The sequence below is a fragment of the Sus scrofa genome, chromosome 2 (assembly GCF_054392235.1).
Source record: "Sus scrofa isolate SSC_HxYL_T2T_F1_AM1 chromosome 2, Sscrofa_HxYL_maternal_Yorkshire_Landrace_v2.0, whole genome shotgun sequence".
Taxonomy (NCBI): Eukaryota; Metazoa; Chordata; class Mammalia; order Artiodactyla; family Suidae; genus Sus; species Sus scrofa.
In genome coordinates, this window is record NC_139384.1 from 32,105,930 (window position 1) to 32,162,500 (window position 56,571).

General features: G+C 47.4%; 2 protein-coding genes across 19 annotated transcripts in view; one reads left to right on the forward strand and one right to left on the reverse strand.

Moving 5' to 3' along the window:
* Window positions 1–4,622: 4,622 nt before the first annotated feature.
* Window positions 4,623–34,373, forward strand: PAX6 (paired box 6). 18 transcript variants are annotated; one of them, XM_085009228.1, is made up of 16 exons: window positions 4,623–4,775; window positions 10,197–10,317; window positions 11,482–11,671; window positions 11,842–12,548; window positions 13,044–13,142; window positions 15,574–15,650; window positions 16,008–16,068; window positions 19,739–19,869; window positions 20,803–21,018; window positions 21,775–21,940; window positions 27,829–27,987; window positions 28,504–28,586; window positions 28,813–28,963; window positions 29,061–29,176; window positions 32,127–32,277; window positions 33,242–34,373. In XM_085009228.1, exons 7-16 carry the CDS (start codon window positions 16,059–16,061, stop codon window positions 33,325–33,327), a joined length of 1,269 nt encoding a protein of 422 aa, XP_084865354.1. In that variant the 5' UTR covers window positions 4,623–4,775; window positions 10,197–10,317; window positions 11,482–11,671; window positions 11,842–12,548; window positions 13,044–13,142; window positions 15,574–15,650; window positions 16,008–16,058; the 3' UTR covers window positions 33,328–34,373.
* A 5,202-nt stretch (window positions 34,374–39,575) lies between these two features.
* Window positions 39,576–56,571, reverse strand: part of ELP4 (elongator acetyltransferase complex subunit 4) — a 226,732-nt gene continuing 209,736 nt past the window's right edge. The window contains exon 10 of the mRNA XM_003122892.7: window positions 39,576–39,987. Within this exon, the coding sequence (XP_003122940.4) occupies window positions 39,856–39,987 (132 nt within the window). The 3' untranslated portion in view covers window positions 39,576–39,855. The remainder of the gene's footprint in view (window positions 39,988–56,571) is intronic.

Genomic DNA, 56,571 nt, shown 5'->3' on the forward strand with positions numbered 1-56,571 from the left:
AAAGGTTGTGACAAGTTATAATTTGTCCTGTCAATGCCTGGAATCCTTATTTATCTCTTTAGCTTGCCTCCCGCTCGCGCCTGTCAGCTAACAGCTTGCCTAACTCGTTGACTTCCTCACTCATGGCACGGAAATGACAAATGTGCTGTTTTATCCGTACAATTTATTTCATTATTGTTGCCAGCACGAAGCATCACAATCAATCATAAGGAAGTCCAGTTGGCAGGTGTCAATCTTGGTGTGTTTTTGTACGTCTCAGTCTATATTTAATCCAATTATAAGGGTCACAGAGTAAGTGGCAATCCTCTTGTTACAACTCACATCTTATTTAAGATTTAAAGTAAAAAAAAGTCAACTTGATCACATGGACCTTTTGGGGGAAGGGAGGAGATGCCTTTAAAACCCCCATCTTTCTCCTCTCTCTCCCCCCTCTCTCTCTGCCTTCTCACCTCCAGTTTAAATTACACAGCCATCCCTTTTTATTAAAGAGTTGCAGGGAATCTGAGTTTTATGAGCATTTGTGTGCAAATGAAGGCTCTCGTTATTTTGCTAAAGTAGAAGCAGGCTTAATGATGAGAGATCTTTCCGCTCATTGCCCATTCAAATACAATTGTAGATCGAAGGCGGCCTTGTCAGGTTGAGAAAAAGTGAATTTCTAACATCCAGGACGTGCCTGTCTACTTTCAGCGAATTGCATCCAATCACCCCCAGGGAATTCAGCTAATGTCTCAGTCTCCACCCGGACGAGGGAGAAAAAGAAATCAAACATGGGCCACAGACTGACTTAACACGAAAATGTTTTAAAAAGGCAAAGAAAAGCGGAGTTTTCTCAAATTGATTGTAATAGAGATTTTCTTAGTGAGAAAGCAAGCTGGAAGGATTGGGAGACTTCTTTCAAACATCCAAGAAAACTTTATGGTGGCATGGAACAGATTAAAAAGAGAAGAAACTAAGTATTTCTTTGAATGAGAGCAGGAAAAATAATTGAGTAGCTGAGAAACAGAAGAGAGAGAAACTAAGTATTTCTTTGAATGGGAGCAGGAAAATAATTGAATAGCAGAGAAATCACAGTATAGCACATAATCACATCATTGTGCAGTTTTTTAGACCTGGGTAAAGCAATGGCAAATATTATCTATTAACTATTTCCCTCTTTGACACTCGGATTCCCAAACATTCCTCCAGTTTTTATTTAAGATGAAAATCGTGTTTAAAAAGTTTTCCATTTAAAAAGGAGGCAGTGGAAGGGAGGGAAGGAAGAACCAGAGCCACTAGCACTGCCCAGTAAATTTAATTCCTGAGATAATATATGGAATTCTGGCTTGTACAGCTATTTAACATGACACACAATATACTGAGTATTTTTTTCCTCAATTAGTCCAACTTCCCTCTCCCTCTATTAATTTTTATAGGGAAAAGCTTTATTAAATCCTTTTATAAATTAGCACCCACCCAGGAATAATAATTAAAAACAGAAGTTAACAGCATGCATTATCATCCAGACTTAGTAAAATGAAATTAAAATACTGAAGTGGAAAAATCCATTTCTACTTTTCAGCACCCATTCTCAGGAAAAAGAAATACTTCCCACCCACCCTGCAGCACAGATCCAGCAGGAGGGGCTCCACCAATCTGGACACCGCTTTATTTGCATAAAGTAGTTAAAGGAGGGAGGGAGAAAGACAGAGAGGGAGAGAGGAGAGAGGGAGAGGGAGCGAGAGAAACATACCTTGGACCAGAACAGCAAATCTCAGCTACAATTCAAACCTTTCTCTCCCAGTCTCCTTCCAAGTAAGCCAGTTCTATAATAACCTTTCCTCTAGCTTCCTTCCTCCACCTCTATAGGCTACCTCAGGCCCCTCAATCCCATCCTCCTCCCACCTCGGCTGGAAGGGAAGCTCTGTGTTGGGGCCGGTGGTGATCTGGGAATCTCTGAAGACCCCTTGGCTACTGAGCTAGCTCACTGCAGCCCTGGAGAATCGGAGCTTGGGACCGCCCTGGGTGTGGGAGAATTTCAGTCTGGGCTAGCCTGAGGTTGGGGGGAGCCTGGAAGGAAAGAGCTTCCTTTCCCATTTCTGGCCCCTTGCACCCCACCTGTGGGCCGCCTCAGGTTGCACTCTACACCCCCGCCCCCGACTGAGAGTCTTCGATGACGCCCCGGCCGCCCATGGGGTCCTTCTCTGGGCGCTGCTGGCCGGTGCGGCCTGCGGAGTCTGCCTCTGCGCAGGTCAAGGACCGGGCCTCGCAGACTGGGCACTCCTAGGGGCTGTGCCGGGCTGAAGTGCCCGCAAGGCCAGCGGTGGCTTGAAGGGGACCCGTGGCTCTCGGGTTCTGGGAGGGTCTCCAGAGTACCCCCGGTCACGAGCTAGCTGGGGTACCGAGCTGTGGCAGCGGCTCAACTTGCGTTCTCCTCAGTGGCCACCCGCCCTGCTTCCTCCCGCCCTGCCTTCAGTGCCCGGGGCAAATGGAGAGCGGCTTGTGCGTTGGCCGGGAGCTCGGAAGGGCCTAGTCCGGCCTCGCCTCCACCGCCCGGTGCTCCCGCGCGGCCCGAGCGCGCCCTTTATTGACAAGCAGATAAGAAGGCGGCGGCCGTGGCGTTTCCAGCGTCGCTCTCGAGCACCCTGCTGGGTTGCAGGGATCCGCGCACATTTAATGGCCAGGACTCCTAACAAGCTCTGAGCAGCCTTCCCGGCGGCCTCTGGTCCGGATTGAGGGGGCGGGTGGGGAGCGAGCTGTGGACGGAAACTAGGGAGCTCCGAAGGCCTACTCAGGCCTGGGGCCTACCTTAAGTCCACACTCCAAGGCAGACCATGGAGCGGGGGAGACCTCAAGAGACGTCTGTGGCTGGGTGCTGCACCAAGTCCCGGAGGTGAGCTAGGGGCATACCAAGAAACTAGGTCACGCGAGGTGGCCGATGGCAGCGGAGGAACCCAAGGAAACTCTTTCCTGAGCAGCACTCTCCAGCCAAAACGGGTCGAGGAGACAGGACCACTTAGGGTCCTAGCCCAGATTAGAGTGGCCGGTGGGGAGGATGGATGCCCCTTGCCCCTGACACGGGAAGACCAGGGGATTGGGATAAAGAGGGTGTAGAGAATGTTTGTAAATAAAAAAACCACCACGCTTAAGACCTCTACCAACAGGCTTCCATTCTCATCTCTACCCTACCCTCGACGAGGTGAACCAAAAAAGAGAAATCAAGTCCCACAGGGTGCTGGCCTGACTCAGAGGACGCGGCAGGCAGGCTGCCTGGAGCCGCCTCCCGGCTGGTTGCGAAGTCACCTATCCAGGTGTGCCGGGGGCGGCAGCGGGAACCGCTCGGCCCCCGGGCGCCTGGGCGCCATCTGTGCTCCACTCTCCCTTCGCCGCCCCCACCCAAGTGGTGTGCGCAGGAACTGGCCCTGGGGCCCTTCTCCGGCCTAGGCGTGCCCCTCCTAGCCTCAGCACACACGCGCGCGCACGCACACACACACAGACACACACACACACAAACACGGGATCTACCAGAGCTAGGCCCCCCACGAGTTGCGGAAAGGAGAGATTCCACGCCCCACCGCTTCCCCTGCTGCCACTTTGTAAGGCGCCCCCTGCCCCTGAGGGCCGGACCTCTGTCACTTCCAAGTTCGAGACCCAGAGGGAGGCAGAAAAGCAAGGGGTTGGACACAGAGAAGCCCCCTCCCCTGTTTGGAGGGAGGGAGGGAGACAGGAGAATGACAACGTGGGTCTAAGTCCCCGTCACAAGATAGCCAGGTCCAGCTCCACTAAGCAGTCTCCTTGTCCACAGGGGTGAGGGGAAAAGAAGCACAGACCACCAGGTCAGTATCCTACCAACCCTGCCCCAATTTCTGTTGCTTCCTCAGCTCAAGGGGAATCTTGACTTCAGAATCTGGGACTTTCCTATTTTCCCTCTCTAGACCACAAAGACAACAGATAATTCCCGAGTCAAAGATTAATAAAATCATCTACATTTTCTTTGTGACTAGAGCTTTTAGCCGTAGGGGCGGAGGGAAGCCTGGGCGGGCGCCGTTTGGGGAATCCAGCGGGCCTGGCCAGGACTTTGGCTTAGCCTGCGGGAAGAGATAGCCCGTCCTCTCCCCAGCCCCCATCTATGTCCACCTGTGACTTATAGGCACGATGGCCAGGTTGGGGTACCATCGTTTCCTCCACCTCCTCCTGAAAACGACTCCTGCCAAAAATTCCTCTTAACCCAGTGCCGCCTCCGGTCCCTCTGATGAAGTGATTTCCTCGGAGGATCTGAGGAGGGGATCTGGTGGGCACCCGGAAAGACAGCTGGTCAGCCTAGGGGCAGGGTCTCGCGTGCCAGGAGAGGAGGAAGAGCGTACTCAAGAGGACTAGTTTCCTTGGGGTTGACATTACAGCCTAAAGGAGGGCGGGGCAGCCCAAGATGGATTGGGCGTGGGCAACCAAGGGCCTGGCCCAGGACCGCGGTGGCAGTACGGGGAGCGGGCCGGACTCGGGATGGGGAGGGGAGGCTCCCGCCGCGCACGAGCGCTAGACTGCGCGGAGCGGAACCCAACTCTGGCCGCCATGACGTCACGCGAGTCGGGCAACCAATGAGGACCGCGCTGGCATGGATATTAAGGAAAGTTAGCGCCTGCCTGAGCACCCTCTTTTCTTATCATTGACATTTAAACTCTGGGGCAGGTCCTCGCGTAGAACGCGGCTGTCAGATCTGCCACTTCCCCTGCCGAGCGGCGGTGAGAAGTGTGGGAACCGGCGCCGCCAGGCTCACCTGCCTACCCGCCCTCCGCTCCCAGGTAACCGCCCGGGCTCTGCCCCGGGCCCGGCTCGGGACCCACGCTCCCTCTCCGCTCCCCGCGACGGGAGTCCCCAAACCAAGCCCGCCCCAAGTAGCCCAGGGGCTTGATTTTTCTTTGAAAAGGAGGCAAAGATGGAGGGGAGTTACCGAGGGCGGGATAAGATCGAGGAGGGGATGTCTTGTCTTTGCTGAGCGTGTTTGTCTGCAAAAGTAGCAAAATATTCCAGTCTTCTGAATGGACTTCCAGTTGAGTGCTGAGGTGGGAGGAGAGGGGGGTAGAGAGAGAGACACAGGGATCTGCTGCTACAGTCTGCAAAAGCCTCTGGCGACCATGAGAAGTGCAGGGGCTGGGGGTGGGATGCAGTTTGCACCCGGAACTCCCCCAATAGCAGTTCAGGACATTCTCGCGTGCAGAAGTCCCCACCTGCGCCTGGAGCGCGTGGAAACCCCGCGGGTCGGGGGAAGTGCAGCAAAAGTTTGCGGCGGTTGCAAACCATAGATGGTTGGACCGAAACAAAGTCTAAGAGATGGGAGTTCGTTTCTCATAAAGGAGAGGAGGACGAAAGAATGCAGCCCGCAGATCTGGGCAGCGCGTAAAGCCCCCAGCGTGTGATTTGAGCTTCACTTGGGAAGACCTAATAATTAGCGATTCTCACTGAGCTAGAACGCGGGCTCGGGTTACCGCGGGCGCTGGGTTCGCTGCCTCGGTGGGAAGCTTGTGGGCGCCAGAGGAGCCGGGCCTCTGCGTGCAGGGGAAAGCAGCGCCCAGCCACTCTCCTGCCCCCGGACGACCCAGGCCGGGAGCCAGAACTTTCTTCAAAATGGGTCAGGGAAGAAACGACCCCAAACAGACTAACTTGTGGTTCCGCGGGGCAGTTAAGTTTTGGGAGTCCAGCTCCAGGCAGCCGGCGACACCAGTATGGGCTTAGGCAGGGCATGGAAGCACCCGCCTGAGAGGTTAGGGAGGCCTCTAGGTCAGGCCTGGCTTGCCCCAGACTCCCACTCGTGCTCCTGGCGCCCCGTCTTTAGACCTCTTGAGGGCTCCTTCAAGGGACATTTATATCTAAGGCATCTGTGACAGGTGCTGGGACCACCGCCCAACTCCGAGAGGTGGTCGCCACCTGCCCACCTCGTCCGGAAAGCAGGGAAACAAGAGAAGTGACCACCGGGCCGCGCGCCTTACCTGGGCCTGGGTCCTCTCCTCCGCGGATTCCTTTCTCCGGGTCTGGGCGGTGAGCAGGTTGCCCGCTTCTCAGTGGGAAATGGACCTTCTCCTCCAGTCATAAATCAAACCCAGCCATCCTCGGGCCTCCTCCCTCATTAGAGATGTTTATTGGAGATTGTGTTTATTCGGCTGTCACAGCGAGAAAACGCAGTGACATAATTACCTCTGACCAGAGTCCTCGCCGTGTGCCCAGGGCGAGCCGGGGACCTCTTCTGTCGCCTTCTCACTCTCTTGCCCTACTTGATCGGAGGGCACATGCGGTTGGCTTGGGGTTTTCCCAAAACCTCTCATATAATTTCATTTATTGAATGAATTACTATTCCAATTTCCCCAGGGCCTGGGCATATATTACTTTTTTATTTTAGAATTTGAAAGGAAAACCCGAGGGGACTCTAACGCCCCTCCGGGGCAGAAGGGGGCAGCGCGGGAGAGACACGGAAGGAGAGTCCCTCTCGCTGCGCAAACTTTCCGGCCCGCCCCGCTGCCGAGCGCGGGGCCAAACGCCACCCTGCGCCGGAGCCTGGCCAGAGCAGTGGGGAGTTGGCCGGGAGGGATGCATATCGATATTTGTGGTGATATTTATTGTTTTATTCATCATTCCCTTTCCTCTTGGGGGAATGAATTTGAGGCTTCGGGGCCCCAGGCTGAGGATTCTTAAACTCTTGCCGGCCGAACTCCGCGGAGCCAACCAACCGCAGCACCTCCCCCGCTATCGCGGGTGGCTGGCCCTGGGCATCGGTTTTCCTTGCTAACCAGGTTTGTAAGTCTATGACTCTGAGTTAGGAAGTGATGAAAAGCGCCGAATTGTTTTCTAATTGAAACTACTTTGGGGGGAGGGGAGAATGCACTGACAAATATCTGGGATCCCGGCTTTTGATCCCTCGCTGCCGCCTCTGTTCTCCAATCGCTAATAAAACTCACATTGAGCCCCTTAGTGCCTTGATTAACAGGCAGATTAACTCTTACTGGGGTGGAGAACAGCTTGTCCCAATCAATGTCATTTTAAAAGCCCGTCAGGATATGCTTAGCTCCGGTTTCCTGGCTACTCCAGCGAGCCAGCCATGACATTTGCTCCTTCCTCCTTCCCCTACCTCAAATCCCCCAGAAAAGCCCCCCAGTTGCCAGCCCGAGTGTTCTCTGCTCCACTCTAGGACAAACAGCAGGACTCAGTCCCTGGCCTTTAAAAGTGGCTGCTATTTAGAGAGGGGATCTCCAGGGAGAAGAGACTGAGGTGGCCTTGGCTTGCTTTTCGTTTGAAGCTGGACTCATATCTTGTCGGCAAGGGTTACAGAGAAAAGAGATGGAGAACTGCCCCGGGTGATGAAATGGAAAGCAAACTTTCCAGAGAGCCACATTTGCAAAAATCAGGGAGTGCCACTGATTTCAAGTGTCCTACACATCAAGAGTTTTAAAAGCCTGCTTCCTATTTGGACTACAGAATGTAGGGTCTCAGAAAGCACAGGCTTGGGAGTCGGACCTACTGGGCTTCAGGGAGCTCTTTGCTGAGAAACACAGTTGGACTTTTTTTTTTTTTTTAAGTATTTGGGTGAGAGAGGGAGAAAAAGAGATTCTTGCTGCCTAATGGAAGAGACTCGAACTCAGAGAGTGCCCTGACATATTTGCCATTTGGCAGGAGGCGAGGAAGAGCGAGGGCACCGCGGCTTTCTCCAGCCTAGCATGCTACAGCCTGGAGGCGCCACCGGCCGGCTCCCAGCTCTCCTTGGCTTCCCTGCGCTCTAGGCTCAGGGAGGCTGCCAGTGAGCTGGAAACCGGCAAGTTGCTGGTGAAAAGAGGGAGAAAGTCCTCCGGGAGGAGGCACCCCGAAGTGGGCAGCAGAGGTGGGCTTCTTTGCCTTTGGGGCTCGTTTGACCCGTTTTGTCAGCTCCGATATCCAGGGAACCCACCTTCCCAGGACCTGAAGGGAGAGAGCCATTTGAGGCTCTGCAAAGTGGCTCAGGTGTCTGCAGAGACTTTCCTTCAATGAAAAGCTCATCCCCACCTTTCCCAACAGGACAGAACCGTGCCTCTGCTTGGCAGTGAAAAGCTGCAGTTCAGAGGTGTCACAACACCGAGAGGGAGATTCTTGGTTCCGAAACTGGGACCCGAACGTACATTCTCCCGAGAGCTGGGCAGATCTTTGCCTCGCTAGAGGCCGCCTCCAGACTGGAAACCTGGAGAGTGGGCACGGGCTAATGCCAAGGACCGCTGAGGGTGAGATGCTGCCTGATCTCACACTTAAGCACCAATACTGGCCAGAGGCTCTGGGCACTCTTGGGCAAGAGGAGATCCCCCAGCGTGACTCCTTCGGCAAAGACAGCCTCCTCCTACCGGGTGGGATGACCCGGCAGCCCCTGCGGGAAGGGGCCGAAGAGGAGGCCTCCTCGGGCGCCAAGGGGAGGGGGGCGGGTGGGGGTGGGAGAGACCTGGGGAGAGGCGGGAAAAGGCGAGACAGAAACGGAAGGCGCGATCCCCTCCCCCCGCCCCCCGGAGGGCAGCAAGTGGGCCTCGGTGGTGTAGGAAGCCGCAATTAAAATGGCGACCTGCGAATTGTCTCAATTTTGCGCACACCTCTGGCCCTGGCCCGCTGCACCTCCGTTCCAGGCCCCCAACGGACCGTGTCGTCCCCAGAACAGGTGCTTGGCAGAGGGCGCGAGGTGACCTGCGATGTAGAACAGCACCCCTACCCTCCTTGGGACTAGCCCGGAGAGAACTGCAACTCCCCACTCCGCTCTCCTTAAACTTTGAAAACTCTGCCTCCCTCCGGGCTGAGCTCCCCTCCACCCCCGCAAATATTGACATATTGGAAGCTGCCAAGTCTTTTTTTGTTTCTTGTTTGTGCAGAGGGGTTTCCAAGAACCCTTCTCGGAACCCCCACCCCCACCCAATGACGTCAGTGGCATTCACTCCCGGCTTTCGCCTCTTATGATTTTTGTTGTTAAAACTTTTCTGCGAGGTGAGGTGGGGGTTGGGGGAGTGGGAGAAGGAGTTGATTCAAAGAGCCAGTGCCCTGAGGGGAAATAGCAATAAGATTACGGCTGCTTCTTTCCGAGGCAAAGCTTAAGAAGGTGCTAATCCACTCGGTCGCTAATTGAAAGGTTGTAAAAATGATATTCGCCTCGAGTTCGGACAGTCTCTGGGCTTCCCTCACCCTCCGCGCTTAGGCTCAGTGGACTTGAGTTCGAGCTTCTTTAACGATTGTTTGAGAAGTAAAAGGGAGAGAAAGAGAATGCAGGCTCTCGCTGGTCTGGGACCTGGGCCCGCCGCCTCACTTCCTGGGATCCTCCGAAAGTCGCGGTCCTACGAAGCCTCGCACTGGAGGCAGCCGACCGGGGCTCCTGGCGCCACCCCCTTAGCCTCTTTGATTTGGGTCTTCTCCGGGCGCTGGTTGGGAGGTACTGGGCCGCCGGAGGACCGTCCCCAGGCCGAGATGGTGAAGGGGTCGTGCTATTCCCAACCTGGCCCGGGCAGGAGAGGCCATCGCTCACTCCTGAACTCTTCCCAGACTCCTTGGCCGCGGCATTAGTGGGTCTGGGTTGAGGAAGAGAGGGTGATACCCACAGTAGGCCCGCGGCTCAAGGCAGTCTGCAGCGATCATTCTCACTGTCCCAGCTCCCAGGGGCCGCAGCCCATCAGCGCTAAGTTCAGACTTTACTGATGAGCTCTGACTTTCAGCACTTTTCACAAGTCCAGAGGAGTCAAGCATACCGGTGGTGGCTTCTTTTCAGCCACCCTGCCTCAGCTCTTCCAATCCCATTCTCCTTTACCGGGTCCTGGGGTGTGTGCCCCATGCCAAACTTTTCCTTTTCCTTGCATCATGGCCTGCAAGCTCCAGAGAGCTCAGCACTTCGCAGGACTAGGCAGCCGCTCCCTCCCGTCACCTTAACTGCGGGCACCAAGGGGAGCCTTTGGAGTGTACTGAGGTGTGTCCTAATTGTCCGGCATTCAACAAATGGACTTCTGGTGTGTGGTCAGAAGAGAAAAGCCATTTACTTACTTTCCTCCCTGGTTTTCTGGCAACAGCTGAGGGGGAGCTGCCTCCGTGGAATGAGCAGACCCAGGAGAGGGAATCGTGATAGGAGACTCACGCACCACACAAGATAACGGGTGACACACAGCGATACACGCTGACACACCGACATCGCTGGCAAGCGCTCAAGCGCGCGCGCACATTCTCTCTCTCTCTCTCTTTCCCAGCATTGGTCGTCTCATTCCACTCCAGGCCTCCACCCCCCCCATCTCCCCCTCGCGTCCCCTCCTCTCGGGCGCCTGGAAAAGCAGCCGCACTTAGTCAACAAATGGCACGTGGGAGAAGTTGGTGAGTGTTTGGTGAGGACTCTTCAGGGCTTTTCACAAGAACCCTCTGTACACAAAGTAAGTGGCGTGTTTGCTCGGGCCTCTCCAGCCCCGGCTGTGCCTCCGCTCCACTGCGCACCGCGCCTTCCCAAAGGAGAAAGGACAGAAGAAAGGGCCTGAGGAGCGAGGGTGGGGGAAATGGGCAGGCCCCAGAGGCCTGTACTGGGAAGGCCGTCCAGCCTCGCCGAGTTTCCCAGCTTGGCTGTCTCCTCTCGGCCTAAGCTTCATCTCGGCCTCCGCGGGAATGTGGCTGCCCGGACTCAATGACTCTCACGCTCCTTTTTTTCTTCTCCATCCCGGCGGCCAGGTGGGCTAGGGAGCGGCCGCTGCTGTGCTCCGCGTCCCGGCTCCCAGACGGAGATGGGGTAGGGGCGGGAGGGGAGGGCGGGCGGAGGCGGGGCGGCAGGCCTTGCTGCGTTGGAGTTGCCAAGAAAGGGCCGCGCAGAGCTGAGAAAACTTGCTCCCTCCATCAGCTGGGAGTCCAGGGCCCAGCTTAAGGGAGGTGGGGGGCGCGACCCCCAGCACAGCGGCTTTCACTCGACCCCTCAAGTTCGAGGCCACAGTGCGGGCTGCTCTGATTCCCGGAGCGCTCCGAGCATAGAGACGTCTCCAGCGCCAGCCCCAGAGCCCAGTCACGGGGGCCCTGCGCCGGGGAGAGCGGCCGGGACCCACCGGCGGGGCCGAAAACAAGTGTATTCATATTCAAACAAACGGACCAATTGCACCAGGCGGGGAGAGGGAGCATCCAATCGGCTGGCTCGAGGCCCCGGCGCTGCTTTGCATAAAGCAATATTTTGTGTGGGAGCGATCCGTGCATTTGCATGTTGCGGAGTGATTAGTGGGTTTGAAAAGCGAACCGTGGCTCGGCCTCATTTCCCGCTCTGGTTCAGGCGCAGGAGGAAGTGTTTTGCTGGAGGATGATGACAGAGGTCAGGCTTCGCTAATGGGCCAGTGAGGAGCGGTGGAGGCGAGGCCGGGCGCCGGCACACACACATTAACACACTTGAGCCATCACCAATCAGCATAGGTGTGCTGGCTACAGCCACTTCCCTCACCCACACTCTTTATCTCTCACTCTCCAGCCGCTGACAGCCCATTTTATTGTCAATCTCTGTCTCCTTCCCAGGGATCTGAGAATTGCTCTCACACACCAAACCAGCAGCGTCCGTGGAGAAAACTCTCGCCAGCAACTCCTTTAAAACACCGTCATTTCAAACCTTTGTGGTCTTTAAGCAACAACAACAGCAAAAAAACCCCAAACCCAACCAAACAAAACTCTTGACAGGACCTTTGACGAGGGAGGATGCCTCATAAAGGTGAGTCTGCTTCTTTCTTCTCGCTTCATTTTTATTGCAATATTCAGGCAGGTCTCCCCCTTCCTCCCCCCCTTCCTTCCTCCCTCTCGCCGGTCCCCTCCCCCACTGCTACGCCGGGAGAGTTGGGCCAGAGAAGTTTCCACGCAGGAGCCCAAACTTTCTACTTCCAGCGAAAGCCCGCGTCGGAGGGCGACGGCCGGTGAGCGGGAGCGGCGTGGGGCTTGGGGCTGGCGGCCGGCTCAGCCCCAACGCCAGCGCGGGTTGAACTCGCAGGAAGAACCGAGGCTCCGTGCTCCGCAGCCGCCGCGGCTCCCCGCCACAGCGTCGCCAAATGCTCCTGAGCGGCGGGAGAGGACGAAGAGGCTCTGCGGTGCCGCAGGCCGGGGAACAGCTGCAGAGACCGGCCGCCGCCGGCCGCTTTGTCCAGCCGCGGGCCCTGCGAGCGCGCAGAGAGCGGCGCGCCGAGGGAGCGCCGAGGGAGCCGGCTTGCCGCGCCGCCGCCCGCCCTCCGGCTTTGTGCGGCGCTCGCCCCGGCACCGAGGACTCCGCTAGCGCTCGAGCGCCGAGGGCCACCGCGCCCGCCGCCAGCCTGAGCAGTCACTTGGCACCGCAGCCCCACGCCGGAGGCGGAGAGAAAGAGCGAGAGAGCGTGAGCCGGGAAGGAAGCCTTCAGGCCGAGGCGGTCGAACGCTCGCTCCGAGGGAGCTCCGGGCCGAGCCGGAGGATTGTCCGCTTCCACCAAGCCCCCAGGCTCGGGCCCCCAACTTGAGCGCAGACCTCGGAACTTGAAAACTCTCTGCTCCCCAGGCTTCCCCCAACCTTCGCCCTCGCCCTGCGAAAGCTGGGGTCCTCCCTCTCCTCCGGCCCCCAGAGCTTGGTGGGTATTTTTCCTTGTCTTCCTCTGACAAAGCTGCACCCGGTGTTGCCATTCCCACAAGTTTCGAGGTGGTGGAAAGGTGGATTTTTTTTTTTTTTTAAACGCAAAGCTCTTTTTTTTTTTTCCCCCTTTGTGAGGCCTTTAGAAAAATCAATATGAAAGCATTGGCTTTCCCCTTCGCCTGATCACATCCTTTCCCAGCTAATTAGTCTGAGTAATTTGAGAGCTGTTCGATTCTAAGACCCCAGGAGGAAAAGTGTCTTTTCAAAGTTCATAAAGTTGTTGCCTCTTTCCTTGTGTAGATTTTCTCAATCTCCCTGCACCATAATAGCCCTGAATTTTAGCAAATGCAATTGGGGAAAATGGAGTTGAATTTCAAGTGGAAATGCTTTCTTTTTTGAGTGCTAAAACCTGGCCCTCCAGCCATGAGTGATTGCTAGAAAGTTTAAAAACAAAGTGAACGGTGGATTCTTTTTTTCCTCATATGATCCAAAGCTCCCTAAGCCGTATTGGATGTTTAACTCGAACTTGGGAAGATTTGAGGAGGGGAAGGGAGCAGAAAATGAAATAAAAGGCAAAGAGCTTGAAAGCCTGGTGAGTTTACGGAGGAGAAATAATAGTTGTTACCGTTGACATTACAGTTTTTTATAGCTGATGACCTTTGCCAACATCTGAAGGCAATTTGATTAGTTGTTATCTTATTTGGCCCTAGAGGGTAAAACTTCGTCATCTTAATTGGTAATTACTCTTTGACTGGGGCCGGGAGGACCAAAAGCCAGCTCTCTCCTACACCCCAGCTAAGAAGTTTAGAGATGGATTTTGAAAATTAAGTAATTAAAACAACAGCATTACAAGCTGAGGCAGGGATAGGGAGGCAGTGGTCCAGTGGCCTCGTGGACCAAGGGCTGGGAAACTCTGAGGTATCTGAAGACTCCTTTTCTGGAGTGGGTCTCTGAACTGGCTGGGGTCGTAGGAAGCCCGGAGCTGAGCTGGTGTGTGTGGGGGTGTCCTTGGCTGCAAGTGAGGGGAGGGGGTCCAGCCTCCGGCTCACGACTGCTTCCGGGTGTCGGGTGCCTGGCTTCCCAGGTTGCTTTTGCACGAAGGGTTAACGATTACTTAAGTAATTAGATAGCTTCTTAGTTGAGGGGGGGGTGGGAAAGGAGCAGAACCAGAATTTGAAATGCTTCCACCTTCCCAGCTGCTTCGAAAATTAATCGGCTAGGCCTCTCTGGAATCAGCCAGTGAATTTTTAAAAATGGCTCCAAGAATGTTCGTGCCAGGACGGGAGCATTATGTTGCAGTACTGTGTGGGTTACAGCATGGGTTTAGGAAGTTTTACCCTTCTAGAGGAGTTCCACTTCCCCTCTCTCCCTACCTGCTACTGTGCAGTTTCAGAATCTCACTGCCGGGGGAGGAGGGGAGCTTTCCCTGCAAAGTTGGGTTTTCTGTCTGTCCTGGATGTGACTGTGGTCTCGGTGCCTGAGAAACTGGAGGGAGGCCTTGGGAGCCAACCCTGCTGGGGTGACTAGGTAGCCCTCTGTCGTCGCCAATATTTACCAAGCTGCCTTGGGAAGCTGGGAAAAAGTCCTCCTCTTAAGTTTATTTTTATGGATTTAACCTGCCTCCCAGCTAGTTAATAAATTAGACCAGGAATAGCCTTGAAGAGGAAAAATGTGTTTCTTGGAATTCTTTGCTTGCAGGTGGGCAAAATTAATAATCATAATAGGCAAAGAGGAAAAAAAAGAATGACTATTTTAGTTTTATTTAAATGAGGAGAAATGATGCTGTGACTATTTAATTATTTTACCTCTGTCTTTCTCTCTTTTTTTTTCACAAACCTTTTGAATGGGTTCTTTATTGTAACTCTCTCTTCCCAATTGAGCACCCCACGGTGCCGTTGTATCTTTTTACAGCCCCTAACAACTCACACCAGTAACACAATTACCTCCAGATATTTATAACAAGAAATTACTTTTCTATTTTCTCCCCCACCCCAGAACCTTCTTCTTAGGGGAAGGCAGGGAGGGGTTGGTGGAGGACGTAGTACCCTGGTGGGACCAGCACTGGGTCAGGACTTACAAAGCGAGAGAAGTGTCCCTCTGTTCCCTTTGTGAGTTGGTGCGTTGGGTTGTTGGTACCTTTGGTTGGAAGCTGTGTTGCTGGTTAGCGAGACTCGGTTTTGCTCTTTGGGTTTGGGGAGAGCTGGAGAATAGAAGCCATTGTTCGTGCTGTCTGTAGGCTTTGTCGACCACGCTCACCCCCTCCTGTTCGTACTTTTTAAAGCAGTGAGGCGAGATAGACAGCATGTGTCACAGTACTGTAAAAGGGGGGACGATCTAAACACCAAAGGAGAAGTTAATCACAATAAGTGAGGTTTGGGGTGGGGGGGAGTTGCGCTCGCCACTTTCAAAGTTCCAGAAAGGCTGGGAGAGTGGGTAGAGAGAGGGTCTGACCTGACAGGGAAGCCTGGAGGGGGAAAGTGAAGGATAGAGGGGTAACCAGAGAGTTGGGTTCTGAGAGGGTTTGGGGGCAACTGGGGTGGTGAAATTCTTTGAGGAAGGAGCGAGTAACAACTGTGAAGCCCTCCCAGTTGGCCCCAGCCTGCACTCTCAGGCACCCTGAAGTTCTGAGATTCCCCCTTCCTTCTAAACTTGAGGCATGAAGACTTCCCCCCGCCCCACAGCTCTATTCATCACCTCTACTCATTACCCTACAGTTTCTCTTGTTCTCCTCTTTCCTTTTCCTGTTTTTTAAAAATTATTATTATTGATATATTTTTGCAAAATGGGGCATCAACGTGTGAGGTTCTCCACAACTCCCAAGCCAGTCCCAAAAGGTGGGACTTCTGCAGGATAGACTGCAGAAAGGTGGGTGTAACTCTGGCTTTTAGGGTTTCATGGCAATTTGAGCCCTAGATGCATTTTTCTTTTTTTTTCCTTCCAGAGAATGTGGATCAGAGAGTCCATGGGACTATGCTTTTGAGCCACAGTTTGACATACCTTTTTCTCCTTCTGTTTTATCTTAGGGGGAAGACTTTAACTAGGGGCGCGCAGATGTGTGAGACCTTTTATTGTGAGAGTGGACAGACATCCCAGATTTCAGGCATGTTCTCCTTTTGGCTGCTTTGGGTTCCAAAATCTGAAAGAGTCAGAATGCTTCTTTACTGTTCAGATGGGAGAAAATTCAAAATCAGATAATCAGTTTTCCTGATTCAAGGGTTAACTACTAAGAGATTTGGGGAGAACAGATTGGGGATATTGGAGCATTTGTAGTCCGAAGGGTAGATTTTGCATGTACTGAAGGGCAGCTGGATGACCCTCAGATCACCCCAAATGATTGAGTGGCTCATTTCCTTAAAAGACGGGGCTCTCTCCTGTTCTGGCTTAAGGTCATCCTCTGTGGGAAGTTTAGACCTACCTGATATGGGCCTAGGATTAATGTCTATATTCTTGCTAACAGAGCCCTATATTCGAGCCTCGTGGGATCCCTCGGCCCCCAGCCAGCGCCAGTATGCAGAACAGTAAGTGCCTCTGGTCTTGGACTTCGGGCTGGGGAGGTGAGGACTCTCGGGTCAGAGGAGGTCGCAAAGGTTCTCGAGGTCCTAGCTGGCCAGGCTGCTCAGTGCGGGGAAGAGGCGAGGGGAACCAGAGGCATTTGTGCCCGGCTCCAAGCCCCACAACCTGGGAGGGAGAGGGCGTTTGCTCTGCTGTTCTCCCTCCTGGAAGAATAGGGGCTGGGCCCTTCAGAACAACCCGCAAGGGTTTGCAAAGCTGCAGTAGAGAAACCCCATCCCCCCCAAATCCTGTAACTCACACCCCCCCTCCCTGCCCCTGCCCGGGCTCTGACCCCAGAGAGAGGGGCTGGGCCCAACAGGGCGGGGCGGAGGCTTCTGCTCCTTGAGAGAGAAGGAGGCCCCTTTGGGCTTAGCCAAGACTGAACTTCTCCACAAGCCGGCTGGGGTGGGGGCTCCCCTCCCCTCCCCCAGTCGCTCTCTGGGCAGCTCCTCCCCTCCCCTGCCCAGCAGGCAGACCCCAGCTGGGGGCCTGGAAGGCAAAGGATCGGGGTACCCAGGCCTCTGCTGGGGTGGAGGTGGTGCATTCCAACCATGGGACTGTTACAGGGTGCTGGTAAGGGCAGGTTTACTGGGTCTGGGAAGAGAGTGGGTGCCGCGCCAAGGAGTTGGGAGAAGCCCTGTCCTGATATATCTGCAACTGTGTGGGTCCGGGTCGGTCCAGGCCCACAGTACCTTTGATTCTCCGGCTCTTGTGACTCCCATCCTGCCTCCGCCCAGGTCCCTGGGGCCCCAGCCCACTGTCCTGCTCGCTTCCTGGGTGCTGGTATGTGGCTTGGCGAATCTGGAGCCCAGGCCCAGAATCCTGGAGACCCAGCGAACCTAGGCGTCCGTGTTGAGGTGCGGAGTCTGGACACGGTTTAAGGCTCAGCTATAAGGAGTGCAGAAAGGCCTGAGGCCTCTAGCAACCTTCCCTTGCGGAACTGCAGACTGAAGAGGGTCCCTAGCGTCCTCTTCCCGAGCCGCTTGCCTCCCCCTGGCGCTTCCGTGGCTGGTGGGCGCCAAACGCCGGAGAGAGCGCAAGAATGGTGCACCTTAAGGCGGATTAGTTGTGCAGAACCTGCCGGACCCCGAGACTTGGCCCGGTAGGAACTCTCCTCAGCGGGGCTGAGGCTTCTGTCCACCCTTCCCGGCTGCTGGGTTCTCCCCCTGCAGCTCAGGGTCCCCAGCAGCAGGCTTTGCGGGCGGGCGGGCCCGGGCGCGAGCGCGGCGCTGAGCGTTTGCCGCTGCGGCCTGGCTGGCGGGCCCCGAGGGGCGCGGGGTCGCGGGCCGGCCTGCAGGGCTTTGTGCCGCTCGCTCCCGGGTGTGCGCGAGGCGCAGAGCATCCAAATTGACACCATATGTTTTCCTATTAGATGCTTCGCGGTCGAATTCTAGGCGCATAATCATCGCCACTGGGCGAGAGCGCCAGCCGTCCCTAGGGAAGGGACACAATGATTGAGGCTTAACCTCTGAAAGGGAACTTCGGGCTGCGCTTCCTCGCTGCCATTTCGATGCTGGCAGAGGAGACCTGGCCCTGGGCAAGCACCCGCCGCCGCCCGGCCGGTCGTTGCGGAGGTGGCGGGCACGTTATTTTTTGCCACTGGGGAGAAGGAGGGAGGTCTAGGGCTGGGCGGCCGCACACGCCCTTGGCATTCCTAGATTGGGACCTGCCCAGGCTGCTCGTGAAGTCTGGAAAGTCTTTCTCGCTTTTTCTCTGGGACAGCCTTTCTTTTTCTTGGAAGGCTCCCTTTGCTCATAGCTGCAGTCGTAGAAGCGCGTTTCGAGGCAAGGGAAGTAATAAAGGGAATTTAGGAGAAACCGGAAGCGTGAACTAGGCCTTGCTCTGTGGGAGAAGCGGTGTCCCCGCGATGTCCCTGCTCGCGCTGGGTCCGGCCGGAGCCTAGCTCCCCCAAACGCTTGTCACTTCTCATCGAGTTGAGGCTCCAGCACCCCCCCTCAGTCACGGCCCCCCCCTCCCCTCCAGGCCTTTGGCTACCCTGAAAACGCGGCTCCCCTCCAAGGGGAAACGAGTGCAGTTCAATCTCGTCTGAGTGATCTACAAATAGGGACGGAAAGGGTCGTTTTATCACGGTCCCGTTTGTCGTGACGATGCAATTTCCCGGAGCGGAGCACTGTCACAAAGTGACAAGGCTGCCACAAGCGCCCCGACTGATCTTTTCAATTAGCCTTCCATGCATGATCCGGAGCGACTTCCGCCTATTTCCAGAAATTAAGCTCAAACTTGACGTGCAGCTAGTTTTATTTTAAAGACAAATGTCAGAGAGGCTCATCATATTTTCCCCCCTCTTCTATATTTGGAGCTTATTTATTGCTAAGAAGCTCAGGCTCCTGGAGTCAATTTATCAGAGGCTCCAAGGAGAAGAGAGGAGAGGAGAGGAGAGGAAAGGAGAGCTGAACGGGGAGCCACGTCTTCTCCTGGAAGGGCTGCTCTCTAGAGTCGGGGCTGCAGGTTGGAGATTTTTAAGGAGGTGGAAATTGGCAATTGGCTTTATTTGTGAGCCTGTGGTTTCTGGGGAGGGGGCTACAGAGGGGTGCTAACTCCCTCTCTCTGTTCTCTAAGATTAGACAATGGGTGAGGTTGTGAGATAACAGGATGAAGGAGGGATGGGGACACTGTGGTGTGGTCTTTTCCTTTTCTTCTCGCTTTTTGATTTTTGCTAATATCTGTCCTTGGCTGTGGGGAGGGCCAAGTCTAGCAGGGGAAGTGAGCTGTGGCTGGTGCGAACAGACTCCCAGATCTCTGCCCCACTGCAGCAACCAGACTCCTCTGTGGTTGGAGCCGATCTGGGGCTCTGACTTCTGAGCCTGCAGTGGAGGCGATGAAACCCAGGTTGGGGTTCACTAGCCACATACTTGCTGTTCCGATTCTTCTCTACTTTACTTTCTTTTTCTAGCATTTTTTTTTTTTTTTAAACCCTGGTGCTTGTGTGGTGTCTTCGCCAGAGTTTTGAGTGTGACAGCAAACGTTTCTGGACTCTAGTGTCCGAGGGAGCACTGAAGAGCTGTAGAGTTTCCTATCACAGTTTTAACAATGCAGAGACCTTGGAGATTCAGTGTGGGTTCTGTAGGACCCCCCCCCCCCCCGTTTGCCTTGACACTCGAAGAGATCTTTGGAAGAATATTTTTGAGCCAATTATTTGCACATGATGGGTTCAGAGGCTGGCTAGGGTGTTTGTGGTGGGCTGGGAGCTCTGCTGGAGTGAAGGCGGTAGCGAGGTGCGTGTGTTCTCGCTCATTGGCATGTGTCTGCGCGGTGCTTCTGCGGTCTGCTGGGCAGGAGCTCGGCTGTGTTTGGGTTGGGCTGCCCGATGCCCCACATGGCTGTGAGGTCCTGTTGTCATTTTTGATCGATAGCAAGGACCTGATCACTGAGGTTGGCCTGGGTTGGCAGGGAGCTGAGGATGCATTGTGGTTGTCTTTTCTTCTTCCTCTTCTTTCTACTTCTTCCTCCTCTTCCCTTTCTTCATCCTCCTCCTCTTCTTTCTCTTTTCACCCTTCCTTCCTTCTTCCCTTTTCTCATCCGTCATCCTCTTCTTCTTCCTTTTCTTTCTCCTCCCTCCTCCTCTTCACTCTTCTTTCTCTCCTCTCTGCTCTGCTCTGCTCTCCCTTTCCTCAGGTCACAGCGGAGTGAATCAGCTCGGTGGTGTCTTTGTCAACGGGCGGCCACTGCCGGACTCCACCCGGCAGAAGATCGTAGAGCTAGCTCACAGCGGGGCCCGGCCGTGCGACATTTCCCGAATTCTGCAGGTGATCCTCCCGGCGCCGCCCCACTTGCCGCCCCCGCGGCCCTCCACTCCCAAAGCCCTCTCTTCATTTCTTACTGTAAATGCTGCTAATTATGGATCCCCCACCCTCACCCCACTCCAGTCCCCACCCCACTCCCCTGCCCTGCGCTTTCCCCTTGCCTTCCACCATCCTTCCCAATCTCTTTCAACCTGGGTCAGTCACATAATTCATCCGCTTAAGGAAAAAAAAAAAAAACAATTCTGTGTGTGAATTAAAACAACAACAACTTTCTCTTTTCATTTAGTAAAAACATTCATTGTGCTAACAGGTTATGGACTATAATAAAATGAGTTGTATCAACCTGCATAATTTCATCCCCCGCTCCCTCACCCTATGCTTACCTCAGAGTTCGAGAGATTTGTGTGATTTCTTCATATTCATGAAGAAGGTATATTGATTTTAACAAACAAATGCTAGTTACCTTCCTCCTCAAACTCATATTTACTCAATTGGGCATATTTTTAAAGGACCAATACCTAAAAATTCAGTTTAATTTTTCACTTCGCTCATTAAAACATAACACCCCTTTAAGCAAGGTCAGCACAAAACAATTCATCCGACTTCGTTTTGATGCATCTTCAGGCAGTGTTGATTTACAAAAACAGTTTTTTAAAACTTTTACAGTATTTTTTTTTTAGCTCAAACTGTTTGAAAGTATCATCATATTTGTAGTTTTTAGGGCTACAAATGTAATTTTAAGAAAAAAAGCTCTCTATAGTAAGTTCTCGTACCATTGAAGGTATATTTTTGTGTTATAGACCCATGCAGATGCAAAAGTCCAAGTGCTGGACAATCAAAACGTAAGCTTGTCATTGTTTAATGCATACTTAAACAATTTTATTTTTGTCTTGAAATTATTAATAATGTGGTTTTCTGTCCACTTCCCCTATGCAGGTGTCCAACGGATGTGTGAGTAAAATTCTGGGCAGGTATTACGAGACTGGCTCCATCAGACCCAGGGCAATCGGTGGTAGTAAACCGAGAGTAGCGACTCCAGAAGTTGTAAGCAAAATAGCCCAGTATAAGCGGGAGTGCCCGTCCATCTTTGCTTGGGAAATCCGAGACAGATTACTGTCCGAGGGGGTCTGTACCAACGATAACATACCAAGTGTAAGTTCACTGAGAACATTCCCCCTCCCTGCCCTAAGCTCCACTCTTTTTCCTCTTTACCATCTCTTTCATCACCTCCCTCTGCTCTCCTCCCTGCCTGTGTCTTTCTCTGTCTCCTCCCTGTGCCTTGTCTGTCTGTCTCTTCTGTACCTGGGGGTCTTGAGAGGAGCACCCTGACCTTTTTTGACCTTCTCAAAAAAAACGGGAGTCAAGTGTAGGGGGTTCTTCATCTCATTTGCATGCAGCCAAGTAGAGGGCCGAGGCGCCCAAGGAAAGGCATTTGAACCTAGAAGGAAAATGAAAATGAAAAACCAGATTCTAGCTTCCTCCAAATCTACCTGCTTGAACCTTCCTTCAGGCATCAGACATCCAGGTCTGTCCATTATAAAGCAAAACGAAAGAAAGCTCTGAGCCAAGTCTCAATATTTTGTGGGGAAATCTGTAACTCAACAAAGCAACCATGTGAGTTAGGTCACCAGAGACATGAACAGCAGTGAAGGACCCCCCCCTTCAGCCCTCCAACTCTCTACCCAACTCGGTGTCCATGCCTAAAGTGATGGCTGGCTTTCTTCCCATGATGTCTCTGCAAATTCACCCACTGTCCCAGGATGGCTGGGAGTTGTTCCTTGTTGTTGTTTTAAAATGTATTAAGGGTCATTCTTGAAGGCATGGGTGTGCTGAGATGGGAACTAAAGATAGGACAAATGTGTCTTCAGGAGACGCTACAATTTGGTTTGATTTTGGTTTGATTTGCAGGTGTCATCAATAAACAGAGTTCTTCGCAACCTGGCTAGCGAAAAGCAACAGATGGGCGCAGACGGCATGTATGATAAACTAAGGATGTTGAATGGGCAGACCGGAAGCTGGGGCACCCGCCCCGGTTGGTATCCGGGGACGTCGGTGCCAGGGCAACCTACTCAAGGTAAAAACTCAAACACCCATCCTCAAACTCTTCACATATGCGGTCTCTTGCCCATCCTCTTCTCCCTAACCTTTTCCCTCTCTGGGCTTTTGTGCTTGGAGAATGTAATGGAGAGACTCTTCGAAGGTTTGGGACACAGTGACCAGCACTGTATCTAGGTGGTGTTTGTTAAATTATCTGGTTGGCAAGGGAATTCAAGGTTGTATATGTTAGAAGTAGTATGAAGTGGCTGGTGTGTGTGTGTGTGTACACTCAAGTGTGTGTTATGAGCAGGAGTATGTGCATGCGTGTACAAGCTAGCTGCATGTTGTCCTATTCAAATTTGCCATTAAAATGCACTGAGAGCCCCCTTGCTGTAGAAGTGTGACAAGTTAACACACTGTCAGACTGCAAGGTAAACATAATTGTATCATTTTGTTTTTTGCTGTAATTGACAAATTATGTGACTATGAGTACTGTGCATATGAAAAGGTGAGCAGTGATATGCAGGGCAGAAGTGAAGATGGGGCATTGCCTCTCCATGGTGGTCTCCCACCTAAAACGACCCTACCCTCTCCTCTCCTACCCTCCCTCTGCTCCTCTGGGCCCTCGGGGGTGGGGAGAGTCAGTCCTTATCTCTGTGGGTGGTGAGTGCCTAGAAGGGTAGGGTGAGGATACTGTGAGCCGGGACCTCAGGGTGCAGGAGGGACTCTGAGGCTGGGAGGAAAGATAGGATCTGGCCGGATCTGTGAGAAGTGATGGAGGAAGAGGAGCAGATGGGGGTAGGGTCGGGTCAGTGGGCTCTTCCCTCCCCTACACACATGAGGTAGTTTGGTCAAGAATAGGAAACAGTTTACTCTGAAGATTAATCGGTATTTGTTGTCCTCGTGACAAGGAGATAATATACAGGATAATGGGACGTGGCGTCTCACTCCCCGGAGCCCGACGAAGCCTGGGGGCTCCCGGCCAGGGGCTGCCGTTGGGGGACGCTGACCCGGCGTCCAGGCACTCTCGGACCCGCTCTGGGTGCCCTGCGCCTCCACGGAGCCGGGCTAGGGAAGGGAAAATCGGTAACAGTATGCGAAATATCTGGTACAAAGGATGCTTCTGTCACTCGCAAGAATTTGTTATGGGAACAATCCTGTCGCTCTGTAATTGCTCATTAGAGAACGTTTTGTTTCTCATTAAGGCGACATGAATAAGCGTCTAGTTGAAGGAGACAGCTGTAGAAATGTTCCACAAGAGACCTCTGGACACGATTCGGCACCAATTGCCAATTAGACATGTCAGTTTTAAGAGCAGAAAACAATATAGGACGGACACTGGGAAGATAGGGAGCAAAGCGCTGGCTCCGTGTTTCCCAGCTCAGCCGCTTGGCCGGCCGAGGCCTCCCTACGCGCGGGGCCAGGCTCCCCTGGGCGATTCGCCCGCCGGCTCGCGGGATCCGCCGAACCACCGCCTTCCCGGGTGCAGGGTGCGCGGCGGGCTGCACCCGAGGAGGTGCTACCTCTGCCCAGGCGGCAGGCTGCGGCCCACTCTGGCCTCTGGTGAGGTCGGGGGAGTGACTACCTTACCCTCACCTGACCTTTGAAACTGTGGGCTTCCCACGTGCGCACACAAAACACATCCTAGTGACTCCCGAACCATTTAGGACCCATTGTCTCCCCTCCCAATCTGAGGGCCCAGTGACTGCTCCCGAGCGGAGGCTGGCTGGCAGGTCCGAGAGGTCTTGGGGGAGGGCGCGGGGCCCAGAGGCCCGGCCTGGGAGAGCTGAGCTCTGGGTGCGAGGTCTCCGGTTTGCTTGGTGCTTAGAGCCTTGCCAGCCCCTCCGCTGCCACCAGAGGTGGCGCCCGATGGGGGCGGGTTTTCGTCCGGGACGCGTGAGCGTGAGAAGGGAGATCCTAACTGCGAGGACCTGGTGGTGATGGTTGGGGCGGGAGGTGGCGCTAGCTTAGGAGCTTTGAACTTTCAGGCGCCGAGGTGCTAGAGCACGCCCGCTCACCAACCGTGAAGTGCCCTTCCTCCCGCCCCGTAGAAGCCCCATTCCCATGCTCGGTCCCCGGGCGCCGCCCGCCACCCCCGCTGCGTGGGGAGGAAGTGTTGCGCCAGCTGAGCTCCGAGTCCCGGGCGTGGGGATCCGCGGGGCGCGGGTGGCCTCGGCTGACATGTCCCGCGAATCCTCAGACGGCCCTCTGTCCCTCGCCCTCTTTCCCGGCTCGGGAAGCCGGTTTGGGGTTTTAAAGAGTCCATTGCTCCGAAAGCATAAGGCGAGGTTAGGTCTCAGAGGGAGACAAATATGGTTTCCATCTGATCAACGCCATGCTGCGGTGAATAAAATTGTGACGACGTGGGTTGACAACAAGAGACAACTCTATCCAGCCCCAATTCTCCAGCGATTTGGTGGTTTTAGGGATCACGGAGACACTTTTTTTCTTATCTCCTCCCTCCTCCCCCCCCCCCCCGCCCCCAGTAATACCCAGGCCCTCTATAGGATTTAGTCAGTCTCTTTTTCAACAGATGCTACAATGTTTTGATCCGCGCTCCAGAGCTGAAAAGGTGCCGCAACCGGGTTGCTATCTTTTCTTGCTTGTTTTCCGCCTCACTGATTCAGACACTAAGAAACTAAGGAATGATTTTATTTCCCAGCGTCTTTTTTTTTTTTTTTTTTTTCTCTTCTCCTTCTTCCAGGAAACAAATCCTATCCCTAGCGTCAGATGGTCCTGGGGCTGGGATAATGGGAGGCGCTTTCACTCGCCTTCTCACGGATTAGGCTGGAAGGTGGACGGCGCCCATTGAAGGCCCCTTCTTTGCGCTCCGAGGGGTCGCCTTTTAAAGAAGATATCTTAATTGTCTGCCACTTAGGTTTATCATGTGGGGAATTCGAGATCCGACTTCTAGTTTTATTTTGCTAAAAGCTTTAAGAGAAGAAGGTAAATCCATTAAAGAAAAAAAAAAAAAAAAAAAAAGCACAGGGGCGGATGAGGGTTGCGCGGCCAGTCTAAGAGTGACCTCTCAGGCGGCGGCAGTACCGCCTGGCTGCGAACAGTTGCCACTTTGAAAGTAGCAAGCCAACTTTGAGTGGTGCACGCTCGCTCCACCGGGGTAGTGGAAGGATCCTGCAGCCTCCGGTTTCTGCCGAGCGGCCTCTAAAGCCACTGCCGCATGTTTGTTTTCTCCAAAGAGGTTCAAAAATGAGCTCTCCTCGTCCTTGTTGACTTCCTCCCCTTAAACATCAGTTCTCAAGCCCGTCGCTATGCCTGCCCTGCGTTCGTGTGTGTGTGTGTGTGTGTGTGTGTGTGTGTGTGTGTGAGAGAGAGAGAGAGAGAAAGGGAGGGAGAGACAGAGACAGAGACGGTGGTGGAGGGAGGGAGGAAGGGAGAGGGAGAGTGTGCTCAAATATCCATGTTTTAAAATTAGGAAAATATCAGTGAAGCAAACTGGAACAGCGAATGCTCTCTGCGGGGTCCTCTGAGGCAGACCGGGATAGCTTTGTTTAATTGTCCAGGTCGAATGTGCCAGAAAAAAGGACTGGGGTGGGGCCTCCTGGAAGGCGTGAGTGACCACCCCGGTGAGATGGGATTGTGTTCTGCTCAGCACTCCCCTCCCTAAAACGCCGCATGATGGCAGGTTTTTGTTTGCGCTTTCCAAAAGCAATAACTGATGGGCCTTTCTAGTTGGCCCAAAAGGTCTATTTCTAAAGTCTTCCTCGTTGGTGGAATCCGAAAATAAAAGGGGCTCTTCATTTCATTCCCTGAAAAACACTTTGAAAAGTCACCCGGAAACTCGGGGCAGTAAATTAGCACCGACACTGGTGCCTGCACACGTGAATGAGCTGCTCTCCCTCAGCTAAGTAGCGCCTCTCCCCCCCCACCCCCACTTTTCTGATGAAGAGCAAGACACCCAAAGTAGGGCCAGGGCCCATTTGCTAATAGTCTCTCTCTCCCTCATCTCCCTTCTTCTCTTTCTCGCCCCCTCTCCTTCCACCCCCTTATCTCTTTTTCCTCTCAGCATTCTTTTCTCTCCCTCTTATACCTTTCTGGCCTGTCTCTTTGGAGCCCTCTTTCTTCCTGCATCCTTCTAGACATGTCCCCTCCCCTGGTCCCCCCCACTCCCTCCCCCACCCCCTGACCCTGGTCTCCACCCTCCCCGCCTGCCCCCCTCACTTCCCCCCACACTCGGGTCCTCTTCCACCGCCCCTGCGTCCCCCCACCCCCTGCCCCGGGCCCCCCATCCACCCTCCATCCCCCCCAGCCAAGCGCCTAAATAGCATTGAGGCGACCGCTCTCCGGACAGTGATTAATGATAGCAGAGCAGAGGGGTTAACACACTTCACTGAAAAGTCTGTTGACTGGGCTTCTTGTAACACAATGTGGCCCGCTGCACGCCTCAAGAGAATCCTTTTGTTGTCCGCGCTCATTGTGGCCTCAAAATTCTGCCCACGAAAGTTTGCCAACGCTCCTGCCCCAGGAGTTTAATAGTTTCCCTTACTCGCGGGGCATTGTGCGGCGCTGAAAAGCAGCCCCTCGCTATTCAAGTGTTGGTGGTCATCTCAATAGATCTCCAAGGGCCCATATGGTGGCCAGTGCCGATGAATCCGCCTGTTTAAATGGGGGAGAAAGTTGGGGTTTTAAAACATTTCAAAGTTCCTGAAAAGATCCCACTAGATCCTGTCACAATTCCCTGAACTCTTTGATGGCGCTGCCTATTGTCTCCAGGTTATAAATGATATTCCTGGCCAAGTCGATTCCCACCAAGGCGCCCCTAGAGAGCCCTCCCCCCCAGGTTTCCAGGAAGGGAGGGGGCTGCCCCTGTTGGTATCCCCTGGGGGCCTCAGGACCCAACACTCAGGACCCAGCAGGCAATGGCCCAGGAGGCCCAGCCAGAGCTGGGTCCTTCCCTTCCGGGAGGCTGTGGCCTCACTAGCAAGGTGCAAGAGGAGACAGCTAGCTTGCCCTCCAAGTAGCAAGGGAAAACAATCAAACTTTCCCCTGTTTAATGATAGAAATTACATTAAAAGTGGTGGAAATGCCCTAATTAAAAATGTACCACTTAAATGATATGCCAAGGATTCAGCTGCAGCATAGCATATTGAGCTAGTTAGTGAACTCTCTCCTATTTCTTTTTTAAAATTACACGTTAAAAATTTAAAAGAAATCTTACTTTTCTCTGGTGCAACACATTACAAAGAATGGACAGTCCTTTTATCTAAATATAAAATTCCATTTTCAGCAATTATAGCCTGTTCTTGGTGATGATATAATTACAGCTGTGCTCGTAATAGGTGTCAAGGCAGAGCGCACTCATACAATAGTTGAATAAAACTGCAGAACAATGCGAGCACTTCTAAATTCACAACCTTTAAAATGAAATTGACTGTGCAGAATTCAAATAAAAACTAGATAAATATTTTTTTTAAAGATTACAAGCTTGGTTTGGTTTCTTAATAGCATTTTCTACAAACCTATCAACATCTAATTGATTAGCTAGGAATTACTGATTATAGATCAGCCAAAATCTTGAACGTCACTCTTCTATTTTCCCAACACAGCCACAGGTAAATAAATTCTCTGAGGAGAGGGAACTGGGGGAGGCATTTGGAGAGTGGAGGTTACTTATGAAAGATCATTTTCATTGCAAACTTTAGCACTTGTTTTGTTATTTAAAGACACGCCACTCTATAGGTATCTCAGTTATACAGCCTCATCTCGATAAAAATAGAAACGAACCCGGTGGTCAGGTAACAAATGGCGCTAACAGCTTTTATTAAAAGAAGGCCGGCAAGTTGCCTTGGGAATGTTTTGGTGAGACTCAGAATAAACTGCTCTTAGAGTTTACGGCTATATGAGGCCCCTTTCGGAGGCTCCAAGTTATTCCAAATTTCTCTTCCTGTCCTGTTCTTTTTGTTCCAGATGGCTGCCAGCAACAGGAAGGAGGGGGAGAGAATACCAACTCCATCAGTTCCAATGGAGAAGACTCAGATGAGGCCCAAATGCGACTTCAGCTGAAGCGGAAGCTGCAAAGAAATAGAACATCCTTTACCCAAGAGCAAATTGAGGCCCTGGAGAAAGGTGATGGAGTTTTTCAAAGTAGAGAAGCAGTAAATCAAAGTAAATGCCACATCTTCAGTACAAAGAGCTAAATTTAGCCGGGGCCTTTGCACAGAGGCCTGAAAAGGTTTCTTTTTTCTTTCTGTCTTTTTTTTTTTTTTCTTCCTGGGCATCTTTTCAGTGTGTGTGTGTGTGTGTGTGTGTGTGTGTGTGTGTGTGTGTGTTTGTGTGTGTTCTTTCTTCTTTTCATGTATCAGTGATTCAAAGATGAAAAGTCTGACTTCTCATAAAGAAAAAAAAATGATGATTTGGCTAATTCATGCCACAGAACAGACCTTGAATGAATGGCATTCCAAAGAAAATAGAACTTGGTTCTGGTGGGATAGTTCTTCCTAATGCTAATAGTAGTATCGTTTTAAAGGGAATTGTTTGGAAGTGACAGAAGTGGGGAGGTGGGAACCAACTCCATCCAGGGTTTGGTTGACACATTTTGTATAGTTCTGGCACAACACAGAAAAATGCAACTTACTCTTTCAGAGTTTGAGAGAACCCATTATCCAGATGTGTTTGCCCGAGAAAGACTAGCAGCCAAAATAGATCTACCTGAAGCGAGAATACAGGTACGCAGGGGCTGTGCGTTGATGCTTTGTAATTCATGCCATTTGCCTTTTCTAGAGACACAGGTGCTGCTAAGGACACCATTTGTTTATATAAATAGTAGCAATTGATTCTTTTGCTAAATATTTTACCACCACTGGGGGCTGAGGGTGGAGGATAGTGGTCCTGTGAGGGGTGGGGTGGAGCTGGGAGCAGGCACAGGGCTAACCTTTTCCCTCTGATTCCTAGGTATGGTTTTCTAATCGAAGGGCCAAATGGAGAAGAGAAGAGAAGCTGAGGAATCAGAGAAGACAGGCCAGCAACACACCTAGTCATATCCCCATCAGCAGTAGTTTCAGTACCAGTGTCTACCAACCAATCCCACAACCCACTACACCTGGTAATTTGAAATATGAATACTACCAATACCTGTGTTTCAACCTGTGTGCCCTTGGCTCTGCCTCACCATGACCGTCTGTGTGTCCTTCTCCCTGCAGTTTCCTCCTTCACCTCTGGTTCCATGTTGGGCCGAACAGACACAGCCCTCACCAACACCTACAGTGCTCTGCCACCCATGCCCAGCTTCACCATGGCAAATAACCTGCCTATGCAAGTAAGTGAGGCCCATGGCTGCCCATCTAACGGGCCCCTAGGAGAGGAGGTGAGGAAGGGGCTGGGGCCTGCAGACCTCATTGGCTCTGTGTGTATCCTTGGGAGCCTTTCTCGATACTGTGATGGGCTTGACCAGTCAAGTCAGAGATGCAAATGGTCCATCCAGCTGTTTAGTCGACTGATTAATTGATGGACTCATGCGTTTAACGAATTAAAAAGCCTGATGTTCAGTCAAGTTGATCTGCCTTTTGCTCACTGAGCATGGAAGCTTGATAATGTTGGGTGAGAATGGGACAGGTTTTGGAAACCAGTGGAACTTGAATCAGAAATTGAAAATGATGTGGTCAAATGATTAAATAGTAAGGGATTAGAATACCCAATACACATTATATTAATGTGTTTGTAAGTATATACTCTTTCTGTGCATTTTGGACGTTATTTAGGATGTTTGTGAGAATCTAGTGAGGAAGAAAAAAAGGATCAGAAATGGGATTTACATTTGCCTAGTGTGATACACTTCACAGGGGAAAGGCAAGTTTTCTTTTATATCTTACACCAAAAAAAAAAAAAAAAAAGAATAGAGTTTTTAAAAAAAAGGAATAGAAATAGAATTTGCTAGAAATTGTTTTGTTATATTTTGGTTTTTTGGGTTTTTTTTTTTGTTTTCTGTATAGTTTTATTTTTAAAAATTACTCAATAAATGTTATTACATTTATAATTGTACCACAATCATCACAACCCAGTTTTACAGCATTTCCATCCCAAACCCCAGTGCATCCCCCCCATCCTGTCTCATTTGGAAACCATAAGTTTTTCAAAGTCTGTGAGTCAGTATCTGTGCTGCAAAGAAGTTCATTGTGTCCTTTTTTTAGATTCCACATGTGAGTGATAGCATATGATGATGGTGTTTCATTGTCTAATTTCACTTAAGTATTTGCTAGAAGTTTAGTGCACCTTTGCCATGAATCGTGTGATGAGTTTGGGGCATTTCTAGCTGCCTGGAAGGGTTCATGCTAGTCGCTGGGTATAACAGTGTGCCCCTACTCTCAGTTCCATCTGAAATATTTATCAGCCCCTACATATACTAGGCCTGCAGTAGGTTAACCCTTTGTGATGGAAGAACTTGGGAGCTGGAGAGGGGCTTCTTGATGAGGAAAAAGCCTTGGTCTTATGGTGAGCCTTCTGCAGGGCCTTCCCCAGGACTCCTGTTCTGTTTGTGCAGCAATTAGACATGCCAGATAGTGTGAGATGGGCCAGCGAGAGCCCCTGATGGAAACAGATCTGCAGTTAACCCAGATGGTTTCTTCTCCGCTCAACATCTTTTGCTGGATTTCTAATCCAAATCGCACCAAAATAAATGCTTCACAGTCTTTAGACTAATAGAGGAGTAGCTAGATAAGCAACTTCAGAAGAATTATTCACATGTCTATTTTTATTGCATCTGGGTATTATTGGCCATAGAGCAATTTATGTAAATTATGGGATTAACAGCCCATTAGTTGGTGTTGCTACAACTGCCTTGGAATTTTCCAGAAGTTGAGGTTGCCTCAAGGAAGTGATTTCTGGAATTAGAAACAAATGCAAGTTGAAATTCTCTCAGGGCCCTGAAGGCCTGCTTGTCTCTGAACCCGATGTTAGCAGTCATCCTTGGAATTTAATAAGGCCACCGAGTATCTGTTCAGTTTGTAGGTTGTAGCAATGTCTAGGTTTCTACGAAGATAAAAAAATGTGTATATGGGAAAAAATTAGAAACTATTAAATAGATGCTGCTATTCTCTTGGGGTTGTTTCCACACATAGACTGGTATGGGTCAATTTATTTCAAACACTGACTTAAAAATTAGGCAACTATATCATTCAAATCATATGTACATTCATTAAGCATAAAGAAAATCAAAATAGTGATTCTACTGTTCAGAGAAAGTTACTCTATGAACTTTGGAGTAGGGTGAGGGCTCTCTCTGGGCATCAGTTTACCCTGTTGATGAAAAATTTCAACTGTTTTACAAAGGGTGTGTCCTACTCTAAACCTTCTCTTACATGTCACGCTCTCTGAGCAAGTGGATCTTGGAATGATGAACATTTCTCAGTTTGCAGGGCAGAACAGTACTCTCACCTCCCTTGTTCCTGACATTATGCTTCTATTAATTCATCCCAAGCTTGCTGCCCCAGCATAGCTCCACGAGAGCTCATGAGGGGTTTTGTCCTAGCTCTACGTATTTCTTATTTTAGTTAGGATATAGGTTTATCTTTTCAGTACCATGACTCCAAGCACTTAGAGGGTAGCAACACAATTTTGTGGGTAAAACCCAATCTCGATTTTGGGGTCCGTAAGAAAGTCACAGCTAATTCTCAGGATGGGGCTCAGTATTTATTGACACTTCTGACTTCTTTAACCTGAGATCATTAATGATCTGCCTCTTTAAGAATCTTCACATCCAGAAGTCCAACCATGAAAAGGAAAGCTCTCAAGGTCCCCAAACTAAACTTGACAGAGAGCTCCTCCTACTGTTCTCTGCCTCAAAGCTTGAGATTGGGGGTTTGAGGAGCATGCCACTGGATTTCTAAATAGATTGGATTTGCAGGGGTGGGGATATGTGTTTATGGAAGTCCTCATGCTATAGCTTCTCTAAAGATGCCAGCAGAGGTCCGAGATGAAAACGGACAAAAACCTTATTTATTTATGGATAATGTCAACCATCTAGGTGGACAATATCTGAATTGCTGGTACTTTAAAGAGTTCGGTGTGTAGACAGCTTTACTCGAGCAGTGGCCGATGGAAGGCCTGGTTGGAGGCCGGTCTTCAACTTCCCCCGTGGAATTCCAATGTTCTGCTTGAGGGCATCTTTAATGCTCAGCCTTGCTGGCGGAGTTCCTGGGGGAGGAGGGAGCCTGGGGATGTGGCTGCGGATGTGTCTCTCAGTAACCACGGGTTTGCCTTTCTCCTCCCAGCCCCCAGTCCCCAGCCAGACCTCCTCGTACTCCTGCATGCTGCCCACCAGCCCTTCGGTGAACGGGCGGAGTTATGATACGTACACACCCCCCCACATGCAGACACACATGAACAGTCAGCCGATGGGCACCTCGGGCACCACTTCCACAGGTGAGCCGCTGCTCTCTGCGGGCTGCATAGAGGTGGCCTTTGCAGCTTCCTTTGCCAGGTGATCGCCCTTCTCTCCAAGTTTACCTAAAAAGAACCTCCTGGCCTTGTGTGATGGTGTGTTTAACGCTCTGTTGTTCGCTTTCCTGGGGAAAACTGATCGAAAAGGGAAATTCAGCCAAGCTAAGTAGTGACTTGACCAAAGTTGTTTGTCCTGAATTTGGCCACAGACGTTGTATATGAAGACAAGGCCCGAAAATGTAACTTTTCCCAGGAGAGATTAGTATATTAGCCAAAGCTCAATGGTGAGGGCCCCCGAGCTTTATTTTATTTTATTTTTTTGGCTGTTTGCCTTTTCTGGGGCCACTCCCGCAGCATATGGAGGTTCCCAGGCTAGGGGTCCAATTGGAGCTGTAGCCACCAGCCTACACCAGTGCCACAGCAACGCGGGCTCCGAGCCACGTCTGCAACCTACACCAGAACTCATGGCAATGCCAGATCCTTAACCCACTGAGCAAGGCCAGGGATCGAACCTGCAACCTCATGGTTCCTAATTGGATTCGTTAACCACTGCGCCACGCCGGGAACTCCAAGGTCCCCTGAAGCTTATTTGGAAGACTTCTCCGTTCCCTCCTAGCTCCTCTATGCCTTTCACTGCAACTGAAGAACTACTGCTTTGGTTTTCCAGGATAGTTTTGTTGCTAAAATTCCACACAACAAACACATGGAGTTGCTTTTTCTGGGAGTGGGGGGACATCGGGAGGCTTGGGATTCAATAGGTGTGTGTAAACATGTCATCTGGTTTCTGAAGGTGCTGCTTTTCTTTGTAAGACTTCAGAAAATTAAAAAAATACAGTTGAAATGTTAGAAGGTACCAGAGATTTTTTTTTTAATCTTATAAATTCATACTCCATGCCTGTCTCTCAAAGGGAATATCTACATGGCTATTTCTTTCATCCACTTCTAGGACTCATTTCCCCTGGTGTGTCAGTTCCAGTTCAAGTTCCTGGAAGTGAACCTGATATGTCTCAATATTGGCCAAGATTACAGTAAAAAACAAAAAACAAAAACAATCAAAAAAACAAAAAGAAAGGATATATTGTGTTAACTCAGTCAGTGACTCTGTGGACACAACAGTTGGGCGTTCAGGAAGGAAAGAAAAATGGCTGTTAGAAGCACTTCAGTTCTGCAATTGTGTCCTGTGTTGTACCACTGGGGAATGGACTTGAAACAAGGACCTTTGTATACAGAAGGCGCTATATCAGTTGGAACAAATCTTCATTTTGGTATCCAAACTTTTATTCATTTTGGTGTATTATTTGTAAATGGGCATTTGTATGTTATAATGAAAAAAGAACAACGTAGACTGGATGGATGTTTGATCCCTGTTGGTCATGAAGGTGTTAAAAACAACAAAAAACAAAGGAAATCATGATCAACAAGCTTTGCCATGAATTTAAGAGTTTTATCAAGATATATCGAATACTTCTACCCATCTGTTCATAGTTTATGGACTGATGTTCCAAGTTTGTATCATTCCTTTGCATATAATTAAACCTGGAACAACATGCACTAGATTTATGTAAGAAATATCTGTTGGTTTTCCAAAGGTTGTTAACAGATGAAGTTTATGTGCAAAAAAAGGGTAAGCTATAAATTCAAGGACGAAAAAAGTTGATAGCTAAAAGGTAGAGTGTGTCTTCGATATAATCCAATTTGTTTTATGTCAAAATGTAAGTATTCGTCTTCCCTAGAAATCCTCAGAATGATTTCTATAATAAAATTAATTTCATTTATATTTGACAAGAATACGCTATAGATGTTTTATACACATTTTCATGCAATCATAAGTTTCTTTTTTGGCCAGCAAAAGTTAATTGTTCTTAGATATAGTTGTATTACTGTTCACAGTCCAATCATTTTGTGCATCTAGAATTCATTCCTAATCAATTAAAAGTGCTTGCAAGAGTTTTAAACTTAAGTGTTTTGAAGTTGTTCACAACTACATATCAAAATTAACCATTGTTGATTGTAAAAAAAAAAAAACCATGCCAAAGCCTTTGTATTTCCTTTATTATACTATTTTCTTTTTAACCTTATAGTGTGGTGTTACAAATTTTGTTTCCATGTTAGATGAACATTCTAAACCAATGGTTACTTTCATACATACTTTAAATTCTGATTATCCTTAAAGAAATAGGTCTTAGAGAGATCACAAATCGCAAATGTGTTAGAAAAAAATTCCACTTAAAGCCGTGTGTAGGTCTGTGCCCATCTATACCCACAGTACACATACAAAATGGTAACGTTTCCCAGTTTGCCATTTAATCAAAAGCTTAAAGTCTAGATACAATTAAAAAATGCAACAAGCTACTAACTAGGAATTGTCTTTTGAATTAGGGCTGGCGTTTTCAATCTGGGCCGATTTCCATCGTCAGCCTGTTTCAGCAGCGATTTCACTGAAGTAAATTCAAAAGTAGATTTCTTATACAAGATTCCCTGAAAGCTGTTGCCTTTCTCAAATAGGCCCTCTCCCTCTTCTGTCTCCCTCCCCTTTGCACAAGAGGCATCATTTCCCATTGAACCACTACAGCTGTTCCCATTTGAATCTCGCTTTCTGTGCGGTTGTGGATGGTTGGAGGGTGGAGGGGGGATGTTGCATGTCAAGGAATAATGAGCACAGACACATCAACAGACAACAACAAAGCGGACTGTGACTGGCCGGTGGGAGTTAAAGGCCTTCAGTCATTGGCAGCTTAAGCCAAACATTCCCAAATCTATGAAGCAGGGCCCATTGTTGGTCAGTTGTTATTTGCAATGAAGCACAGATCTGATCATGTTTAAAGTGGCGGCACGCAGGGCAGGAGTGCTTGAGCCCAAGCAAAGGATTGAAAAAAATAAGTCTTTGTTGGATGAAAAAGGCCTGTCTGAGACTTTTATTTCTGTCTGTTCTGTGGAACATATAAGTCAATATGGATAAGTTTTCTTCTGCAAACCTCAGTCAAAGGCTAGGGGTCTGGCGGTCTAAATTAAATGCTCGCACAGGCAAAAAACTTCTGGGGGACAAAGACACACCTCCACTGAATCGTACTCTGCTCTTTTTTTTGTTTTGTTTTTACTCCCCAAAGGCAAATGATCAGAAATAGAGAAATCCGTTGGAGGCTTTAAAAAGTAACTTTCTAGTTTAACATCTACTATGTTCTAGTTAAAGAATTACTTGTGAACAGATAATTGTGTTCATCTTTCCGGCATGCTGTATATTAATAATTTTACTCCACCGGAGTTGCTGTGCATTTAGGGACACGTTGACTACAGTTTTTGTGTACGCGCGAGTTGTGTGTTTCACCGGCAGCCTGCCCTGCCTGTGTGCACGCTTCTGGGGTGAAGTGTGCCCATGTATGCACGGTTGGGACAGTTGCCCGTGCAGATATTTCTACCTCCTGACATTTTGCAGCCTACATTCCCTGAGGGACATGTGCCCAGGGAACCGCGAGAGGAGGGCTCTGTGTGTGTGTGTGTGTGTGTGTGTGTGTGTGTGCACGCGCGCGCACGCGGCAGCTGCTGGCTGGCTCACTTCTTCCCTGCAAGAAGGGACGGTTTCCAACTGGCTATGATTTGGGACAGGGTCAGGCAGCCAGTCCTGGCCCTCGGCTCTGTTGTGCAGAGAGCAGAGACTTTGGCGAATGGGGTGTGGCATGTGGGTGCAGGAGCTGGGGATGGGAGCAGGGGAGTGCGGTGAGTGTGGAGAAGAGTGTGCACTTGGGCACGTACGCATGTCCTCTGAGGGTCAGGCTTGCCAGGGCGCAGTGGCTCAGCAGCCTGGTTTGGTCTGCAGAAACAGCCGCTTAGCTGCAGAAGCCTGTGGTCCAGCAGGATGGGATGGCGGCCTTGTCTTCTGTCCTCGCCCTAGGAAGATGAGCTGTCCTTTTGAATGGAGCTCCAGGCACACCCCCGGGGACAGCATGGCAGGCACTGTGTGGAAGCAGTGCCCAGAGGTGGCCTTTTCCTCATTCTTGAAATCATGTTTTGTTTTTTTATTTATTGATAGGACTATTTATATATTTATGAGTGGGAACTCTTCAGGGATGCTTTGATGCTATCTTCCGGGATGCTGGCCATCTCTTTGTGGTGTCCTCTGCAGAACTGCAAGACTTAACAGCCTATGATTTTTCTCCAAACTTGCCTGACTTAGGGAGACCAGGTGAACAGAAGTCGAGCTGAATATCGGAGTAGGAGACATTCTAATTACTCCAAGTAAACAAATGCTTGTGACTATAATGAATTCCCAGAATTTCCGTACCTCCTCCTCCCCACCCCCACCCCAAGCTGTGCCTCCTCTTAAGTGGAAAGCAACTGGCTTCTTGACATAATATAATCATTTCTTCTTTTTTTTTTTAAATTCATAACTAGGTTCCCAAGGGTCGTTCATACAGTAGTATTCTAAGATTTGGCTTTGTGAGTTTTTATCATCTTAGGAGGGTGTCCATCTTCTGCTTATGTCTTTTTGCTCTGGGCCTGAATGTTAACAAGACTTTTTTTTTCTTTTTTAAAGAAAGGGTTTTCTTTTCTGCATGTTTGGCTCACCAAGGTCGAACACAAATTTTTTCCTTTTCTGTACCTCAAGAATAAACCTCATCTATTTTGTATTAAATTCCTCCCCCCCTCGGTTCTAAATGATTGCACTGTTCAGTATTAAAGTTCGAACTCCCTAAGTACTTAGGGTTAGTCTTGCTTAAATTTGGTGGTGTTGATGGTGACTATCTTTGGAAAGCATTAACATGATGCTTTAGAAATGACATTCCTAATGGGCTTAAACAAATGAATAGGGTTCCCCCCCAACACTTTCGCTTTGTATGCGCATTTGTGTGTCTGATTCTTAAAAAGATAGACAGGGAATTGATTGCAGACTGTTGCTTCCTTTTGAAGTAGGTTTATTTTGTCTAGTGTTAGTATTTGCAGATCCCGGAGGTGGAGATAAAGAATAAATGGAAGAGAAAAGTGGAAATTGGTGGCTACTGAAAAGAAATTCAGAAGGTCTTAGAACTCCAGCACCTGAGCAGACTCTAGCAGTCAAAATATTTACCTCATGTTAAAGGAAGGCAAATCTAGCGTAAGAAATGAATACCATAGAGGGTTTAGAAGTTTTTAGAAACATTTAAAAGATATGAGGACTTTCAAATACTGTTTGGCATTGTTACTTAAATATCTTTGAGACAAGTTGATAATCGAAAAAAAGAACTGTTAATAGAGTGTATATTTCATAATATATCAAGATGGCTTGTATACCTGCAGTAGCATTATTGAGGATTGATATTTTGTATCTAGTAAGTTATTAGCATATGGATAATCGATATTTCCAGAAGGAAAATACATTTTTAGGGTGGGTTTTTAATCAGAAAAACAAAAATATGCATCCCTCTCCAGCAGCTTATTTTTACAAAGCCTGCCTAGTGAATCAGAACAACAAAGCACTTGGATCTGATTTTTGGAAAGCCCAGGTACTATTATCGTTCAAAACGTACTTTTACTCAGTTTGAAAAGTTTCTTTTATATTTAAGAGTTCCAATATGCATATTCAATTTTTATAGTATTTATCTATTTGCAAAGCATATATTAACTAGTAATTGGCTGTTAATTTTATAAACATGGTAGCGAGGGTAGTAAATCAATGACCTATTAAGTATTTTTGACAAGCAGTTTTCATATCTGATGACCTCACGTTTCCTTTTCAGAGTCAGATGCTATGTAATTTTTCCGCTGCGTGTTTGTATAAAATGAATCACAACACGGTAAGAAAAAGGTTAGACTTATTAAAATAATAACCCGACTAAAATATTCACTTGAGTTTATTCAGATTGTTCATAATGCTTTCAAAGGACATAGCAAAGCTTTTGTGAAGTATCTGCATATTATTTATTATCTATGGACTAAATTGATTTTTGAAGTTGCTTTAAATTTTAAAAGCACCTTTGCTTAATATAAAAGCCCTTTAATTTTAACTGACAGATCAATTCTAAACTTTATTTTGAAAAGAAAATGGGGAAGAATTTGTCTTTCGAATTAAAAGAAGTGAAAAAAATAAACCAGACGTTCTAAAAAAATAGAAGAAACCTGATTTTTAGTACTAATGAAATAGCAGGTGACAAAATAGTTGTCTTTTTGATTTCGATCACAAAAAATAAACTGGTAGTGACAGGATATGATGGAGAGATTTGACATCCTGGCAAATCACTGTCATTGATTCAATTATTCTAATTCTGAATAAAAGCTGTATACAGTATGTGTTTATGCTACAGTGGGTTTTTTTTTTTAAGTGACTGACATTCATCATATTGGTTAGACAGTTTTAAAAACCCAGCCTTTGTTTTCTGCAATGTTGTCAAGAACAAATAAAGTATAATTTGTGGTATATTAAAAGCAAACTGCTTAAAAATGCTAGCTATAACTGCTTCAAAATAGTCTAACATATTTGAAAATATATTTTGGAAATTCAGTTTCTCCTAACAGATGTTAAGCAGCTTTTTAAAAATTGAGACTCTCTACTTAAATATGCAAGTTACTTTTTTACTCTTGCTTTTTGTCTAGTATTTGCCAAAAGCTTTGAGAATATGGCAATATGATTCAAAAAACGAGTGTTTCATATGAAAAGTGGTTAAATGCTATATATCTCCAAAGTCATGCTTATATGCTTATAAGTGTACACACCCACCAACGTTCCTACTTAACTAAGGGTTTACCTGATGCAATGGAAATCTCAGTTAGCTTCAGTGTTCTGCTTTGTCTCAGACTAATGTTTGGTAAAAATTTCTCACCAGGCTTCAATACATGTTCTTCCCCAGTATCCTCGTATTAATGTAGCTGTCAGTTTGAATTTCAATCCTGAATCATGTTTATTGACATAATTTCATAGTGCTGATTTTGTTTAGGATACTAGAGATTATCAACTTCTTTAAGTTCTCTATCACTCAGGTTCTTTATTAACTACTATAGCAGACTAATTGTCTTTAATGGGGTCTTAATCCCCAAATATTATTTTGTCCTCATCAATTTTATAACAGGATGCATAAGTACAAATTCATTTTATTAGCGTCTTCATATATTAGCAAACACATTTTTTCATTTCTTAAAAAAAGAAACCTTAGCATTTTGGGTGGGAGGTATCTTTTTCAGAAATGAAGAGAACCTATGTTTTTCATTTACAATTTTGAATTTCATAATGTTTTATATGCTGTCCGCTGTTAACATGCACTTTACCGTGAGTGCCTTAAACACACATACACCAATGACCACTGTAAGGCATCTTGAGTTTTGGACATTTTATTTGCTTTTATTTAAAAATAAAATTATCTATTTTCTCTAGATACAGCCTAAAACAATTTTAAAATGAAAGTATTTCTGCTGTACTATTTCTGTATCAAAAGTTGGTTAAAATAATGAAGAACGGTGGCTTCCTTTTGCAATCCTTACTGTGTTTTTCAAGGATTGGAGGGTCAAATCATTAAGAAAAATATTTACATAAGCTATTAGCAATCATAATTAGAGTGTCACATAATTCTGCCTGCAACGACTAAGGAGGAATCACTAGAAGTCCAGGTGCTTCTCGCCTCCGGCCATCATGCCACAGCCTGGGCCCAGCAGCTTGGCGGATTCTGCCAGATCCTGTTTGCCTGAGCGGCTCACTGTGTCTGACAAGTCTGGAGGCAAATGCAGTCGCTATGGCAGAAGATTTCAGAGGAAGGAAAGAAAGAAGAAAAAAAAAATAATTAATTTTGCTTTTGCTAGCACACTTCAGAATACAATATTATGCTCTGTTGATCAGCATTTAGTCTTGCATATAAAATTCCTGCTAAAACAATTCTTCAGACTGAAGCCCAATATAATCACGTCCTATTCCTACCAGATTTTACAAATTGTAGCCATTACAGAAACTGGACCAGAAATATTAGTGGCATATTTCCAGCGTCGAAGCCTAAATGTACTCAGATTTTTCTTATTTAGGTAGAAATGAAAACATGTAAATGCACAATAAAAGCATAATTGAAAAATATCACATAATAATGGAAGGGTTGTTATTCCGTTTTTTTTCACTTTTTTGCTAGGGCTCCAAGATGGTGTCATTCAACTGAATGTAGCTTTTCAGCAATTATGGATTCCCACAAAGGCTTGTTTCCCTTCATCTATTATGTTGACCTGATGATTTTAATTTCAAGGTTATACCTTCTTTAAGGAACTTACAATTTTCATAGACACATGTCATGTTGACAAAATGAAAAAAAATGATACAAAGGGTAATTTTTTTTTCACATGCTCCGTTAACTCAGTCATAACATCAGCTACAAGTCTTGGTAAGTTTGCTTTTATGCATGATATTGGGTCATGTTTCCAAAAATATGTTGTAGTTTTGAACATTTCCCTATCTTAACTTTTTTCTGAAGATATGGGTTGATTTAAAGAGAATTAGTAACTGGCCATGGTTACAAAACAACTGCTATAATTAGAGGGAGAAATATTCATATTTCAAAAGAACTTTTTTTGGTTTTCAAAAGAACTTTTTTTGGTTTTCAAAAGGACCTCTATCGAGTTCCTATAATGTCAGGGCTCCCAGACCATATGATTTGTTTCACAAAAATCTGAACTCCTGTTGTGTTTCAGCGGGTTAAAAACCCGACTAGTATCCATGAGGCTGCAGGTTCGATCCCTGGCCTCGCTCAGTGGGTTTAGGATCCTGTGCTGCCGTAAGCTGTGGTGTAGGCTACAAGGTTATACCTTGCTGTGGCTGTGGTGTAGGCTGGCAGCTGTAGCTCCAATTCGACCCCTAGCCTGGGAACATCCATATGTAGCGGGTGCGGCCCTAAAAGGACAACAACAATGACAACAAAAAAGAACTCAAAGGAACATGTTTGTCATGTGAGGCAGAGTGGATGTGGGCAGCAAGAGGTAAGCAGGGCAGGATAGGGTCAGCCCCCGATGACTAAGCAAAGCCTTTGAGGAGGTGAACTGACCTGGTGACAACGATCTAGAGCCCTTTATTTGGAAACTCCCTTCACTATGGAAAAAAAAAAAAAATCCCAAGTGAAAAATGGAAAAACCATTTTTTAATTTTTTGGTCAAAATATTGTGATCTGCCAGCATATGTTCTGGCTAGTTTCTTTCCTGCTAAAAGGCTTGTTTATTGTCATGTAAACACAAGCTGTGTGCAGAGGATCAGAATATTTTAAAAAATTTAACTTATGAAAATATTCTTCCTTGATTTCAGTTTGCTGGTACAAATACATCTAGGATGAAAGACAGTATTATACAGATACGTGATCCACAAAGATGTCAGAAAGGTCCAGAAAAGCTATACTATCCATGCAGTATTATTTGTATCCTTAGCACCCAGCTTGTCATTTAAGTCATTAAATGTCTATTTACTGCATAATAAAGAAGAACTCAAAGACCTATTTGTTCCTTGGTTTTAAACAATTCTTTATTTCTTCATACCCTAGCTTCAGAAAGGCTTTCAAGTAGAAATCAAAGTGTGAAAGGCTCAGGAATCTAAAAGATAAGCAGGACTCTAAAGTCTGAGGTTACGAATGTCTTTTCTGTGTTACCTCTATCAATGTCCATGTGAGGGAGCAGGAGGGAAAGAGACAATGATACACCTGAGTTAACATTTAAGATCTTGTAGTTATTGCTAATGAGCAAAGGAATAATGACTAGGGTACACGCATGATCTGAAGACCCTCTGAAAGTTAAAGAAGTCACCGATGGAGTTCCTGCCATGGCTCAGCGGAAATGAATCTGACTAGTATCCATGAGGACGCAGGTCCTACCTGTGGCCTTGCTCAGTGAGTTAGGGATCCGGCGTTACCATGAGCTGTGGTGTAAGTTGCCAGTGCAGCTTGGATCTGGCATTGCTGTGGCTGTGGCGTAGGTCAGCAGTTATAACTCTGATTTGACCCCTAGCCTGGGAACTTGCATATGCTTCACCTGCAGCCCTAAAAAGACAAAAAAAAAAAAAAAAAAAAAAAAACCAAAAAAACAAAAAAAAAACAAAAAACAAAAGAAGAAGTAGAAGTTACCATTAAAAGAAGTGTGCATGTGTACCTGTGTGTGAGTACTTTTGGTTGGGACCTCACAAAGATGAGGTCAAACTGTGATTAGGCTGGGTAGGAACTCAACTGGAGTCAACAAATATTTAGAATCTACTGGAAACAAGGCTTTCTAAAAAGAGACGTGAACAGAGCGCCCTCCACACTCTGGGTTGCCTTACAGCTCCAGTAAAAGGCATGAGACAAGCACCCAGGTAGCCCTCAGAGTGAGCAGTCCAAGTCTGCAAGAAAGGCAGAGACAAAGCAGAACCATGGTGGGGGGGTGGGGAGGGCAGGAAAAAGCTTTGTGGAGTTAGGAAGGTGTTAAATAATGAACTGGATTCCGACATGATTTGCTTATTGGTAAGATACATCTTTTTTTTTTTTTTTTTTTTTTTTTTTTGCTTTTTAGGGCTGCACTTGCAGCATATGGAGTTTCCCAGGCTAGGGGTCGAATTGGAGCTACAGCTGCTGGCCTACGCCACAGTCACAGCAATGCAGGATCCAAGCTGTGTCTGCGACCTACATCACAGCTCATGCCAACGCCAGATCCTTAACCCACTGAGGCCAGGGATTGAACCTGCATCCTTATGGATGCGAGTCAGATTTGTTAACTGCTGAGCCACGACGGGAACGCCCTCAATATATCTTTAAGATGCATTTGGTGAAAGGGTCGTACTGCTCCGACAACCTTAAGGAGGGAACTAGTCTAGTTTATTCTGAACCAGAGAAATACAATCTATTTCAGGAGCTTACCTATTTGCTAAAAATTTCTCTTCCTCTGCTTCTCTAGGCAATGAGTGTGAGCCAGTTGGCTGGAAGCCCTTCATAGCAGAAGTAGCTAAATGTGACGTGTGACATGCTTGGAAATCTTTCAGCTTGAGTGGCTTTGAAGAAAAGTCAAATACTGTTCGTGTGTACCTTCTGAGCACAAAAATTTGGGGTGATGTGATTCAATGCTTCTAAGCAAATGTTACAGTGTAAAAGCTGGTTGCATACCCACGTCCTTTGAAAAAAGCCCAAGGATGGCTCTTGGAAACATGTGAATCCATGTGTGATTTTGCAAGCTTTGGCTGATTATTACTGAAGTGAGCTTACCATGCAGCCTACGTTCTCAAGCAGTGGGTTTTGTTTTCTCCCTTTCTAAGCCTCCTCCTGTGCACCATGTCAGTGCGATGTGAAGCAGGGAGGAAGAAGGAGAGATCAGGTTCCAGGCTTGCCAGGTGTGTCAGGCACTTTCCCTTTGAGGCTTCCAAAGCACTTACACACTTGACATGTAAATGCTCAGATGCTGCTGTACCCCAGATCTGTCTTCTGAAAAAATCTGCTGTGAGATACTCTGCCTAGCATGGGTGACCTCCTTTAGACTAAAGCTGCACGGCTGTGGGGGTATATATACATTTTTAGACCTTGAGTAATGATTTCAATAAAAATCAAACTATACAAAAAATCTTGTATATATCCAATCTTGTAAACCAAATCAAGGTATTCTTCTTTCTCATTCTATACCTGGGCTTCTGAGGCCGGGGCCAACAACATACCTTACATCTCTGAGCTAAAATTTTTTCTGCCTGATTTTCTTTGCCTAGATTTTGGGAAGAAAGGATGGTGCTGCTGAGGCAGGAGATGCTTATCTGGCTGGCTGCCTGCCTATTTTTTCCATGAATGCCTTGTCTAAAATGATGATTTCTCTGTAGGCAAAGGGATCTGGGAAGGGTGTGACAACTCCCAGGGTTCTGCAGAGGTCGGGGTGCTTTGCAGTGATCCATCCCACTGGACTAATGGGTCCTTTTTCTTCACTGCTACAAGGGGGGGAATAGCAAAGCTGGCAAAGTGCACTGGCAGATTAGGGGAGCTCCTCCCAAAGGCACCCTTAGGCCCATAGGAAGCCCTGGGTCATGATAAAAAAGCAACAGCAGAAGTGCTTTGCTCTGAGGCTCCAAGGGTGCCAAGGTGAGCCCGACTGAGATTATTCCCCCTTCTGCCTCTCTCTCTGTTTCTAGGTTGGGCTGAGCCACCATCTATATTTTGTTCCTTCTTGAGTCAGTGGCTACACTCATCCTACAGACACACAGGATTGGGTTTTCTGGCTCCACAGTTCTCTTCCCAATTCCTCTTTTCCTAGCCCACCAGACCTGTGACCGGCATGCACAGTTCCCAGACAGAAGGGGCCAGAAAATGTATCTAAATTCCATCTGGATTTGAGACAAACTGCAGGTAAATACCCATTAATATAAGTTTAATCAATTTATAGGTTTCCTACAGATGTGATAAATTCATTGAGGAATAAAAAACAAACAACAAACACCACCACCAAAAAATTGATAGTTTTCACATTTTGCCAAGACGAAACCACCAGGCCCTGCCTGTTTTGCGACAAAAACAATTGCTAGAGGACATTTTAACCCTTAGCGAAGGAGTATTTGTTTTAATCCTTTTAAAACTCAGGATATTTCCTGAAAAGTCGCACTTTCCATTACAATCACAGAAAGAGGGGTTAACCTTTCAAAGTACTTCCTAATAGATTTTTTCTTATTTCTTTAAAACATAGCTGAACATAGCCAATTCTTTTTCTCCTTCCTTTCTTTCTCTCTCTTTTCCTTCCTTCCTTGCTTCCTTCCTCCCTCCCTCCCTCCCTCTCTCTCTCTCTCTCTCTCTCTTTCTTGCCTGTGCCTCCAGTATTCAGAGATTCCCAGGCCAGGGATCAAACCCCCACCACAGCAGAGACCCGAGATGCTGCAATGACAATGTCGGATCCTTAACCCACTGTGCCACAAGAGAACTCCAAAACATAGCCAATTTATTATTTTTTTAATCTCATTTATTTTTTGTCTTTTGTGTTTTTAGGGCTGCATCTGCAGCATATGGAGGTTCCCAGGCTAGGGGTCGAATCAGAGCTACAGCTGCCAGCCTACACCAGAGCCATGGCAATGCCAGATCTGAGCCACGTCTGCAACCTACACCACAGCTCATGGCAACGCTGGATCCTTAACCCACTGAGAGAGGCCAGGGATGGAACCCACAACCTCATGGTTCCTAGTTGGATTCATTTCCACTGAGCCACAACAGGAACTCCCACAGTCAATTTAAATTAAAACTTGTAAACCCCTTGGACATGTAGGTTCTACATTAGTCCCTTCAGAGAGGCAGCCAGCAACAGTTTGATACCTCTCTCTGCCACTCGCTTTCAGTGTGACCTCAGGTAAGTCACTTTGCTTGCTTAGTTTCAGTGTCCTTAGCCATTATAGGTGAATAATCCTTCCCTCACAGGACTGATATCAGAATCAAATGAGATATGAAGCATTTTCTGAATTATTAGGGGTATTAATTTATTTATACTTCTTGCTCCAAGAGGCATTTGAGGTGGCTCATAACAATACACATGGGACAAGATAAAAAAAAAAAAAAAAAGTGAGCTTATTAGGGCTAGGAAATGGCTCTACAAATTTAATGAAAAATATATTATTATAAGCACCAGTACCAGGATATTGGATTTAGCCAGGTCTCATTGCTAAGTCTCAGCATTTAGTTTATTTTTTTATTTTTTATTTTAGGGCTGAACCTGCAGCATATGGAGGCTCCCAGGCTAGGGGTCGAATCAGAGCTACAGCTGCTGGCCTACACCACAGCCATTGCAACTTAGAGTCCAAGCTGCGTCTGTGACCTATAGCACAGCTCATGGCAATGCAGGATCCTTAACCCACTCAGCAAGGCCAGGGATCGAACCTGCGTCCTCATGGATACTAGTCAGATTCATTCCACGACAGGAACTCCATTCCAGATTCTTTTAAGAGCTCTGTGGTGCCCTCACCTGAAGCATGATTTGCTGGTTTCTGCAGCCATATTCCATGTTATGAGGCACTGCTCTGAATGGTAGGGAATGAATGAGAGTATAGGCTAAATAGCTCTAATACAGAGACATCCTGACTCATTCCAAAAAAATGGCTTAAGAAAGACAGATGTTTATATCTCCCCCACTTTATAGTCCAGAAGTAGGCAGTTCTGAGCTGGAAGGACGGGTCTGCCATCCTCAACAAGTGGCTTCTACTTCCGGCTCCAAGGCTGAGTTTTTGCTCTTCTCAGCTGGTGGGAAGAAGGGGCCAAGAAGACAAGACTTGGAAGTTGGACACATCACTTCCACTCACGTCCCGAACAGACATGGCCGTCCTGGAGGCGAGGGAGGATGGGAAATGCTTCAGAATGTGTTAAAATGTTCAGTAAGCCTATTACTATGGAAGAAAGAGCAAATGGATTCTGGGAGACAATCAGTGGTCAGCTAAACATTTGCGAAGGGTCACAGCAAAAGGATAACACTCCAGAAGCATTCCCTCACTGTGTGAGCTCCTGCTGGTGTCATGGGCTCCCTTCTTAGTTCCTGACCAGGAAAATGCACACCTGATGCCTGCACCAGCCCAGAAGTCAGGGGTTAAAGTAGTGCTCAGTGTCTCTTTCATGTCATGAAAAGATGTGCATTTCCTTTGTGGAAAGACTGATTTCCTGCTGGGGGCACTAGGAGGAGGATAGAAGGAATGAAATAGATAAAGCAGGCTTTGATGTATTTCTCATCACTATTATTTCTTCACAAGATTTCAGAGTGTTATTTCAGCTTGCCAAAAAAATCAATGCTATATGCCATTATGCAATTATTATAATTTTACATTATTCCTATTATTCCATAATCATTCTTTTTTTTTTAAGGGCTGCACCAGTGGCAAATGGAAATTCCCGGGCTAGGGGTTGAATCAGAGCTGCAGCTGCCGAACCACAGCCACAGCAATGTGGGGTCTGAGCTGTGTCTGAGACCTATGCCACAGCTCACGGCAATGCTGGATCCTTAACCCACTGAGCAAGGCCAGGGATCAGACCCACATCCTCACGGATACTAGTAGGGTTTATAACCTGCTGAGCCATAACAGGAACTCCCATAACCATTCTAGAATTATACTGCAATGTTATATTGTTTTGTTTTTGTTTTTTTTGTCTTTTTAAGGGTCGCACCTGGGGCATATGGAGGTTCCCAGGCTAAGGGTCCAATTGGAGCTGCAGGTGCGGGCCTACGCCACAGCCACGCCACGTCTGCAACCCACACCACAGCTCACGGCAATGCTGGATCCTTAACCCACTGAACAAGGCCAGGGATCAAACCCATGTCCTCATGGTTCCTAGTCAGATTTGTTTCTGCTGCGCCACAACATTGCATTCCACTGCAATGTTATATCGTAATTATTCTACATCTGGCTCACATTTTACAATATGGAATATGCATTTGCCTAATTTTGGTAACTTTTGTGTTAATCATACATATGAATAAAGCAGTGGAAATCTTGCCAGAACCATATTTTTGCTCTTTTTGCATTGGTAAGTGTGCATTTGATAGTGGTGGAGTATTTCTGGAAAAGATTCTGCCAAAACATGGTCAGGTTTTAGGTTTCAGTGTTGTTTGTTTGTTTAAAACCCAATTCATTTTCAGGGTTTCAGATTAAAATTGTTTTATTGAATGTCATAATCCTACCATATCCTTTGAATTGAAAAAATTCTTTTGGTTCTTCCCGACTGAGCTGAAAATTAGACAAAATTTCAGAGTTGGAACATTGCACACTGGCTGCCCATGGAAAAATGCTCAGGTGTGCAATTATTTTGACCGTCAATTATAACTGACAGGATTGTCTTGCCTCCAAACTCACCTCTCTGAAAGCAGATTGTGAAGAACTCACTTGTCTAAACAAAAGTGTGATTTGTGAAAAGCCATGTGTCTGTGGGAGAGATTGCTAGCTTACTCCCAATATCTGTTCTCTTCCTCTGTGGCGAGTAAAAGAACCTCTGAACATTAGTGGGACATGTGGCCTCTGAGAATAAAGGCCACGTTTCCCAGCTTCCCTTGCCAATAGATGAGGCTGAGTGATTAAGTTCTGTTTACTTCATGTTGAACAGATGAAGCTAAGTTCAAGGTGAGATCCTTAGAGGAGGGGGCGGCGCCATTTACTTCCCTTTTCCCTTGGCATCGCTCTTTGACTCCAGCAAGAGGGCCCTTGCCTCATGGCCTGAGGAATTAATAGGGTGAAGGGGATGTGCCCATCTCGAGCCTGTGCCCTTCTTTATAGGACATGGTCTGGGTACTCAGAACCTCAGCACTCCCTGTGCAAATGGACACAAAGGCTGCAAAGGTCTCTTCCTTAGGTTTGTACCCCATGGGTGAGCTGTGTTGTCTGTGTGTATACCTTGGAGCCCCAGGAGGAGCCAAAGGCTGGCTGTTTGTGGGCGTGGACAGTTTGGATGTGCAGGTGGGGTGTCCCCACGCATGATCACATCACTCACTATGTGTGGCAAGGAGGCAGGGCTGGGGAGAGAAAGGAGATGGGCGATAGGCCAGTTCTTCCTATGTCCCCATGTTCTGGAGTGGAACCCTGACCCTAAATTTATTTTTTTATTTTTTATTTTTTGTCTTTTTGTCTCTTCAGGGCCACACCTGTGGCATATGGAGGTTCCCAGGCTAGGGGTTGAACTGGAGCTGCAGCTGCCAGCCTACGCCATAGCCACAGCCGCGGGGGATCTGAGCCATGTCTGCGACCTACACCACAGCTCATGGCAATGTCGGATACTTAACCCACTGAACAAGGCCAGGGACCTTTGTCTTCGTGGATGCTAGTCGGGTTCATTAACTGCTGAGCCATGATGGGAACTCCCCTGACTCTAAATTTCAACTTGGCTTCCAGGAAAGTCTATTTGTGAAGGAAGGGAGATAAAGCATATTTAATGATTTGTTGTCTCAATAACTTTTAAATATTGCGACATATAAAAATGTGGTCCTTTATTTGCATTCTTGCTCTAGGCTCCACAACGTTAGGGACAAGCCAAACTTCCCTCTTCCCACCTCCTGAAGGGTGGACTTGAGGGCAGGTGCTAAAGCAGCCATCCTGGACCATCGGATAAGCTATGCACTGAGGAGGGCGTAGCAAAACCACATAATTAGTTTAGGGTCTCCTGACACACCATCTGGCCACCAAAAAGAGGCCTGGATCACCAAGGTGAGCTTCTACGTGGTGTGTATTATCTATTATTTCAGCTGCTGCATTGTAACATTTCCTTAATAACAGCCTAACCTATCTCCCTGTTTATAGAGACTTTGGTACCTGAAAAATGGATCAAGCTCTACAATCAAAATCTAGGTTGATTTAGTGGTTGAAAAGTGGGCAGTGAGTTCAGGATTGCAGATTGGAAAGCTGAGGAGCCCTGTTAGGCCTGTGATAATCTGGAAGCAAACGTCATACTTCCTAGTCGGTGGCCCGAGTTGAAATGTTGGAGAAATTCAGAATATTGGTGTGTTAGGGGCTTCCTGCCACGTCTAGCAGAGTTATTAACAAAAGAGACATGAACTCAGGCTAGAGCTACAGAGTTTGTACGAAGATGTAGAGGGTCTACAGATCTGTTAAAGGAGGTGCTCTGTCTGCAGCTCACAATTTAAACCGACTAAAAAGCTCGGTAATTTGGGGCGTCAGAGGGTTGGAAAAAACCCAGCAGTTTCTGCAACTGCATATTGAAGCAGAGAACCTTCCCAGCTGTCTGTGTCCCTAAGCCTTGGGGAAATGCCTCATTAAGAGGCTGGCCAGAAAACAGGAGCCAGCTCAGAGACAAAAGTCAGATTAAGGGTGTTGCCTTCCCTCTCAAGTCGATTATTTCAGATGGCTTCAAGCTAGTTACGAGCAAGATGAAAGAGAGGGGAAGAGGTAGAGGCCACAAAATAAGACACAAGTCTTGAAACAGTTGTGGTGGACATGCATATCCATTTCACCTGCCTCGTGGTGTGTCTGCCTGCAGGTAAGAGGCTGGAAAGGTGTGAATTCGGCTTCTCCAGTTAGATGCAGAGGTACTTGATTTAGAAGGTGGAAGGGAAGCAGCTGCTATCTTCCTGCTGCTTTCACTACTGCAATTTGCAAGTGCTGTTGCAGGGACAGTTTTTTTGTTTTTTTTTTTTTTTTCTTTCCTTTTTTTCCATTCCTGGAACTAGTCAACAGCTTCATAAGAGCAGAGATGCAGCTATGGCAGCCAGCCCAGTGTTTCAGGGTCTAGTGACTTGCTTCATGGGGGTCAAGAAGTGCTGGGGGCAGGGGCACGGGGAACTTACTGGCTCCGAGATTGCAGCCACAGGGCTGTGTGCTTTCAGTGAATAGTTGCAGTCTCCCAGTTCCTCACCTTCCTGATTTCACAGAGGCAGCAGCCTTCCTGGAAGCCAAGTTTGGTGGTGCCATCCTCCAGCCCTTCCCATTATTTCACTAGCTCCCAATGTTCCTGACTGCATAAAATAATCTGATGGCATCTGTTTGCTGCAGCTGAATCCTAGAGCTCTGTCTGGACAACTCTTTGGCTGTGATTACTTGCATGTGGAACCAAAGGGAAGCAGATCGACAGGGAAGCTTCTCAAGTTTTGAGGGGGGTGTTATGGTGGCAAAGAAACTATAAGCCTGGCCAAGAGTCTATGATTACTCAACCCCCAAAGAAATTTTGGGTCTCCAAACCTGACCTATCATTAAGTGGGCTATAAAAACTGTGCAGCCCCCAAAGGGCACATTCTCCGATGGTGATTTCATATAGCCGTCAATGAGAACGGACGGATGGACGGACGGACAAGGAAAAACTTCCTAAAGGGATACAGCGGGCAGTGGACAAGGGTGTTCCTTTCAGAGAGCAGAACTGGGGGCTACATGCTGGGCTACAGTCCTCTACTGCCAGGGCAGAGGATTTTTGCATTTTCTCACCAGGAGGATTCCCCACTCACCCCTGAAGAGGAGGGAATGTGTGGGAAGAGGCTGTTCATGGATATTTGGGTTCCAAAGCATTGTGGACCATGAGAGAGACTGATCATTATCCTCCCCCATCTACTTTCCCTTCCTCCGTTTGTAGAAGAATCTGTGAATATATGGTCATCTTGAATAAAGATTTGACTTTCAAGCTTCCCTTGCAGCTAGTTGTGGATTATGTTCTCAAAAGAGCAGAAGTGATGTTGCAACTTCAGGATACCCAAATGGAATTTGAAGGCATTCTGACCTCACGGTCCATGTGCTCACTCAGTACTCTAATATGCCACAACTTCTCTAAGCACTATAGGTGAAACAGTGAACAAGACAGGCAAAATCCCTGCTTTCAAAAACCTTCCCACATCAGAAAGAAAGGGACAGTACAGAGACACTTACTGACTCAAGGAGAGAGAGCTAACACACAGGACAACCCAACAATGGAGAAAATGATTCAGATAGTGAGAGGTCTTTTAAGGAAATGAAACATGGTGACATGATATTGGCTGGGGGTTCTACTTTAACTGGTGAAAGACTTTCTGGAGGATACATTTGAGCTAAGATCTATATTTTGAGAAGGCACCTGTGATGACCTGGCAAAGAAGTTTCTAGGCAAAGGGAGTAAAATACAAAAGTCCTATGGTAGGAATAAGCTTGGCATTTTTGAAGGATGGAAGAAAGGGCAGTTTTTCTGGTGCAGTCACTGAACAGGAGAGTGGCCATGGAGAGGAGAAGTTTGGCTTGGTAGGAAGATAAGCCATTACAAGCGACTTGGATTTAATTCTTAGAGCAAAGGCTGTGCTCTCACTTGTATCCTTACAAAACCATACATGGACATTTTCCTGAGAAAACAACAGTGGTTGTAAACATGTATATTCTATTAAAGACACAACTTCCCAAAAGGTGGTATCCACAGGCTTTGTAGATCCTGCTTTCTTCTGATTCAGAAAAGACATTCTAGTCACTGAATGACTCACAGGATTCTCCCACCCCCACCGTTCTCCTGGGGCGAGTGGTGGTCCTCAACCTCATGCCTGCCCCATGGGAAGATTCCAGGTGGAGGGGTTGGGCCCTGTGTGAAATGTTCCTAGAGGAGAGACCCTGGCAGTGCTCTTTGTGGCGATGGTTTGCCCAGTTTAATCTTCTTAAAAGGTAGGTCAGAATCTTTTGGACTACTTGGTAACATGAATGCCACCATGTTTCAGTCCCAATGTTCCTGAACTTTCAGACACTGAAGATATGGGGTGATTCATGTTATTTTCCTCCTTAATTCATACCCTGATGGAGAATGAATTAGATTCTTCCTGAAGATCTTAACATGGTTTTACTTTCTACACAAACTAAAGGCAGTATCTTCTTTTCTTTGGGCCTCTCCTTTGTTCTTCTTTTTTTTTTTTTTTTTTTTTTGTCTTTTTAGGGCCACACCCGTGGCATATGGAAGTTCCCAGGCTAGGGGTCAAATTGGAGCTACAGCTGCCAGCCACAGCCACAGACACAACAACCCCTGATCCGAGCAGCATCTGTGACCTATAACACAGCTCATGGCAACATGGATCCTTAACCCAGTGAACGAGGCCAGGGATCAAACCCATGTCCTCATGGATCCTAGTTGGTTTTGTTACTGCTGAGCCACAACAGGAACTCCCTCTCCTTTGTTCTTTTGCACATTTTATTCTCATCAATGTTCTTACACAAGCAGGACAGAAGAAAAAAAAATATATGTATATCATTTAGGTAACAGATGAAATAAGGCACCAAATTGTTACCTAAACTTGGACGGCAGACTGTGAAGCCTTCCCTCCCACCTCCCTTAGCTTCTCCTCTGGATGGAGGAAGGATAAAGGATTGGGGTGACATGTGTGCTCCCACATGGCCACTGTGATCCCCTGGTTGTGCATCACTGCCAGAACGAGAGTCCTCCCATCTTCCTAACGGATTCCTCCCCCCTCCCCGCCCCCCCCATCCATCATTCCTGAATTGCAGCAGGGTTTCTCACTCTGGCAACCTTTTGACTGGTCTCCAACTCTGCTTAACCCAAAGCTTGTATGGGCTCTGGAACACACAATGAAGGCAGGCGCATATGCTCCAGAGTGTGTAGAATTTGAATTAAGCTTCAGCAGGGCCAAGCTGAGAGACTTGAGATCTAGGGCCTACTGCTGCTATGGCAGTCATGGAAGAAGACTGAGATCTTTCTGTGGATAGACTGTCAGTGTGATAGGTTCTTCAAGCCTGCTTTGCCCCTTTTCTACTCAAGGCAAGTGAGGAAACGTTTTAGGAGCAATATTTTGGGTACTATCCCTCGGGCGGCTTAAGAAGAGTAAGATAGTTTATGAACATATGGTGTTTTTAGATCTGAATGTTGAGCTTGGGGAAAAAAAAAACTTCTTTTAGAAATAAATTCAAACTACTGATTATATGAGAATTCCTCTTTATCCCCCCCCCCTTTTTCTTTTAAAGCATATGGTAACTACTCTGGAGGTGGCAAAAGGTAACAATCTCTTTATTTTTGTCTATCAGAATTCAAACTAATGTGTTATCCTTACTGTAATCAAAAACCTTCTACTCAGTAAACTGTTAGCAGATAAATGCTTATGTAAGCTCAAGGTTGACCCCTAAATCCTAGAGGTTTTTAGAACTATAGCAGATCCATTATTTAACTTAGGGACTATAAGAGGTCTCACTGACACACAGCTGATGGAATAGAGGAGTTTTAACCTGTGAAAGAGCGGGAATCAGAGAATTTTGAAATCAGATAATTGCTTGAGTCATCATACTAATGTCAGGCCACTAAATCACTTTCAAAATGGGCAGCTTTGGATGAACCCTCCCTCCACTGTATTTTTTTGTATAGAAGTGTAGCATATATATGAACATATATTGATTTCCTGTTGGCCATCCATGAATGAGTCCTGGAGCATAATGGCCAATGTGTTTGCTTGCATAATGCCCTTCAGCGTATGCAGAACATTGCTCCACAAAGCCCTGGGATGGGGTATGAAGGACTCGGTGGAAATGGCAATGTACCACATCCCGACAGCATTACATCTTCCAACTGCTCTTTAGTTACTTTGAGACCCCCGCGTTTAAGGGTCTGCTAGTTCCTGGGTATGAAGAAAGAATTTTTAATGGGGCCAAATGTAGGTGTTTACAAGGGGGAATTGTTGTTTTTTATTAGGAGCTGCCTTATGTTCAATAGTTGTATTTACTTTGTCAAGCTGGCCAGAATTAGAAATCCCCATTGCTAGGCAGCCTAGAGCGTCTGCGAAGTATTTCTGGGCATTCAGAACTGAGGCATGTGCTGCCCAAAGGCAGGTTTCATTACAGTGTGTTATTTAGTCCTTGTTCGTCCCTCCCTACCCCCACACCCTCAGATAGCAGTGCTTCTATAACAGGAAATCTGGGTTACTTTATGCTGAAACATATTTACATGACTGAAACACGACAATTAACGCATTTGTAAAGCTTGAGGGATAGGCACATTTTAATGGTTTTTTGAAGCAGGCTGATTTCCTGGAGCTTTTAATCTTATTTTATGTCGTTCTGCATGCATGAACAAGTTTTTCTTTACTATAGGTACTTGACAAAGTCTACCTGGTATGAATGTGAATGGAGAGAAAATAATATAAAAATTAACTTTATGCTTTATCTCTGCCAAACCATTCCAAACTGCTTTCACCAGTTCAATGTATATTGAGGGCTATGCTATTATTTTTGACATGTTGCGTTAGCTTTTATACAAAGGCAGTTAGGCACTATGTTTTTGGCTTGACGAAAGGAAATATGGCTTTCTCTATACTGACAGTATAAAAACAGTTGATAATGCATGAAAAGTATCAATTACATCAGTGATCTTCTTCACTCTTCATGGTCAAAGGTACCCTCTCCTAAGTGGTGTCTATTTACTTGCTCCAAACTTAAATTAACAGCCAGGTGGTATCAGGCAGTATTATTTGATAAGTGCTATTGTATGTGCATGAACGTGTGTATAAGTGTGTATAAGTGTGTATGTCATGAATATTTGTGTGTATAAGTGTGTATGTCATGAATATTTGAAAAGTCTATAGATTCATTAATTGCTGAAATCTTGGTAAAATTTAGAAAAAAGTCCTTTCGCATCAGAACCCTTGGAAATGAAATGAAAACTTCCATTTTCCTTTTGATGTCTGAGAGGAGGCGAACTCTGCAATCCCCCAACCCCAACTCCCACTTTAAAAGTTTATGGCAAATTTACAAATTACACTGGTTTCAAAAGAGTCACTCGGTACATCTATCTCTCCCTTCCATAGACCTCCCTCCTCACCAGTTTCAAAGGCAGCTCACTGAGCAGACTGGGCAAAGCGAGAGCCCTCTCTCTACATGCCTTAGGGCAGTGATGGGGCAGCGCCAGACCGAGCGCTCTAGCTGAGGGATACAGATTAGAGATGGGGAACCTAACTCCAAAGAGTAACTCTCTGCTGAAGTGACTTCACAGATGAGAAGTATGCAGAGAATCAATTTAGTCTTAGACAGAAAACCTTTCCATGAATAATGGGAAATAAAGTTAAAGGAAATGAAGCAAATAAAGCAAGAAAAAAATACTGATGATGAGAAAAGAGCAAAACATTTGTGAGTATATAGATAAATGACTCTGCCTACTTTCAGGGACGTGCTGTGTGTTTGTTTATTTGGTTTAATCAAAATGCATGTTTCTACGGAAATGTTAACAAGAGCTAAGTTTAATTTCCACATGGATAATTTAGAAGTAATTTCTCATAGAGATGATTTTCTATTCTTTAAAAACTCATTTGCTTTTCTATGTGGAGGATTTTTCTCCCCACCACTTAATTTTACCATTGAGCTTAATCATTTTACAAGGAGGTCTGAAAGATCCTCCAACTGCAGAAGAACCAACAACTTGATATATCGAATTGGTTAAATTCTGTCTCAGAAAGAGTCAGTCTGGTTCAAGCAGAAACTCTGAAGTTTAGTGTCATTTCAGCCACGGTCTGTAGGTATGCTATGGGAATGTTCCTTTTGATATATGTGAAATTATGCACTAAAATGAAATAATGAAGGAAAGTGATTTTGTAACTGATATATAGGGTTAATTCTCTAAGTTTTCAAGATCTAAGGTAAATGAAATATACATATTTGTACATTTCTGAGTCCCTTAATATTATCAGAGCACCAAAATTTCTCGAGGCATTGAAAGCAAAGAAAAGCATGATTTGTGGAAAAAGATAATCAAATAGTTTCTAAAGTTCAATAGTGACAAGCTTCACAATTTAACAAATGGTGATGAAAAATGGGAGTTTTTCCTTTAAAATTATATCAAGTAGTGGTATTTTTTCTTCTGTCTCTCACTTTAACTTATGTCCTAAAGGGATATTATTTGCTCTAAATCAGTTTAAGCAAATACATCAAATAATTACCCAATTAAATATATGTAAATTATA

Excerpts from the sequence above, each read along its gene's own strand:
- PAX6 (XM_021078632.2), top strand. The coding sequence starts at position 18,376 with ATGTCAGAGAGGCTCATCATATTTTCCCCCCTCTTCTATATTTGGAGC. Across the intron at positions 20,709-20,802 it reads AAGTGCTGGACAATCAAAAC|GTGTCCAACGGATGTGTGAG; the intron begins GTAAGCTTGTCA and ends TCCCCTATGCAG. Across the intron at positions 28,964-29,060 it reads CCCACAACCCACTACACCTG|TTTCCTCCTTCACCTCTGGT; the intron begins GTAATTTGAAAT and ends TTCTCCCTGCAG.